The 60,948-nt window shown below is 36.5% G+C and overlaps 1 protein-coding gene and 2 pseudogenes across 1 annotated transcript; 1 reads left to right on the forward strand and 2 right to left on the reverse strand.

The window, feature by feature from the left end:
* Nucleotides 1-17,374: 17,374 nt before the first annotated feature.
* Nucleotides 17,375-19,264, reverse strand: LOC149166573 (adenine/guanine permease AZG1 pseudogene; annotated as a pseudogene).
* Nucleotides 19,265-34,404: 15,140 nt separating this feature from the next.
* Nucleotides 34,405-35,759, reverse strand: LOC149166574 (uncharacterized). Its single transcript, XM_089431365.1, has 2 exons — nucleotides 35,375-35,759; nucleotides 34,405-35,285 (listed from the first exon to the last, which is right to left on the reverse strand). The coding sequence occupies exons 1-2, from the start codon at nucleotides 35,553-35,555 to the stop codon at nucleotides 35,095-35,097; spliced, it is 372 nt and encodes a 123-aa protein (XP_089287491.1). The 5' UTR covers nucleotides 35,556-35,759; the 3' UTR covers nucleotides 34,405-35,094.
* Nucleotides 35,760-35,948: 189 nt separating this feature from the next.
* LOC149166575 (uncharacterized) lies at nucleotides 35,949-56,733 on the forward strand (annotated as a pseudogene).
* The last annotated feature ends 4,215 nt before the right edge of the window (nucleotides 56,734-60,948 follow it).

Below are 60,948 nucleotides of genomic sequence, written 5' to 3' on the forward strand. Positions count from 1 at the left end.
TCAAATCTTGTTTCTCTATATTTGGAGAGATACAGTCCAAGAAATTTAAGGTTTCTACAGGCTCCCGAATTACATCCCAAACAAGTAACTTGGGGAAATCGTCATAACTGTCTCTGTGAGCATTAGATTGAAATTTCATAAGAAGTTATAGAAAGAGGACGGACTGTAGTTTTTGGTGTATATTTTTTAGATCCAAAGGTCAAAACAGTGACACGTGGAAATTCATACAAGTTTGCTCTTCTAAAAAGGTATATAATCAGGGCATCTTGGGAGATTGTGCATAACGCTTTCTTAGAGAATCCAATTTCAATTAGACTAGTGGCATTGGAAAGAGTACACAGAGGGCTACTGCAGGTCGCGAATTCAGAACTGGAAGATCTGAAATTACATATTTATAGTCATTTCAAGATCAAGCTCCTAAAATCAAGAAAAGGTGATATGAGGAAGTTTGATGGCAAGGATCCGGTAAATTGGATACTACAGATCAAGCAATATTTTGATCTACATGAGATGAAACTGTTACAAAAGGTACATATTGTATCTTCATATTTAGAACCAGATCAATTTTTATGGTATAAAGGGCTTTGTTCTCATAAACCACTTGTTACATGGTCAATTTTCATGGAGGAAATGATAGCACATTATGAGGATACAAAGAGCAACACCTTCTTTAGCCAATTGATAAATCTCAAACAAAAGGGTTTAATGGCAGAGCACATTGAGGATTTCAAAAAATTGAATATAAGGGTAAATGATATTCCAGAGAAGAAAATGGTTGATGTTTTCATAGGGACTTTAAAAGATAACATTCAACACGAGGTTCGTCTTTGGGAACCTGATTCATTGGAGAAGGCATTCAGGTTGGCAAGAAAAATTGAAAGCGAAATTATGGAAACAAGGAATCCCACCACTCACGACTATAATTATGGAAGTGTTTTTTTCTCCTAGCATTCCACAACCTACAAGGTTTACACCACAACAATCGAAAGAAAAAATAAAAAGGGCTTTGTTACAATTGTGATAACAAATACACTAAAGGTCATAAGTGTGTTGAGAAGAAATTATTTTACATAGATTATGAAGAGGAGGAAGAAAAGGACCAAGAAACATCAAAAGAAGAGGATATACACCAAGAACCCACCGCAGAGAAAGATGAAATGAATCTGACCATATCTTGTAAAGCATTAGAAAGCATTACCACTCCTCAAACTCTCAAGATAGAAGTACATATCAAGAAGAAAAAGGTTCAAGAAGTGAAAGATCACATCGAGAAAGAAGAAATGAATCTGACCATATCTCGTAATTCATTGGCCGGAATTACCACTCCTAAAACTATCAATATAGAAGGACATATAGAGAAGAAAAATGTTCAAGAAGTGAAAGATCACATCGAGCATCAAGAAATGAATCCGACCATATCTTGTAATGCATTGGAAGAAATTACCATTCCTCAAACTATCAAAATAGAAGGACATATCAAAAAGAAAAAGGTAATAGTGTTGATTGATTATGGAAGTACCCATAATTTTATTCATTGTAAGATAGACAAGGAATTGAATTGCTTCCTATATCCAGCACCAGAGTGCCAAGTGATGGTTGCAAGTGGAGGAACCATAAATTGCTTTGAAAAGTGCCATAATATCAAGCTATCCATGGGAGAATATGTATTGAATAGCCCAAAGCTTTCCATTTCAATGGGTGGTGCTGATGTTTTACTAGGAGCCCAATGGCTACAATCTTTGGGTACGATAGCTTTTAATTTTCAAGAACTTTTCTTGAATTTTTTTTGGGAAGGAAAGGAAGTTGAATTGAGGGGTATCGAAGGGAAACCATGAAAGATAATCAACTCTGACATCATGACAAAGCTTCTAAATAAAGAACAATGGTGTATGATTGCACAATTATATTCACTAGGGGATCCCACATCAAAATCATGTATTTCTCCAAATCTCCAAAATGTTTTGGACAATCATTCCAAGGTATTTGATACTCCCAAAGGCCTCCCACCTATTCGTGATCATGATCATGTTATTCATTTGATTCCAGGAAGTGTTCCTCCAAACATCAGGCCTTATAGATATCCATATGCCCAAAGGAGTGTGACTCATTCAAAAGTTGCATAAGATCCCAGTTCAAGCAGTATTACGAGAACTTGACAAGGAAGGAAAAATCATATTGGAACCTGAAGCAGTCACAGAATTGAGAAATCGACAACTACGAAATAGATCACTTTTAGAGTATCTCATCAAGTGAAAGAACTTACCCACTGAAGATTCCACATGGGAGGACAAGAATTTATACAAAAGCATCAAGAACTACTCAAGCATTGAGGACAACACTTTTTGAAGGAAAGGAGAATGTTAGGTCCCTATACTATTAGTGTAACCCCTTATTGTTATTATTACAACCTCCTTATTCTATTGTTGTGCCCATGTAGTCCCCATATTGTTATTATTGTGCCCCATAGAAGCCCACTATTGTTATTATTGTGCTCTTACATTATTATTGTTATTTCAGCTCTGATTATATTATGACCCCTTAGACTCCTATATATAGAAAGGAGATATTGTCATTTGTATCATCCAAGAATTATTCATTTGTTTAATGTAAAGGAGGTTGCCCCTTCGAAGAGGCTTATTTCTAAGGCGTTGATCTATCTTTTCTATCTTTTTGTAAGCTAGTTTCATAACAATTCTTCATAATAGGAAGACCTTCAACCATTGTTTTCTTTGAAGTAACATCAAATCATTGTGATTTAAGTGACCATACCTTTGATGCCATAACTTTTTTGTTGACATTGTTGTAGATTCCAATGCTTGATGCCATATACTAGTCACATTTAGCTTATACAAGCCTCCAACTCTGGTACCTGTGACAATAACCTTGTAGTGATCTTAGATATCTGTAACAACACATTGTGATTTGACAAATTACACCTTTAGATCTTGATGAACAATAGTAGAAGCATAAATTAATTTCTTTTTTATACCAGGAACATACATCACATCATGAATTTGTCTCTCTTTTCCATTAGGCAACATCACGCCTATTATTCCATACCCTTGAACTTGAATGGATCTGTTATCTCCTAGATAAACACATGTCCCATCAACGTTCTCATGATATTCATCAAACCAATCCTTATTACAAGACATATGGAGTGATGCACCAACATCAATGAACCAAGCATTCACATCATCAGTCTCAATAGACAATGCAACATCATAAACAAATAATTTGAGATTTTTAAATCCATGATTGATTGAGGTGTCTTTGTCCACAAAATTCCCATTATGCCTTATGTTTCTCTGCTTAGACTCATTATATTTCCTTTTATAGCATTCTTTAGAATGATGTCCAGGTTTGCCACAATAATAACAATCATCATTTATCTTCTCATGAACTAGAAATTTAGATTGTGCCACACCTTTTTTCTTTGCTTGAAAATTTCATCCTTTGCTTTTGTCCCATGGCTGGACTTTGTATGGCTACTTACCCTTGACTACCAATGCCAAACCTAAATTGTTTGAGCCCAAATTGAAGTTCTTCATCCTATATTCCTCTTGTAGAAGAATATCTATTAATTCATCAAAAGTAGGAGGCTTCTCTCTAGCTGAAAGACTTGAAACAAAAATTTGATAATCTTGCACTAAGCCATTTAATGTGATAGTGACCAAGTCAGCATTGGACACCTTTTCACCAATGTCTCCAAACTTATCACTTAGCTCTTTAACACGGGAAATGAAATTACTTATACTTTCATTGGCCTCCATTTTAATTGACAAAAGCTTGGTCTTCAAGAACAAAATATGGTTAGTATCAGATGTTTCGTACAAGCTTTTGAGAACATCCCATGTTTCTTTGGATGTCTTACAATCCCTAATATGAGGAATGATGTTGTCTTTAACTCACATTCGTAGCAACACCTTTTCTTTTGTTTCCCTTTTTTCCCAATCTAGAATAGTTGCAACAGCAATGGGTTTGGGCTCCACCCCATTCACTATTTTCCAATTCGCATAATTTCATCCATTAAGCCTTGTGGACTCATTCAAATAAGTTTCAGCAAAAAAATTTGGCATAATGTCAAAAAAATTGTCCCCAGTCAACAAAATGCACCCAAATCCACCAGATCTACACCCAAATTCACGAGATCTACATCCAAATTTACCAGATCCAAAGCCAAATCCCCAAGATCCAAAAAACAACAAGACTTAATCTTGCTTCCAATAAGAAAAGAAAGCCAAAATTACTTCTTATTTCTCCTTTTTTTTACCAAACCCTGTTTCCAAAACGTTAATTTCCTTTTATAAATCAAAAATGCCCAATTTTTAACTTTGACCCAAAAGAAAATATTTAAGTCCTTATATCTCATAAATTCTTTTTCACGATAAAATAATTTTTAATCCCTTATTTCTCCATTAAAAAACCTTCACATTGACAAACAAAACTTCTTTATGAAAACTTTATACACAACGTGACTTCAAAAATAGTGAATTGGTTTGAGGTGCAAAGTGAACTCTTCAACAGTGAGAAACACTAGCTTTTTACAAAACGACAATTAATTACAGCGTGTTTCCCTTTATAAGCACAATGTTCAACGCGGACCACTCAGACTGTGGAACGAGGGTTTACAGAGGCTCCCTTCGAAAACTCCTCAGCAGCTCACATTCAACTCGGCGTTCAAAGGGTAGAAAACACTGCCGCCGTCCTCCACTCTGCCATGACGCCAACAACCACAGGCCCTTTTCAGCAATCAACGATCACATCCAGATCGCACACAAATAGTACACCACAACAGATCATTGCATAAGAATTATGTAGCCACCTCAGATTTTACTGTTATTCACTGCTTAACCATAATGCAGTAAACCTCCAAAATTTCTAGAAAGCAGATCTTTCAGTTCACACCACCCTCAGCTCTGATACTATATTAGAAAATAAAAAAAATGCACAAGAATGAAATCAAATCTCATTGATCAAACTGGTTAGACAACCAATACATTATATAAGAACACATAGACAACTTCTAGGACAATCTAGAACCAAATAATTCGGATCACCAACTCACAACACAAACTACGAAGGCACAACTCATGACAGATAAACTCAAACACTAACTACCAGAACACAACTCATAAACTCTATCTGGAGATATCATTTCTACATTGTTCCAACATTCTCCTTCTTCCTTCTCCCTCGCCACCTCCTCCTCCCCCCTTGCCTCTTCACCCTTTGTCTCTTCCGCCTCTTCCCACTTTGCCTTTTCTGTCTCTTCCCTCTGCCTCATCCCCTCCTCCTCCTCCTAAAAAAACATAAAAAAAAAAAAAAAATTCATATCATTTCATTCTTTTTATTTATATTTCTTATAGATTTTCAGATTTCCTCCTCCACCTCATCCTATCCTAAAAAAAATTACATATTACTTCATTCTCTTTATTTACCATACTTACAAATTTTCACATTTCTTTAGAATGATAATTCACATAACAATACATGAATGTTAATCCAACAAAACAATCTACATAAAAAAATGCAATATAAATAACTAATTATGTGGTCTCAAATGTAATTACAAATAGCTTCCTCGTCATTAGAGCAAATCAAGTTAGGGTGGCCGAAACACAAAATTACAAAAACAACAGTACTGTCTCTGCGTATGCCGGTTGGTCATTGTCTTCAATACCTTCGCTGTTAAGAAGTATTTCTAATCTAATAGTGCATTAGGACAATGTACCTGTAGCACTTTGTTTCAACTAATTGATCACCATTATACGCACCTGTAGCTGTAGCGCTCTGTTTCAACTAATTGATCACCATTATACCAGAACAAAACGATGTTTCGAAATTGTAACCATTCAGTTTTTGTAACCATTATACCCGAACAAAACGATGTTTGGAAATTGTAACCATTCAGTTTTTGTTTCGAAATTGTAACCATTCAGTTTTTGTAGTTATTTGTGTTTATATCTCAGAAGAAAGTTTAATTGCCCAGCTATGGGTGAGGACTAACCGAGGAGAGACGAATATTGATGAGAAATGGCTCAGAATTTCAAATGTGTGAACAAAAGTATAATGGCGCAGTAAAAGTAAAAATAAATGCTATCCATAGTTACAGAAAAATGATAAGGAATTGCTCAGAATTTCAAATGTGTGAACAAAAGTATAATGGCGCAATAAAAATATAAATAAATGCGATCCATAGTTACAGAAAAATAATTATAAACAAAGCTTCGAAACAAGTGCTCAACATTTCAAATGTGCCAACAAAATTATCCACAAATGCTATCCATAATTGAAGAAGGAATTATCCATAAAAGTTATCCATCACAGCAAGGAATTATGGGGAGAAGATGTCCTTCCAGGGTAGAGAACCGTTGTTACAGGTGCTTCAACTCTCTGTGGATGAGAGATTACAGGTCCTTCTCACACATCGAATCCCGTACAACGAGATTTAGGTATATTTGTAGGCTCACGCTGTACAGCAATATTTAACTTCGAGTATTTCGGACATATTTAGTCGAAGTTAGGTGAGTTTATTTGTACAAAAAGATTTATACACTCACGGTATACAGCAAAGACTATTACAATAATAATTCGAAATGTAGCTTAATCGTTAGGTGAGTTTATTTGTACAAAAAGATTTATACACTCACGGTATACAGCAAAGACTATTACAATAATAATTCGAAATGTAGCTTAATAATATTACATATCTTGTAATTAGCTTTGAAATATATATAACTAAATCTAATAAATAGTCAAGATGAAAATTGTAATTAAGTTGTATCGTAGAGTAAAGTTAAGTTAGGAATAAAGGTAAATTTTTTATTTGGACACTACTCAAGCACTTAAAACCTAGTTAAACTGGTCAAGTTTATGGGAAATATGATATACTAGATTAAATTGCAAAGTAGTTCAATTATTAAAAAAGCTCTTATGGGAAATATGATATATTAGATTAAACTGCAAAGTAGAAATTATTATTCATAAAATATTAAATTTAGTTGATATGGCACATTCATCGCAAATTCATGAAGCCATTGTGGGGAAACTATTGAATGAGAATGGAAAGTATTACATACTTGTAGCTCAAATTTGTCAAGTGAAAAATGTTGAAGAGTTTTCATTGTATTGAAGTCTCATCTCTCCTCTTTTCTCCATTGAGCTTATCCAAGAGATCAACATTACCATCCTCCATCCTCATGCAACATAAGATGACATGAACATGTTACCAAGAACTGAACACGTACTTAAACCTGCAACATTTGCAACCAAATTAACAGAAATGAATGATATATAAATGGAATTCGATGTTATTGATCTCCATGAACTCAAAAATTGTAAATCCTCTCCTACTCTATCCACACCTAAGACATGACATGACTTGACTGACTCACATACTCAAACCACAGACTTCATGACTCTGACTCAGACTCAAACCAACCAGACATCCAAGCACACAGACCAAAATGCTGCAAAATGACCAGATTTGAGAGATATATATTTGTATAGCGATTTCCCCTCTTCCTTCAACGGCTATATGCCCAGCCCTACCAGATATATGTACTTCCCAGTGTTTTGGTGTTGTTCAAAGTTCAGTCATCTTCCTCGGAAGAGAAAAGGGTACTGACGTACGCGCAGTGCTATCACAGGAAACCACCGCCTGGAGTTTGAAATTTTGGTCCGAATACCCGAACTGATTCAGACAGAAGGTACGTTTATTACCAATGGCTTGAGCCAATAGTTTTAACGATACACTGTAAGACTTAATACACTATGTGATTGATGGACAATGGAGGTTCCCTGGAGATTTCTGGGTTCTGTGAAAGCAAGAGAAAAAGTCATAGCTTCCATCAGCATTGGCAGCGTTCTTGATATACGGCGACGTTTAGTATAGCGTAATTCCTATTGCCTCTCATATATTTTAGCGTTATATGTTTCAGAGGAAAAACAGAATCCATTAAGAAAAAATGAAATGGCCGTGTCAGATTAGTTCTTCAAAAAGAGAACAATGGTTATTATGTCCCTAACATACATCGTAATACTTTCAATTTACAAGCAAATTCACAAACACGCGAGCGGCGAAATTAAATTAATAAGATGAGACCTAGCTCAAGCAGTGCCTAATCTACAGTCAACGTAAATAACTTTGGCAATTTATGATTCCTGCATTCTGAATGGTAATTTAAATTTAAAATGTGCAGACAAGTTTATTCGTTTTCATTAGCTTCTCACTTTATTTTAGAACAGTGCAAATTGGTAATTTTACAGAGATTACCCGGTCGGAGGAGCTCTCATGGCATGGGGCTTAGGCTTCTACCGGCACTCATCGTTAGCATTCATTGTGGGGACTAATCGTTAGATTTGACAATTGGTCGAGCTGTTTGTTTACTGTATATATAAAAGACAGACAGAGAAGAAGCCTCTTCGTGCTTCTACCATCTCCACGCGAACTCTCTGTGCAAAAACCTATGTGGATTATCTCCCTGGCTATGCGAGTTACTTCGCTGGCAATGTTAAAAGGTTTTTCGAGCTCCTCGGCTGCCTTCGTAGCGATACCAAAGTGGCGCAGAGACGAAGTGAGTCGAAGCTTGAAACAACAGACATTACAACGAATGAATGTTAGTAAAATGCCAGAGATAATGGTTTACATATCCTTGGCGATAACCAACCTATCTAGTGATAATCACCATAAGGCGCGGTGATAATGTGTGTATTGTAAAAGGCAGGGTTGCCTCTCTGTTGTAATATTTGGTTAAGTGTAGACTTGGTTTGGCAAGGCACACTTGTACATTGTAAAACTGATATTCTTAATATATTGTCGGGCAGACTCACATTACGGGGAGTTGCCCCTCCCCTTTATACTTGTTGCAATTGTTGTTGTTCTTGGTATAATTGCATGATGATAATAAATGAGTATGGGCTTCATTAAGTATAAAGGATAATTGCATGTTTACTTGGTTGCGAAACACAAGCTAAGTAATGTTAATGTGAAAGTAGGCGTAGTCCACGAATGTTAGTATTGGTGAAAAGAAAGCGTTCGGTGGTGCCGCACCTTGCTATAAGTGGTTGGAAGACTACCGCAGGTGTAGGGGCGTGACAGGTGGTATCAGAGCTCGAACAGATTCGGGTGTTGGATGGTGGAGACTAGATCGCAAAGGAAGAAGAAGTTGTTAGAGATGGCAGCCGGGTCTCATGTTGGGTCTAGCCATGAAGCCGAGACTTTATCACTTATGGAAAAGATGTTGTTGAGGATGGAAGCCATGGAGTCTTCCTGGGATACGAGGGAGGACTTGCTCACTAAGGAGCGAGAGGCCAGCTCGAAGCTAAGGGAAGAATTTGATGAGCTCCGAACACAGTATGAGTACATTGATCTTATGTGTACACAACTCAAGATAAGGGTCAAAGAGGTCGAAGAAGCAAGGGATTAGGGTCTTGCAGAGATCGTGAACTTGAAGGGATCTCTTGACAGGGTAAACAAATCTCTTGATGAAGCCAAGGATGAGATCACAGTGTTGAAGAAGGCCATGAGGCATAACTCAGGTGGAGGAGTGCCTCATGTGAAGGTCAAGGAACCGGAATCTTATGATGGCACAAGAAATGCAAAGACTCTTGGCAACTTTCTATGGGACATGGAGCAGTACTTGGAACGGTTGAGTTTATCTGATGGTGAGACACAAGTCAAGGTGGCTGCTCAATTCTTGACAAAGGATGCTAAGATGTGGTGGCGAAGGAGGGTGGATCAGATTGTCAATGGCAATGTTGATGACATCACTTCGTGGGATGACATGAAGAATGCTTTGCAGACCCATTTCAGTCCTCAGGATGAAACGTGGGAAGCAAGGACGAAGATTAAGTACATCAAGCAAACCGGAAGCCTACAAGCATACCAGCGAGAGTTTGCAAGTGCAGCTCTGGAACTTCCCGACATGGCGGAGAGGGACAAGGTGTTCAACTTCATTATTGGGTTGAAGCCTTGGGCACACAATGAGGTGAAGAGCCAGAAGATTAGAACGCTTGAGGAGGCTTTTGCTGCGGTTGATAGGTTGGTGGATCATTATGATGAGACTTCTGATGAGAAAAAGAAGTCCGACAAGCCGAAAGAAAAGAAGAAGGATGATGCTTCGAAATCGGATGATGGTTCGAAGACGAAGAAACCTTTGAAGTGTTGGATATGTGCAGGACCACACATGGTGAAGAATTGTCCCTCTAAACCGAAGGTGGCCGCTATTGCACAGTTTGATGGAAAGAATGAAGATGCTTCTGTGGGGATGATGCAGATACTTGGTGCTTCTGCTACTACGGAAGTGGCCTCTAGAAGGGATCCTGAAAGGAACAAGTTGGAGTATGTTCGAATGAAGGTTGGAGGTGCTGATGTGCTCACTATGGTGGATAGTGGGGCTTCTCACAACTTCATGGGCGAAGATACTGCGAGAAGAATTGGGTTGAAATTTGTATCGGCAAAGGCACAAATGAAGACAGTGAATTCTCCTCCTATTGAGATTCTTGGTATAGCTGAGAGGGTGGACACTACACTTGGTGAATGGACCGGGAAGGTGGACTTCACTATAGTGCGGATTGATGACTATGACGTTGTATTGGGGATGGAGTTTATGAAACAATTTGATGCTATGATCGTTCCACATTTGAAGAAGTTCTACATTTATGATGGAAGGGAAGATGTACCCATTGGTGTGCCAACCATTGGTGTGACAAGGCCTGATTGTAAATTGGGAGTGATGCAAATGGAGGATAAGAAGAAGGTGAACAAGCGGTTGTCTAGTGTTGAGACAAAGCTTGTGGAGCAGTCATTGGTCATCAAGACACTCTCAGATAGCATCTTGGATTTGACAAGAAGGCTAGAGTTGGTGGAGGATGATGATAATGATGATGAGGAGGTATATGTGAGGCCGGATGTCCAGAAGGAAGACCGGGTTGCTTATCTACAAAGGATGGAGATTGAGGATCCTGATAGGTGGATCGAGTTGATTAGTGAGGGAGAGCCTTCAGGCTCTACTCCCTCTACATCTTCTTAGATGGATGAAGAAGATGGGGCTCATTGTTAGCTGCTCATGGCAGTGAGTCCTTAAAACATGATTGAGCAGGTATGATTGATGGTGCAGGAATGGCTTGGCATCAAGCATCATGACATGTTGTAGATGAGATGGATGGAGTTTCCATGGACCTGAGCATGGATTATGGAGATGGATTCTTGAGGAGTCAAGGATGTGGCAGATGTTTGAGGAACAGCTGATGATGGCATGAGGATGTTCACTCTCATGGATTGAGCGTGATGGTTGGATTAGCTACCCAACTAGTTCAAACATGGGGACGCGTAGTGTACAGAGATATGTTGGCATTGTGCTGGAGTATCATGACAGAGGTTCACATGGAGACACATGATGAGGTCGACACGAGATGTTGCAGTGGAGATTGTGGCAGAGGGGTCGATGATCATGGATCGAGATGATATCTGATGGAGAGCATACCGTTGAGGTGCATACCTTGGTATGGTGAGCTTGGTGGCAGTTGGTCACTAAGTCAAGATATGATGGAGATGAGACTCTACATATGTTGTAGGGATGTTTGCCTTGTGTGGAAAGGTTGACATCGTGGATGATGATGATCTTGGTGGATGGCTACCGGGATGGTATGTTGTCGAGGACGACAACGATTTCAGGTGGAGGAGGATGTAAGGCCTTCGAGGGCGCGGGTGGGCACGCGAGCGGGCGTGCAGGCGCACGGGCGGGTGCGGGCGCACAAAGTGGGTGCGGGCTGCACGACGGGCGGGCGAGGGCTGCACGACGGGCAGGTGCAGCGACACAGGCGTGCGACGGTGCTACGACAATATGCGACGAAAGGGAGACACTTAGAATGCGACTAAGTGTTGAACGAATATATATATGCGATGGATTAAGACTTGAGGCCAACTTGTGTACAAGTCTTATGGGCGCATGATAGTGGTTTTGGGGGTCGGCCAAGGGGCTGCACACCCCATGTAAACCCACGCTAAGATGACTATATATGTGTGAGCCTTGAGGCTCATTTCAACATCGAATTCTCATCACTCTCTACGCATAAGAGGAAGGGGTAAAGTGAGAACTGCGCAGATTTGGATAGGAGCTGCGCATAGCTCATGCGCACTATCTAAGGTGCAGTTTTGGACTTGTCTTGTGTCGGTTGAGGTGTGGGCAAGCATGCCCGGGGTTCGGTATATGTGCAGATTTGTGCAGGACTTGGTGAAGAGGATTTAAGTGGCTCGGGTGAGCACTACTCTTTGTGCAAGGGTGCACATGTATTGTAAAAGGCAGGGTTGCCTCTCTGTTGTAATATTTGGCTAAGTGTAGACTTGGTTTGGCAAGACACACTTGTACATTGTAAAACTGATATTCTTAATATATTGTCGGGCAGACTCACATTACGGGGAGTTGCCCCTCCCCGTTATACTTGTTGCAATTGTTGTTGTTCTTGGTATAATTGCATGATGATAATGAATGAGTATGGGCTTCATTAAGTATAAAGGATAATTGCATGTTTACTTGGTTGTGAAATACAAGCTAAATAATGTTAATGTGAAAGTAGGCGTAGTCCACGAATGTTAGTATTGGTGAAAAGAAAGCGTTCGGTGGTGCCGCACCTTGCTACAAGCGGTTGGAAGACTATCGCAGGTGTAGGCGCGTGACAGGAAAGGTACAGAGTACCAGGGATTCAAATAGGAGATGGTAATTGCTTTTCTGCTTTTGCTTCGGAACTTCTTAGCCCAACAATTCAACCATTGCGTCCTTACCACCAATTAGAGACGAAATGCATAGAGAATTTAAAGATTTGATAAGAATTTATTGAAGGGTTGCCTTTTAAAAATTTAATTTATTACATAATTTTTGCTGTGTTTTATTATTTATGTTGATTGCTGTTGATCCCCAATATCAGTATTCGGTTTAATGACTTTTTGAGAAAAATTTTAGGTTTAATGACTTTTTGAGAAAAAGTTTATTATTAGGTAAAATGTGTTTCTGTTATTATATCCATATGATATAGTCGAAGGCAAGGGCTAACCAGCCTGCCATAGGGCATTAAATGCCCGGTTATCTGCATACTCTATAACAAAATAACACACCGCGTGTATTTTTTATTTATCTAGCCAGAACGCGCGTGTTATTTTGTTATAGAGTATGCAGGTAACCGGGCATTTAATGCCCTATGGCAGGCTGGTTAGCCCTTGCCATAGTCGAATGTGTATCAATATTTTTATTATCTTATAAGTAAGGTGGTGAAGAAGTTTGGTTATTTATGTAAAATTATTATCCCAGTGTTTTTTTTAAGATATATATTTTAAAAGTTTATTATTTTAAGTTTTATACTTTATTGTTATTATAATTATTAAATGTATTTATTAAATTGAAAAGAACAAAATTTGTCAGTAAATTTAAGTTGTTATTTTACATTTACTCATATTAATATAGATGTATTTTTAACTCGGTGTCTATTGACATTTTTTTTTTAATTTTGCACGTAATGAAATATTTGTATTTTTAAAAATTTAATTAATTTGGAGGCCGGTTACATTGGAAGTTAAAGTAATTTTCTTTTAGGTTTGATATTATAAATAAGTTGTAATTTTTTTATTTTATTTCAAAAATTTTAAAATAGTAAAGCATTTTGATTTTATCTAACATGTGCTAAGAATTATTAATCATATTCTAGATTCTAGATAGATGCATCCAAGTTTATCTCAAAAGTTTCAAACATAATGACACTTTAATAATTTTATTGGAAAACCTGAAAAATAAAAATGTTCTATGAACTTTATATTTTATTTTTACCAAACAATTATAGTAAAGAAAAATTAGCGCCATATAGTGTAGTTAGGATAAAATTTTCAAACATGAATATATTTTAATCATTTTATTTGAAAATATTAAAAATAACTAGTTTTAACATTTTTTATATTACTTTGATTAAAACTTTGCACTAACCTTTTGTTAAGGGTTAGGAATTTCCTCTAATAATGTGTATGAGGTTTAGGCTCTTCTTCAAGGCCTAAGGATAGCTCATGAACAAGGTATCCCTAGTGTGCCTTTCATGAAATACCGTAACCCTTGGTTAAGAAGAAAACATAACCCTAAGGCATGATTTTAAAGGGTAATTGTGAGAACATTAAATAAATTCAAATCTTAAGATATAAATACTATTCTAGGACAACATAGTTAATGATCTAATTGTGTTTCTAACTCAAGGGCATCGTTAACACAAGGATTAATTAGGATTAATACTAATGAGAAATTATCAACCATCCCATAATCCAATGAACATTAAACTCTTCATTAAAGAAGAATTAGTAAACTAGTGGCAAATGACACATTGGAAGAATATTAGTCATGCAACCACAATTATTAAAATTTTGGGCATTTCAAGGGCTTCAAGGCTCCTCTCCTAGTAGTTACTATATATGGAAATATGGGTCTACATGCTCCCAAGTGTGTGGAATAAGTCTTTTCCTTTTACACAACCTTGTAGGAGGAAGAGCATGTCAAATGTTTCCTCTCGTGACAACTATTAGGTATTACTTGAGTGGATTTCAATCATATGTAATAAATTAATGACATGTTGGGCTCCTTGGTAATATTGTGTGCTAGTTATGAATGGAATACAATGATTGAGGGGTTAACATCCAGTGAAATAATGATTTCTAGTATTTAAGGAAATAATTTGTATTCTATTAGGTATGTGGTGTTATGATAGACATTTATTTTGGGAATATTTTTCTTCTTTGCACACATGGCTATGTATTTAGCCATCAAATCTACTTGGTATATGCCACGTCGAGGGGAATTAGGATTTTTCATAGCGATTTACTCAAACCTCACAATCTCTCATCCTTCACACAATGATCATGGGGAGAAATCATACAAAATTCAGGACCACCCTTGAAACCTTGTTTAATATTGAGGTATTTCGTTCCTCTAGGAAGAAGTCCCATGATGCGTACATTGTCTGGCTCTGTCAAAAGAAAATAGTAGTTGTAAACTGGAAGGCTCTGATAATTTCTATCTCTTTTAAGCATTACCAAATTCATGAGTTTTAGATTTTGGATTCAATGGTATATGTTTTCATTTTGATTATTTATCCCCAAAATCATGCTCAATATTGTATAATATATCCCCATACCCATGTTACATTTTTTAGGGTTTAGAGAGTAAGACTAGAATTGTTAATCTTGATTGATTAACACCTTCATTAATTAGATGATCTTGTTCTAGGAATTGTAACACTCAAGAAATAATTGAAATTCATGACTGTCACCTTAGAACAAACATTGACATCAAAGGCTTCACATGGCTAGCACAATAAAATATAGAATGAAACACTCTAATGTTGGCTAGAGTTTATATTTCTACTATACAATCTCTCCTTTCCAACTCAATATAATTAGACGATATATAGTGACCAAATCAAGGTTCATAACCATGTTGACATTATAGAGTGAGGAATATATGTACATAATGGTGTAAATTGAACAAATTAAAAAATAAATTGTCTCCCTAGAGTGAATTGAACTCTAGTATGAGCAAAATTATCAATTTTTTAGTTAGACACTAAACCTGGATGTGCATAAATAAGTATGATCTCTCTAGTCTTTGTAAGAAATTAGAAGAGCCTCATTATACTCTCATTATACTCTCAACAAGTAGTGATCAATACCCCCTTCCTCAATAAAAATCATCAATAATGGAGCACATTTTTTTTTATATCTTAATATAACTATTTTCCTTTAGATTCTAGGAATTTGAGCCTCAGGATGTCATCTCATCCTTCACATACTAAGGAGGTTAGTTTGCAAATTCCATGTAATTTCACATTTTTTTTACATACATGTTCCTACATAAGTATTATATTTGATCTTAAAGAACTGAAATCCTTTTATCTAGTAGGCATTTCTAAGAAAGATGAAATTGTAAAAGAGTTAACGGAAATAATTATATTATTTATTTCTTGAATAATATAATGCTAATCTAATTAATTAATATTAATAATATTATTATGAGTTTATATTATTATTATAATATCAATATAATATTTATATAATAATATATATAAATAATATGGTTGATAATATTTATATAGTTATTAATAATTAGTTGACCTATCGGTGTATATCAACCACATTGGAAAATATGGTTGACATATATGCTTGCCTATCGGTCTATATCAACCATATTTACCTTGGTAAATATGGTTGTGCTAGTTTATTTTCAACAAATATAACTCTATGCACACAACCATTTCATGACCGATAAAAAGGAGTTGTCTATGGACGGCGAATTTTTTGCCGGAATCCCCTATTTTTTATTTTCAACAAATCTAATTCCAACCGTGTTTAAAGAGTTTTTTCCCGATGGAAATAGATTCAGCTTTTTTTGTTTTTTTAATATATATATATTATTTTGTAAATTAGTATTATTGGTGAGATTACATTATGATAAGGGCCCTGGCTTGGAACACCTAAAATTTTGAAAGTTGACCAATATAATTTGTATTTTCATAAATTTCTGTCAGATTTTTTCTTTTTCCTTTTTAATATGTTTTATTTTTGTAAATTGGACATTTTTGGGATACTACATCGTGGTTATACCTAAGAATAACAACCAAATAAAGTAGGCAATTGAACTAGCCATTCCGTGTTTAGAAATATTTTTTCTTTTTCTTTTTTTAATATGTTTTTCTTTTCTTTTTTAATATGTTTTATTTTTGTAAATTGGACATTATTAAGGAGTCATGGTCATGTCGAAATCAGGCAAGCAATTAAACCAATAATTTAACATTTAGAAGTGCATTAACAAGACATCCGCCAAATTTTCCCAAAATCATATGGAGATTTCTATTGTTTCTTTAACAAAATTGAGACCGAAATTCGATGGGCGAAAAAAAAGGAGTTGTCTTTAGTGCGATTTTTTGGAAGTTTTTAAGGTGGGTTTTTTCGGTGTAATTTCTCTAAAATCCGGCAGGAATTTATTGAAATCACAAGCTTAATGGGTAATCCTGTACAATCGAAGTGCCCTAGGAGTTTTCTAGGGCACTGAATCCATATATACAGTGAAAAAACTAGTTTGAATAACACAAATCAAGATTTCACCTTAAAATTTTCCACTGGATTAGGATCCTGAAAGTCCAAAATATCGCACTAAAGACAACTCCCAAAAAAAAATATATATAGCCCGAGATTAGATCCTGACCTCAGAGCTCAACGAACCATGCATTTCTTTTTTTAATTGAAAAAAGAGAAGTTTGAATTTTTCATGGCATGACGAGATGCAGGTCATTGTACAGTATGCAAGTCAAGAATCAGGTAAATTTCATTGAAAATAAATAATATACCGGCCATGGCGGAGTCAGCCTGCTGCGAAGCCCTACTTTGATTTCTAAGCTAACTGTTAACAATAAACCATAATAGAATAACAACCTGTGAGTGTTTTGTTGGGTAGGTCACGGGTTCGATCCCCGCCGCCGAAGTCAGACGCTAGATCCGTTCATCTCAATGTCTCTCTGCGTGGGGCCGGCAGCGGTGGCTGCGGCTGTGGGGGACTGGTTCCTCCGCTTACCGGCGACGGTTCCGTAGGCGTCCTTGACCCAATCCCAGAGATGCAGAACGATGAAGGTCCCGATTCCGCCGATCAGACCATAGGCGATTGAGTAGGTGGTGGGCATGACAATGAGAGTAACGAAGGCCGGAATGGCTTCCCGCATGTTCTCCCAGTCGATTTCCAATACGGACTTCATCATCAGCACGCCGACTAGAATCAGCGGCGGCCCGACGGCCCACGGCGGGATGGAGGCCAAAAGCGGCGTGAAGAAGAAGGCAAGAAAGAAATAGCAGGAGACCGTTAGAGCTGTGAGTCCCGTGCGGCCTCCTTCGCGGATTCCCGTGGACGACTCGATGAACGCTGTAACAGGCGAAGTGCCGAGCAGAGAACCGATAACGATGGCAAAGGCGTCGCTCATGAAGGCAAAGTATTGACCTTCGAAATCCCCCTTTTCATCAACGAAACCTGCGAATTTGGCCATGGAGTAAAGCGTCCCGGTGGTGTCCAGCAGATCGACGTAGAGAAACGTGATGAGAGCAACCCAGAGCTGCCCGCTGTGGAAATCCTTGAAGCTCAGGGCCCCTGCTGTGCCGGTAATCTTGTGCACATCTACGACTTTTTTGAAATAATCATAGGACTCGTTCCCTGTTGTGGTGTCGTCGAAGTAAGTAACCTGAGTGTGGCGGAACCATGAGATGGCGGTCACGAACACGATTCCGTAGATCATAGCGCCCTTCACGTTGTGCACCAGGCAGTAAGCGATGATAACGAAGCCGACGATTCCGAGCCAGAAAGTGGGGCTCTCCATTCGTCCCTTGAGGCAAAAAATGTCGCCTGACACGGTGCCTCCGGCGAGAAGCTCCGTTGTCCCGTTGAGAAACGTCTGCACCGGCGCTAGCCCGACCATGTATTTTTTCGGGCAAGCGCCCAGCGTTACCAGAGTCGACGAGCTGTACTGGACGAGCCCGATGCCCTCGCTGGACTGCAGCCCGATGAAGGCGAGAAACAGACCGATCCCTGCGGACGACGAGATTCGAACCGGCTTCGGCACCATCTTGGCGAGCTTCGTCCTGAAACCGAGAGCCGCAATGAGCAGAAACAAAATCCCCTCGATAAAAACAGCCGCCAGGGCGCTTTTATACGAGATCGACCCGGAGCCATGGTAACCCACAACTGTATAAGCAAAATACGCGTTTGTCCCCATGCCGGGCGCCAGTGCCAAGGGCAAATTCGCAAACACCCCCATGATAAAACACCCGATGAGCGACGACGCCACCGTGGCCACAATCAGGTCCTTCTTCGTTCTGTCCAGGCACTTAGTGTAACCAGGGTTCACCGGCGGAAACTTGCACTCGACCCCGGTGCTCACCAAGCTCAACACCGTCCCGTTAGCGCTGCGCCCCTGGCACAAGCTCGCGGCAACGGACGAGTCGCTGCAGGTGGGTGTGCAGTCGGCCACCGTACAGGGGCCGCCCGAGTCAGTGAGAATGCTGGCGTTGACGGCTAGAATGTAAGCCATTGTCAGAAACGTTGCCGTTCCCGCCCGGAGCTCTCTTGTGAAGCACGAATTCCGGGCGTCCAGCTTGAAGTATCGACCCACCGCGCTCTTGCCCACAAAAGTGTTCAGTTTATCGATCCGCGACTGGAATCCCCGCCCATCTTTTGTCATCGCCATTGCAAAGTAGCAGCAGATCGCTTGCCAGTTTCTGGCTTGGTGGCAATTCCTATTTCCACCTCCATAGCAAAGTTAATGCTATGGAGGGTACCTCTGTCAGAGTCTCACAGAGCACGGCGACGGCATGGACCATACCTTTCCGGCTGCCCATACATATATGTCCATACATGCTTATACACGATGATTGGTTTTCCGGCGATTCCATAGCGCTCCGGCAGGCTCCACCGCTGCTCCCGCTTTGACATGCAGCGCCGTTTCAACTTAGCGGCTTTAATGTACATAATGCAACTAGTGGATGTAGTTAATGCAGACACCCACAAACATTCAATGAAACCTTCGCTCTCAAAATTTCAAACTCGCCCCGCTCAAAATTTTGAAATGTTGGAGAGAGGGAAGATAATGCTATCGCTAATGCTTCTCAATCACCATTTCGATGAGCCGCGCATATACTGTTCGAGGATTTGTGCGGCTTCACAGCGTTTTAATGGCGGACAATGAATTGAAAACCCTGGTTTTAATGGCGAACATTAATCTGGAAACGCTAACGCTAGAGCAGGCGCGGGAGATGACAAATCAACCGCTGGAACGCTTGTTTGAGTCAGTGGAAAATATGCAGAAGAACGACTTGGAAGAAAAGTAAAGGAAACTTAATCTGGCACTACTGGACAAAATATATGAAACGGGCGGGGATCTTACCACTCCTTTATCCACCATACAAAGCTCTATTTTCACCTTTTGTGCAACCATTTCGGGCACTAGTTTGGCAGGGTCTCGTTCGATCGGGGGGAGGGGAGAGGCTTGATACGGGGGACGTTCCGGTTCTTATTCCGCAGCTTTCGAGCGAGAAGAGTCCAGGTTTGTCGTTTCTTCTGACTGCACCTGATTCCGATCTTTCGGATTCCGCAATTTCTGACCCTAAGTCCACCGAGATTTTCGATTGATAGGTAGCTGGAACGGCTACAGTCGCTGTCTGGGACCTTCGCTGCCTCCGGAGTCGCTTCACACAGAGACTCCTCTGGATCGGATGTTGGGACTGCTAGTAGAGATGCCTATCGAACTGGAAGAGATGCCGGTCTGGAGTTACTTTGAAATTCTAACACTCATGTTTGAATCGGCAAACCATTCTGTACAGTGAGCTCATGTTTGAATCGGCAAACCATTCTGTACAGTGAAAGAAAGGTAATGGCAAATTTCCTCAACATTGAGTTAGAATCTGCCCTTCGCCAGTTCCTATATCTTATTGCCATCGGTTCTGCCATTCAAGAAATTACAAATATCGGAGAAGTATCCCAAGGACCATTCAAAGAAGAAACAGTGGAAGCGTTTAAAGCAGATGATTGGGTCAGAAAACTATGAATCTCATCCTGCGGGGGAGCCCAACTACGTGAATATTCAGTCTACGCCCTCCATGTATCCTGCCAAGAAATACTGTGACATTTCCGGATTCCCCACTTCGTACACGGATCCGCGTACCAAACTTCGATATGCAAATGTCGAAATGTTCAAGCGTGTAAGAAGCCTTTCGGATGAAGAAGTTCAGTCCTACCTGGCTCTCAGAAAGGCCAGAGTTGTATTGAAATGAAATAGTGAAGTTTAAAGTAATTTTTTGATGCTTGCTATTGATTTAGGGTTTGTATCTCTTTATATGTCAGAGATATTTTTTCTGCAGCGAAAAACTCCTGTGTCTGGTAACCGGTGATGGTATGTTTGTGCATAGGCATAGCCGTTGGGCTGAAATAAATTTCAGGTGTGTTTTTTATTGTGGTAATCCTATGTGGCGAATATGTACTACATATATGTCGTGATTTTAGGTTATCTTCCCGTTAAATTATGACTCTACGATCCATTTTGTTGGAACTGGGGTGACTGAAATCGGATTCTCTGTGTTATTTCTTTTTTGTATTATGCACTGAAGCTGTGTTGATTTTTTGCCGTGGTTGTTTTTTAATAGTCGACCTGCGGTGATTGAAACCGGATTCTTTGTTTATCGAAGTTAGGGTTTGGCTATTCTATTCTTTGATCTCTACAGTATGCCAACATATTGTTTCCGTAGTAATCATAATTCTTTAATAATGTTTTCGATTCATAAATTAGTTGTGTACATATATTTTTAAGAAGTTACATGTTCAATATTTATAAATTTTGAATGATGTTTTGTTTACTTATTTTTAAAGCAGTAATAGATGTAATTTCGGAGTGGAAAAGTTATAGGTTTTAATCTCAGAATGGGGTAGTGGATGTATACTTTTATAGTTAGATATTTAAATGGTTATCGAAAATTAGAAATGAATACATCATTCCAATAACTCAATAGATTGAGTTAGAAGAGGTTCAAATGGTAATGGCAAGTAAAGTAATTACAAAATTAGAAAAAATATTATTAAAAATAGAGATAATGATCATAAAAATAAATAGGATTTAAAGAGTTTTGAATAATTTAGTTTTTTTTCAACTTGTTTGTGTATCTGAATGATGTAAAGGTAAAATGGATATAATTAATTTTGTTGAAACAACAATTAATGATTAGTTTAGGGTCTCTAGCATAGATGGTTTCATCTTTTAGTTAGTATGGAATAATATTTCTTATCCTAAAGGGATTATTAATGATCTCCAACAATAACATATATGTTAATGTTGTATTCCAAATAATATATTGATATGAATAAAATAACAAGATACTTAATTTTGGAGATTCTTAACTTGTAGGTAGTCTTTGGGCTCAATACCAAGGGTTATGAATGCCACTTGCCCAAAAAATTGCAAATAATTTCACTATCAAATTATTTTACATATATTTTATTGTAAAACAATCATTTACAATAATAAATCTACTCATAGGTATTGAGAATATATAATATATATAACAAATTTTTAATTAAATTGAATGTAAAAAAATGACAACTATTTTGACATAAATTTCTATTTTTTTTTCTTCAATATGAAGAAAAATATTATAAGAATATTTTATAAAATTAAGTCTTTACCATGTAATTACTAAATATTAATAACTAAATAAATTTTTTCTTATTTCAAAATAAACACAATATACATGAATGTAAGTAACTAATGAAAGCTAGGCTTGATCCATAATAATTATGGATTTACCAGAGAGGGATCAAATCTCTTTTCACTTTAAAAAAAATTATTGAATGAGGCATTTTTTTGGACTAAAGAAGCAACCTAAGCGTTTCAAGAACTTAAAAAGGCTTTGTATGCAATTTTCATCTTAGTGAGGCCTCACTTGAAAAAATATATTTAGTATGGAGTGTGGTGCCTTAGGTCATGGCATAATTGTAGTTTTCATATAAGGAGGAGCTCTTTCCTTTATAAGTTACAAACATAAAGGAAAAAACTTAACTAAACCCATATGTCAAAAATAAATGTTGGCCGTAAGACAGTGGAATTGATGTCAACCTAGGATGTTTACCTAAGGAGTCAATTGTTTCAGCATTGATGTCAAAGAGCTTGGAGGATTTTCTATGATGATCATAGGCTTGTTGATATCTTATTAAGAGATGCTTGCATAGGTTCTATAGTTGTTGGATAAAGGATTGAATACAAATGACAAAGTTATGGGTAGAGAGGAGGAGATTTTACCTAAGTTAGAGCAACTTCTCTCTGATGATAACTAGCACAAAGCTATGATTGCAACATCTTTCCTAGGAACCCACAAAGCTATGTTTGTATAGTTTATTTTGCTACTGGGTTATTGAGTTTGATGAGAAAATTGATTGTGTAAGTCGACTGTGTTGCATAGATCTTTATTATAGAGATTGATTGTGTTAAAAAAATTATATGTAGATTATATTGTTGATTGAGCGATAGAGATGTCGTGAATCCAGTATGAAAATGGACAAAATGTGGTTCACAAATGTTTGATTGCAGAGAGAAATGGTATTAGTGTGAAATATTATGACATGAGGTCCATGATATGAGCTTTAAGGGTGTGGCCTTTAGTGGGTGAGTGGTGGCTTTTGAATTTATGGTGTATTGGCATCTTCAGGTAGAGTCATGAGAACTTGGGAGTGGTGGATTCTCTCTAGCCGTGGTTGGATAGACTATTTGGTGTTGGGTTGTCCAACAAGTATGTCTTGCAAATTCATGGGAGTGGTGGCTTCCAGTAGGTGTTGACGTATAAAGTTCCGAAAGTGATGGCTTCTAACATGTTGTAGCAAGTTTTGGATTGCATAAAAGTGGTGCCCAATGCATTTAAAAAAATAAAATTGATTAATAGAAGAAGAGTGAAGCAATTGTGGGTTTCTCCCTTTGGGTTTCCACCTAACATCTGGTGCCTCTATGTGTGATGATGTGCATGTTGTTTTGATAATGTGTTGTTGCCCATGGTTACTTTTACTTGTTGCTTATGTTTATGATTATGCATTTGTTGTTTATATATGTTAATGCATAATTTAGCTATTGGCATCTTCAAGTAGAGTCGTGAGAACTTGGGAGTGGTGGATTCCCTCTAGTGTTGGTTGGATAGACTATTTGGTTTTGTGGTGTCTAGGAGTTGTGACTTGGAAAGTCATGGGAGTGGTGGATTCCAGTAGGTGTTGTCTTATAAAGTTCTGTAAGTGGTGGTTTCCGACATATTGTAGCCTAAGTAAAGTATTACTAGTGTGATTAACAAGTCGTGGCTTGCATAAAAGTGGTGGTCAATGAATTAAAATAAAATAAAATTGATTAATAGAAGAAGAGTGAAGTAGAACATCCAATGGTGGTTTTCTACCTTTAGGTTTTCACCTAACATATAGTGTCTCTATGTGTGATGATGTGCATGTTGTTTTGATAATATGTTGTTTCCCATGGTTACTTTTGCTTGTTTCTTATGTTTATGATTATGCATGTGTTGTTTATATATGTTAATGCATGATTTAGTTATTGCGTAATAAAAGGAAAAAAGTAGTAAATTGATCCATGGATCACAATATTGATTTACGCCCCCCTCCCCTCAGTATTGTTCACTCTTCCAACAAGAAATGTTAGTAATACTACATGTAATTAATAAATGATGTCCATACCTAACACGAAGACACTTTAAAAGTTAAAATTGATCATGATACTCTAAATTACTTCTTGGGGCAAAGACTATCTTCATAAAAGTAACAAAAATGGGTCACAAATGTGTTGAGTTAGGACTTTAAAATTATCTAAAAAAAGGGAAAAAAATATTGTGGCAGATGCACTCACAAGGAAATTTGAAGACACAAATGGTTTACAATGTACTATTTCCATTCCTCGATTTGACTCAATGGAAGAAGAAAGGATAGAATGGCAAGAATATGATAAGATATGCAAGATCATTCAACAACTATAAGAGGACCTTGATGGAGTAGAAAAATTTACATGGAAAACTGATTTTCTATGGTATCAAGATCATGTATACTTATGTAATCATTTTCAACTCAAATTGAAGGCCCTATTGGATTTACACACTTCTCCTATAAGAGGGAATTCGGGGTTCTTGAATAAATACAATAGGATCAAGAAATAATTTTTTTGGAAGGTCTTAAAGAATATTTACAAAAATTGTGGTATGCCAACAAAATAAAGGAGAGACTATCAAGAACCTAGGATCCATCATCCATTAGGCATACCCAACCAACATTGGGAAGAACTTTTCGTAGATGTTATTACAAGTTTACCCAAATCTAAAGGAAAGAGTGTCATTATTCTAGTTTTAGATAAACTCACAAAGGATGCCCACCTTTTCTCTCTTTCTCATCCTCTTAAAGCATGCATTGTGGTAGAATATTTCATGGAAATAGTCCAAAAGCTACATGGAATACCAAATACTATTGTAAGTGATAGAGATCCAATTTTCATTGGAAAAATTTTGATTGAATTATTTTATTATTTAGGTGCTAATTGGCTCATGACTCATTTTACCATCTTCGATCTGATGGGAAAAATGAGATTGTGAATAAATGTTTCGAAGGATATCTACATTTTTTTTGTAAATCGTCCTTCTATTCATTCTTCAAAAAAGTGTACATCATTAACAAAAATGCAAGTAGTCTCACCCCGACCAGGTTTGTTGACTACTATAAGTAGCAAGTGACAGTAAAACAAAACAACAGAATGTAACAAAAACCACAACTTAAAGGGCCAGAAGCACCAGAAGATAAGGAACATATGTAAAACACCCAATATCATATTAATCATCAAAAATGATGGAGGCTAAGTTTTCTGGGGATGTTTGAGGAGGCAGAGGAGGGCGAAAGGCACATTGGACATGCTCTTCGAAATGGACTGTCTAGGCCTCCAAATTTTCAACTTTCTCGAAGAGTAGATTATGGCCGCTCGAGACCACCACCACACATTCTCGGGTATGGCACTGAAAATAGTGCATCTTGTGCAATGTCGTGATAAGCTGTGATGAGCACCAATATTGCAACAAGAATGCTACAACTTCTAGGGCTACCAACTTTACTTTATCAACTTGGGGTTTCGTACAAACTTGGAGGTGATAGTGGTATATACATAGAAGATGCATCATTCTACTCATGTCACTTCTCAACTCAAGCACTTGACCATTAGGGTTCCATACCAGTACTCTATTGAACTAAAGGGAGTCTCACTACTGACAGTGAATGTAAATCTAGTTCTAGTGCAGGGAAAGTAAATGCTTGTCTATTCAGGAAATGAAAGTTGCCAAATGGTAAATGCTATGAAATGCCATAAATCATCTAGCTATGAAATGACACAAATCACTTGCAGAAAGGGAACTATGCTAATCTTGCAATTAATCATCTAGCTATGAGGAATGCTTGAAAATAGAAAGTTACTCTATCATCTCAGAATTCAAACATCCAAGCATTAACTATCTCATTCACATTTGTAGAAAAAGTCTTAATTGCTAACTTCATAAATATAAAAGCTAATGTTATCTGATCTTGCAGGAGGGAAAGGAATGGGAAGGCTCGGCTAGGTGGCACTTCTGGTAATGGAGTCAAAGCTGAGGGGCTAACCTACTCCTATACTAGGCTATCTTATCATTTCAAGTAAAAACAAGGTCAAAACAGGTTGCTACAGGTTTTCTATAGGAAATTGCTACAGGATGTCCTAATCTGCTACAGGATGTCCTAGACTGCTACAAGAAGTTAGCTCAGAGGTTTTGGAGGGTAAGAATAGTGAGATGAGATGTTGGAGGGGTGCATGACAGTTGTGGAAGGTGAACATCGCCCAAGGCCAAGCCAACACCCCAAGGAGGTCGGATTTGCCTAAAGTAACTTGTTCATGGTGGCTGGAAAATAGAAGTTTGGACTATGCATTGGTATGCTTCGACAGAAGGTGGAGAAGACCTAGGTGAAGCTCGTTGGAGGAGTCCCTTCCTGCAGATCAAAAATCCCTGCAATAAAAGTGTTTCTCTTTTCATTTATAAATCACTACATGTCCAAATGGAAAAGACGAATTGAATTTGAGGACGCTGATCTATTAAGGAATAAATCTATGACATGGAATGCCTTTTAAGCTACAAAAACCTTAAGAAAAAAAAGATAACAACTATAGATGCTTCCAAGAAATCATAAACAATTATCTAGCTAAGAATGAAACTTAATCTATGCAATAAACAAAAGACAAACTCTGTTTTTGGGGCTGTGAGAGTGGGGTCCTCTAATCATGATCCCATGAGGGAGATGAGATAGGGGCCACTCTCACAATAATTTCTAGTATAATCTCCTTCACTAAACTGCAACACTAATTTACCTCTTTAAACTAATGGAAACAAGGTTAAGCAAAAATTTAAGTAACTTGCTAAGCTAACAAAAAGACATAAATAAACTTCAACAACTAACTATCATTGTAAGATAAGAATACAACTACAAAATAAGAACTTTTGTTGCTAGGGTTGGGCCCTAACCCAAGTGCTTCAACCCTATGATTCAACTCAGTGTTGGATCAAAACAGAATCTCTCATTATCATAAAAATTTCAAGTACATCATAACAATAATAGTCAAAATGTTTAAGCTAAAATGGCCTCTTGGCTACAAAAAAAATCAAATCCTAATGAGTCCCTTGGCTCTCTTATTTATACAAAACTGGAGCTACCAACAACTCCTTAGAAAATAGGGATACTTGGCTCCCTAACTCGAGAATAACTCTTCCTTGACTCTCACTAGCTTGGCTGCCAATGAACTCGACTTGCTTGGTTTTCAGTGACATTGAGTTGATGAGATAGAGTGGAGGAATCTTCAAATTATTTTGGAGTTAATGAGGGAGACCAACTCCTAAAATATCTCTTGCTTGCCTAATCTGAATTTCTGCACTCAAGTCAACCCAAAACTACTCCAATTCCTGCATTTAACACAGATTAGGCCACATGACATAGTAACTTACCTTTACTCCTCTCACTAAGCGAAAGATAAAAAAATATGTAAATAAATGTGAGAAAAGTCAATTTAATAGGCTAGAGAGTGACATTGTGACCCATATAGTTTACCTATTGATGAGCCTCATCAAGCTATGCATGTTATTCGCTACTCTAGAGCATGTGAGGAAAGAGTAACATGCATAGCTTGATGAGGCTCATCAATAGGTAAACTATATGGGTCACAATGTCACTCTCCAGCCTATTAAATTGACTTTTCTCACATTTATTTACATATTTTTTTATCTTTCGCTTAGTGAGAGGAGTAAAGGTAAGTTACTATGTCATGTGGCCTAATCTGTGTTAAATGCAGGAATTGGAGTAGTTTTGGGTTGACTTGAGTGCAGAAATTCAGATTAGGCAAGCAAGAGATATTTTAGGAGTTGGTCTCCCTCATTAACTCCAAAATAATTTGAAGATTCCTCCACTCTATCTCATCAACTCAATGTCACTGAAAACCAAGCAAGTCGAGTTCATTGGCAGCCAAACTAGTGAGAGTCAAGGAAGAGTTATTCTCGAGTTAGGGAGCCAAGTATCCCTATTTTCTAAGGAGTTGTTGGTAGCTCCAGTTTTGTATAAATAAGAAAGCCAAGGGACTCATTAGGATTTGATTTTTTTTGTAGCCAAGAGGCCATTTTAGCTTAAACATTTTGACTATTATTGTTATGATGTACTTGAAATTTTTATGATAATGAGAGATTCTGTTTTGATCCACCACTGAGTTGAATCATAGGGTTGAAGCACTTGGGTTAGGGCCCAACCCTAGCAACAAAAGTTCTTATTTTGTAGTTGTATTCTTATCTTACAATGATAGTTAGTTGTTGAAGTTTATTTATGTCTTTTTGTTAGCTTAGCAAGTTACTTAAATTTTTGCTTAACCTTGTTTCCATTAGTTTAAAGAGGTAAATTAGTGTTGCAGTTTAGTGAAGGAGATTATACTAGAAATTATTGTGAGAGTGGCCCCTATCTCATCTCCCTCATGGGATCATGATTAGAGGACCCCACTCTCACAGCCCCAAAAACAGAGTTTGTCTTTTGTTTATTGCATAGATTAAGTTTCATTCTTAGCTAGATAATTGTTTATGATTTCTTGGAAGCATCTATAGTTGTTATCTTTTTTTTCTTAAGGTTTTTGTAGCTTAAAAGGCATTCCATGTCATAGATTTATTCCTTAATAGATCAGCGTCCTCAAATTCAATTTGTCTTTTCCATTTGGACATGTAGTGATTTATAAATGAAAAGAGAAACACTTTTATTGCAGGGATTTTTGATCTGCAGGAAGGGACTCCTCCAACGAGCTTCACCTAGGTCTTCTCCACCTTCTGTCGAAGCATACCAACGCATAGTCCAAACTTCTATTTTCCAGCCACCATGAGCAAGTTACTTTAGGCAAATCCGACCTCCTTGGGGTGTTGGCTTGGCCTTGGGCGATGTTCACCTTCCACAACTGTCATGCACCCCTCCAACATCTCATCTCACTATTCTTACCCTCCAAAACCTCTGAGCTAACTTCTTGTAGCAGTCTAGGACATCCTGTAGCAGATTAGGACATCCTGTAGCAATTTCCTATAGAAAACCTGTAGCAACCTGTTTTGACCTTGTTTTTACTTGAAATGATAAGATAGCCTAGTATAGGAGTAGGTTAGCCCCTCAGCTTTGACTCCATTACCAGAAGTGCCACTTAGCCTAGCCTTCCCATTCCTTTCCCTCCTGCAAGATCAGATAACATTAGCTTTTATATTTATGAAGTTAGCAATTAAGACTTTTTCTACAAATGTGAATGAGATAGTTAATGCATGCATGTTTGAATTCTGAGATGATAGAGTAACTTTCTATTTTCAAGCAGTCCTGATAGCTAGATGATTAATTGAAAGATTAGCATAGTTCCCTTTCTACAAGTGATTTGTGTCATTTCATAGCTAGATGATTTATGGCATTTCATAGCATTTACCATTTGGCAACTTTCATTTCCTGAATAGACAAGCATTTACTTTCCCTGCACTAGAACTAGATTTACATTCACTGTCAGTAGTCAGACTCCCTTTAGTTCAATAGAGGACTGGTCTGGAACCCTAATGGTCAAGTGCTCGAGTTGAGAAGTGACATGAGTAGAATGATGCATCTTCTATGTATATACCACTATCACCTCCAAGTTTGTACGAAACCCCAAGTTGATAAAGTAAAGTTGGTAGCCCTAGAAGTTGTAGCATTCTTGTTGCAATATTGGTGCTCATCACAGCTTATCACGACATTGCACAAGATGCACTATTTTCAGTGCCATACCCGAGAATGTGTGGTGGTGGTCTCGAGCGGCCATAATCTACTCTTCGAGAAAGTTGAAAATTTGGAGGCCTAGACAGTCCATTTCGAAGAGCATGTCCAATGTGCCTTTCGCCCTCCTCTGCCTCCTCGAACATCCCCAGAAAACTTAGCCTCCATCATTTTTGATGATTAATATGATATTGGGTGTTTTACATATGTTCCTTATCTTCTGGTGCTTCTGGCCCTTTAAGTTGTGGTTTTTGTTACATTCTGTTGTTTTGTTTTACTGTCACTTGCTACTTATAGTAGTCAACAAACCTGGTCGGGGTGAGACTACTTGCATTTTTGTTAATGATGTACACTTTTTTGAAGAATGAATAGAAGGACGATTTACAAAAAAAATGTAGATATCCTTCGAAACATTTATTCACAATCTCATTTTTCCCATCAGATCGAAGATGGTAAAATGAGTCATGAGCCAATTAGCACCTAAATAATAAAATAATTCAATCAAAATTTTTCCAATGAAAATTGGATCTCTATCACTTACAATAGTATTTGGTATTCCATGTAGCTTTTGGACTATTTCCATGAAATATTCTACCACAATGCATGCTTTAAGAGGATGAGAAAGAGAGAAAAGGTGGGCATCCTTTGTGAGTTTATCTAAAACTAGAATAATGACACTCTTTCCTTTAGATTTGGGTAAACTTGTAATAACATCTACGAAAAGTTCTTCCCAATGTTGGTTGGGTATGCCTAATGGATGATGGATCCTAGGTTCTTGATAGTCTCTCCTTTATTTTGTTGGCATACCACAATTTTTGTAAATATTCTTTAAGACCTTCCAAAAAAATTATTTCTTGATCCTATTGTATTTATTCAAGAACCCTGAATTCCCTCTTATAGGAGAAGTGTGTAAATCCAATAGGGCCTTCAATTTGAGTTGAAAATGATTACATAAGTATACATGATCTTGATACCATAGAAAATCAGTTTTCCATGTAAATTTTTCTACTCCATCAAGGTCCTCTTATAGTTGTTGAATGATCTTGCATATCTTATCATATTCTTGCCATTCTATCCTTTCTTCTTCCATTGAGTCAAATCGAGGAATGGAAATAGTACATTGTAAACCATTTGTGTCTTCAAATTTCCTTGTGAGTGCATCTGCCACAATATTTTTTTCCCTTTTTTTAGATAATTTTAAAGTCATAACTCAACACATTTGTGACCCATTTTTGTTACTTTTATGAAGATAGTCTTTGCCCCAAGAAGTAATTTAGAGTATCATGATCAATTTTAACTTTTAAAGTGTCTTCGTGTTAGGTATGGACATCATTTATTAACTACATGTAGTATTACTAACATTTCTTGTTGGAAGAGTGAACAATACTGAGGGGAGGGGGCGTAAATCAATATTGTGATCCATGGATCAATTTACTACTTTTTTCCTTTTCTTACGCAATAACTAAATCATGCATTAACATATATAAACAACACATGCATAATCATAAACATAAGAAACAAGCAAAAGTAACCATGGGAAACAACATATTATCAAAACAACATGCACATCATCACACATAGAGACACTATATGTTAGGTGAAAACCTAAAGGTAGAAAACCACCATTGGATGTTCTACTTCACTCTTCTTCTATTAATCAATTTTATTTTATTTTAATTCATTGACCACCACTTTTATGCAAGCCACGACTTGTTAATCACACTAGTAATACTTTACTTAGGCTACAATATGTCGGAAACCACCACTTACATAACTTTATAAGACAACACCTACTGGAATCCACCACTCCCATGACTTTCCAAGTCACAACTCCTAGACACCACAAAACCAAATAGTCTATCCAACCAACACTAGAGGGAATCCACCACTCCCAAGTTCTCACGACTCTACTTGAAGATGCCAATAGCTAAATTATGCATTAACATATATAAACAACAAATGCATAATCATAAACATAAGCAACAAGTAAAAGTAACCATGGGCAACAACACATTATCAAAACAACATGCACATCATCACACATAGAGGCACCAGATGTTAGGTGGAAACCCAAAGGGAGAAACCCACAATTGCTTCACTCTTCTTCTATTAATCAATTTTATTTTTTTAAATGCATTGGGCACCACTTTTATGCAATCCAAAACTTGCTACAACATGTTAGAAGCCATCACTTTCGGAACTTTATAAGTCAACACCTACTGGAAGCCACCACTCCCATGAATTTGCAAGACATACTTGTTGGACAACCCAACACCAAATAGTCTATCCAACCACGGCTAGAGAGAATCCACCACTCCCAAGTTCTCATGACTCTACCTGAAGATGCCAATACACCATAAATTCAAAAGCCACCACTCACCCACTAAAGGCCACACCCTTAAAGCTCATATCATGGACCTCATGTCATAATATTTCACACTAATACCATTTCTCTCTGCAATCAAACATTTGTGAACCACATTTTGTCCATTTTCATACTAGATTCACGACATCTCTATCGCTCAATCAACAATATAATCTACATATAATTTTTTTAACACAATCAATCTCTATAATAAAGATCTATGCAACACAGTCGACTTACACAATCAATTTTCTCATCAAACTCAATAACCCAGTAGCAAAATAAACTATACAAACATAGCTTTGTGGGTTCCTAGGAAAGATGTTGCAATCATAGCTTTGTGCTAGTTATCATCAGAGAGAAGTTGCTCTAACTTAGGTAAAATCTCCTCCTCTCTACCCATAACTTTGTCATTTGTATTCAATCCTTTATCCAACAACTATAGAACCTATGCAAGCATCTCTTAATAAGATATCAACAAGCCTATGATCATCATAGAAAATCCTCCAAGCTCTTTGACATCAATGCTGAAACAATTGACTCCTTAGGTAAACATCCTAGGTTGACATCAATTCCACTGTCTTACGGCCAACATTTATTTTTGACATATGGGTTTAGTTAAGTTTTTTCCTTTATGTTTGTAACTTATAAAGGAAAGAGCTCCTCCTTATATGAAAACTACAATTATGCCATGACCTAAGGCACCACACTCCATACTAAATATATTTTTTCAAGTGAGGCCTCACTAAGATGAAAATTGCATACAAAGCCTTTTTAAGTTCTTGAAACGCTTAGGTTGCTTCTTTAGTCCAAAAAAATGCCTCATTCAATAATTTTTTTTAAAGTGAAAAGAGATTTGATCCCTCTCTGGTAAATCCATAATTATTATGGATCAAGCCTAGCTTTCATTAGTTACTTACATTCATGTATATTGTGTTTATTTTGAAATAAGAAAAAAATTATTTAGTTATTAATATTTAGTAATTACATGGTAAAGACTTAATTTTATAAAATATTCTTATAATATTTTTCTTCATATTGAAGAAAAAAAAATAGAAATTTATGTCAAAATAGTTGTCATTTTTTTACATTCAATTTAATTAAAAATTTGTTATATATATTATATATTCTCAATACCTATGAGTAGATTTATTATTGTAAATGATTGTTTTACAATAAAATATATGTAAAATAATTTGATAGTGAAATTATTTGCAATTTTTTGGGCAAGTGGCATTCATAACCCTTGGTATTGAGCCCAAAGACTACCTACAAGTTAAGAATCTCCAAAATTAAGTATCTTGTTATTTTATTCATATCAATATATTATTTGGAATACAACATTAACATATATGTTATTGTTGGAGATCATTAATAATCCCTTTAGGATAAGAAATATTATTCCATACTAACTAAAAGATGAAACCATCTATGCTAGAGACCCTAAACTAATCATTAATTGTTGTTTCAACAAAATTAATTATATCCATTTTACCTTTACATCATTCAGATACACAAACAAGTTGAAAAAAACCTAAATTATTCAAAACTCTTTAAATCCTATTTATTTTTATGATCATTATCTCTATTTTTAATAATATTTTTTCTAATTTTGTAATTACTTTACTTGCCATTACCATTTGAACCTCTTCTAACTCAATCTATTGAGTTATTGGAATGATGTATTCATTTCTAATTTTCGATAACCATTTAAATATCTAACTATAAAAGTATACATCCACTACCCCATTCTGAGATGAAAACCTATAACTTTTCCACTCCGAAATTACATCTATTACTGCTTTAAAAATAAGTAAACAAAAAAATCATTCAAAATTTATAAATATTGAACATGTAACTTCTTAAAAATATATGTACACAACTAATTTATGAATCGAAAACATTATTAAAGAATTATGATTACTACGGAAACAATATGTTGGCATACTGTAGAGATCAAAGAATAGAATAGCCAAACCCTAACTTCGATAAACAAAGAATCCGGTTTCAATCACCGCAGGTCGACTATTAAAAAACAACCACGGCAAAAAATCAACACAGCTTCAGTGCATAATACAAAAAAGAAATAACACAGAGAATCCGATTTCAGTCACCCCAGTTCCAACAAAATGGATCGTAGAGTCATAATTTAACGGGAAGATAACCTAAAATCACGACATATATGTAGTACATATTCGCCACATAGGATTACCACAATAAAAAACACACCTGAAATTTATTTCAGCCCAACGGCTATGCCTATGCACAAACATACCATCACCGGTTACCAGACACAGGAGTTTTTCGCCATCAAAAACTCACCGCATGTTTACTGCAGAAAAAATATCTCTGACATATAAAGAGATACAAACCCTAAATCAATAGCAAGCATCAAAAAATTACTTTAAACTTCACTATTTCATTTCAATACAACTCTGGCCTTTCTGAGAGCCAGGTAGGACTGAACTTCTTCATCCGAAAGGCTTCTTACACGCTTGAACATTTCGACATTTGCATATCGAAGTTTGGTACGCGGATCCGTGTACGAAGTGGGGAACCCGGAAATGTCACAGTATTTCTTGGCAGGATACATGGAGGGCGTAGACTGAATATTCACGTAGTTGGGCTCCCCCGCAGGATGAGATTCATAGTTTTCTGACCCAATCATCTGCTTTAAACGCTTCCACTGTTTCTTCTTTGAATGGTCCTTGGGATACTTCTCCGATATTTGTACTTTCTTGAATGGCAGAACCGATGGCAATAAGATATAGGAACTGGCGAAGGGCAGATTCTAACTCAATGTTGAGGAAATTTGCCATTACCTTTCTTTCACTGTACAGAATGGTTTGCCGATTCAAACATGAGTGTTAGAATTTCAAAGTAACTCCAGACCGGCATCTCTTCCAGTTCGATAGGCATCTCTACTAGCAGTCCCAACATCCGATCCAGAGGAGTCTCTGTGTGAAGCGACTCCGGAGGCGGCGAAGGTCCCAGACAGCGACTGTAGCCGTTCCAGCTACCTATCAATCGAAAATCTCGGTGGACTTAGGGTCAGAAATTGCGGAATCCGAAAGATCGGAATCAGGTGCAGTCAGAAGAAACGACAAACCTGGACTCTTCTCGCTCGAAAGCTGCGGAATAAGAACCGGAACGTCCCCCGTATCAAGCCTCTCCCCTCCCCCCGATCGAACGAGACCCTGCCAAACTAGTGCCCGAAATGGTTGCACAAAAGGTGAAAATAGAGCTTTGTATGGTGGATAAAGGAGTGGTAAGATCCCCGCCCGTTTCATATATTTTGTCCAGTAGTGCCAGATTAAGTTTCCTTTACTTTTCTTCCAAGTCGTTCTTCTGCATATTTTCCACTGACTCAAACAAGCGTTCCAGCGGTTGATTTGTCATCTCCCGCGCCTGCTCTAGTGTTAGCGTTTCCAGATTAATGTTCGCCATTAAAACCAGGGTTTTCAATTCATTGTCCGCCATTAAAACGCTGTGAAGCCGCACAAATCCTCGAACAGTATATGGGCGGCTCATCGAAATGGTGATTGAGAAGCATTAGCGATAGCATTATCTTCCCTCTCTCCAACATTTCAAAATTTTGAGCGGGGCGAGTTTGAAATTTTGAGAGCGAAGGTTTCATTGAATGTTTGTGGGTGTCTGCATTAACTACATCCACTAGTTGCATTATGTACATTAAAGCCGCTAAGTTGAAACGGCGCTGCATGTCAAAGCGGGAGCAGCAGTGGAACCTGCCGGAGCGCTATGGAATCGCCGGAAAACCAATCATCGTGTATAAGCATGTATGGACATATATGTATTCGCAGCCGGAAAGGTATGGTCCATGCCGTCGCCGTGCTCTGTGAGACTCTGCCAGAGGTACCCTCCATAGCATTAACTTTGCTATGGAGGTGGAAATAGGAATTGCCTGGCTGGGTTGGCTTCTGTGCGCCGGTTTCTCGCCGAAAGTATTAAGAATCCACGCACTCCAATGGCTCGCCTCCCTATTTATAGAATAGGGTATCTTATCAGGCTGGAGCTAACCAGCCATATATTGGGTATTTAATGACTTCAGAGCAGCACGCCATTTAGGCTGATAACACGGGAGCGGTCAAATATTATTTAATGTCGAATTTGCCCGTTCCCGTGTTATCGCTTTAAGTCGCGTGCTGCTCTGAGGGCATTAAATACCCAATATATCGCTGATTAGCTCTTTCCATCTTATCATGCTTTCAATCTTCAACCCCACTGGTTGATTCCGTCATTAATGACATGGGTTCTCACAGAATCTATAGTGTACCATGCGTGTGTGAATTGACCAAAAAAAAAATCTGGCGATTGTGAGGTCAAACGATTGACATTGCTGTGGTTTTCGAAAACAAAAGGATTTTCACTAGCGTAGGCGTCCTCCACCTGAGCGTTCCACTTCCACCCAAACTTAATCTATGACTGTCACCCCCCAACTTCCCATGTGACGAGGAGGGTCCCGCCACTTGGCACAGCCCAACCAGGTCAATATGTGCCAACCCAATCTCAGTTGACTGGCATCATTAACCATTTGTTACTATTTTGCATGCGTTGTTCCTGGGCTGAAGTCCTTTATGTTTGGGCTGTGTCCGTTTTCAACTTTGGGTATCATGTGCGGTTTTGGTTTTAGTTTTATTTAGTAGCTTAAAATTTAATTTTATTGTTCATTATAAAGATACAAGTAATATGAAAGTAAGTTTTATTGTCAATTTAGATATTTGAAATTTTGGTGTTTGGAATAGATTTGCAAATAGTTTTACTCGTGTTCAAATTTTTGAAGGCGTCACCCATACACGTGACACTCATAGTGTAGGGTGATACAAGCAATATGAAAGTAAGGCTCAATACCAACTCCGGCCTCTAGAGTTTTGGTGTTTGCAATAGATTTGCAAGTAGTCTATCAGTAGAGAAATGTCAGCTGCAACGCAGTAAATTTAAGAAGTCTTCGTTAGTTTAGCTAGCCAATGGAACAAAAAGGAGAATGTCTGCAAAAACAGTGCCCTATAATAGTTTCAAGACAACCTATCCATGTTGATCTGAACATCCTCCCTTTAGGTTCATACAATGTATTAATAGGGATGGACTAGTTGGAAGGTCGTTGGTCCCTAGTTGGTTGTAAAGAAAAATTTGTAAGCTATCTCAGCGAGTCGGGCCAGAGAAAGGAAATTCAAAGAATCAAGAAAAGCATTAAATTACATCCTATTACAGCCAACCAGCTTTGAAGATGCATTAGAAAGCGCTGCTAGATTTATGTTGTCCAAGTAGGATACACCAATGACAGAAACAAGATGATTTGGAGACTATTTCTGTAATTCAGGATTTCGTGGGTGTTCCCTGAATCCATCCCTGGATTGCCACATAGGGGTGATATTGATTTTACCATTGAACTCCCGTTTCGAAAGCTCCTTACCCCATGAGCATTCTCGAGTTAACAAAACTCAGAATGTAGCGTCAGGAACTTTTGGATAAATGATACATTCGTCGTAGTGTGTCTCCTTGGGGAGCCCTGTGCTATTTGTGAGAAATAAAAACGGAATCTTAAGACTATTCATTGATTTAGGTCAGCGAAATAAGCTGACCATCAAAAATAGTACCCTTTACTCTTTGTGAGAAAGAAGAACGAAACCTTAAGACTATGCATTGATTATGGTCGGCTAAATAAGTTGACCATAAAAAATAAGTACCCTTTACCCCGAATTGAGAATAAAAAATAAGTACGCTTTACCCCGAATTGACAATTTGTTTGGTCAGGGGTCAACGTATTTTCACAAATTAATTTAAGATACAGTGACATTAATTAATTTAAGATCCAGTGACATTACTTTAAGATTCGGTTACCACCATATCAAAATAAAGAATGAAGACATTTGCAAAACAACATTCCTTCATGACCCTGGCATTTTTCAGCCATTTCTAGATAGATTTGTAGTGAGGGAATTTTTCGCTGGAATCCACTATTTTTCTTGTTTTTTTTTTGGTTTTTTTAATATATATATTTTTTTCTTTTTATTTGTTTTATTTTTGTAAATTTGGCATTGTTGGATAAGCTATTGAACAGCCATTTAACATTTAGAAATATTTTCTCTTTTTCTTTTTAATATGTTTTATTTTTGTAAATTAGGTATTGTTAGGGAGAGTATATGATAATCATGTCTAAAAATAACAAAGAAATAAGACAGACAATTAAACTAGTAATTTAACATTTAAAAGTGCCTTAACAATGCACCTGTCAAATTTCTCAAAATCATTCAAAAAATTCTATTGTTTCCTGAACAAAATTGTGACCCGTTTAATCTACGCGCGAAAAAAAAACATATAGATCGGGATTCGATGCGCGAAAGAAAACATATAGACCGGGATTCGATGCGCGAAAAAATACGTATAGACCGGGATTCGATACTTTGACCTCAGAGCTCAGCGAATCAAGCGAATTATGCATTTTCGTTTTCTCGATAATTGTAAAAAGAGAAGTTTGATTTTTTCATGGCATGACCAGATGCAGGTCATTGTACAGTATGCAAGTCAAGAATCGGGTAAATTTCATTGAAAATATATATAATATATACGCCATGGCGTAGTCAGCGTGCTGCGAAGCCCTACTCTGATTTCTAAGCTATAACAACCTGTGAGTGTTTGAGCTACCGGTACAACAAACAAGAATAGAATAACAACCTAACAACCGGTTAACAACAAACAAGAATAGAATAACAACCTAACAACCTGTGAGTGTTTAAGCTACCGGTTAACAACAAACAAGAATAGAATAACAACCTGTGAGTGTATTTTTTGGTAGGTCACGGGTGGTGGTGGTGGCGGCGGCGGTGGCGGTGGCTCTTTCGCTTGCACTCCTACTTTCATCGAATCTATAGAACAGGGCGCAGGGGCTAATAATAATAATAATAGAAGAAAAGTATTTGAAAAATATTTGGAAAAGTTGGAAAGTATTTAGCATATCATGATTTGGAAATGTTAAGAAAAGTATTTATATTTATATTTATATTAGAATTTTTTTAATTTTTAATTAAGAGTATTATTAATTTATATGACTTTATATTTGTTAATGTAAAATGTTATTAAACTCTATAAATTTTAATAAGAAATTTTCTTATTATATAACTTAATGTGAAATTTTATTTTGACAATTTTACTATTTAATAAAAAAATATTTATAATCTTTTATTGAATATTGCTTGATAATAATTTTGTAAAATCATTCTCATTATTCCATTATTCCAGACATCATTTGACATGTTGTGAATTTTGGATTTAAGAGTTAACTTTGGGAATTCGACACTTCGCTTTTCGAAATTTCACCATTACCTTTTCGACTTTGAAATTATGTTTTTTATATTTCACGTTATGTTTTTTATATTTCACGAGCCACTGACCATTCGGTCTTTCTAACTTTGAAATTATTTCTTTTTTACTTAAAAACCAATTCACGGTTCATTTTCGAATTTAACTTTTAACCTTTTTTTTAACTCTTTATTTTTTTGGTTGGCCTTTTCTAAAATTTAAATGTTAACGTTTATATTCTGCTTTCTAAATACAGTTGTTATCTTTTTGGATTATTGGAGGGATGGGATTTTGCATTTATAAGAGCAGGCATAATTATTCGAGCGATGGGATTTTTTTGAAGCGATTTCTTCTTTGTTCAAGGCGGATAACAGAGCTACATTCCGTTGCAGTCGTGAAGTTTTCTTTAAGTATGGAAACCATGGCCACGCCCAATTGATTCAGGGCGAGAAATAAATGGGAGCACAGTTAGCATGGAACGACCTAAAGTCTTGTTTATAATTATTTTTCGGCAACTATGGGTAGAATTTATTGATACTTTTATGTCTGAGCATTTTCTCATCAACATTCGTCGATCCTCACCCATCGCTAGCCAATTAGATTTTCTTCTCATATATAAACACAAATAAGGGTTACAATTTTGATAAACCCTTGCATTCAGTATAATGGTGAAACAGAGCGCACCAATAGATTAGAAATACATCTTAACAACGAAGGTACTGAATGCACCAATAGTTTAGAAATACATCTTAACAACAAAGGTAATGAAGACAATGACCATGTGTCATACTGGCATACGTAAAGAGTCTTGTTTTTTTGCTGACCTTGTTTGGTCCAATGAGAATATGAGAGATTATAATATTATTATGATTATAATAGAACATGCGTGGTGGTGTTACATTGTACTTACGTCTATGACCAGTGGAGATTTTTGGAAGTTTCCTTTTGTGTATCTTAAGAAGTTTCCAGAATTCATGTTTATGGTAATTGAGATTTTAGCTTGTTTTAGTTTTTAAAGATTTTATATAATTTATATATTGATTTTATATAGCTTTTGATATTAAGAATAAATATTGAGTTTGTTTGCTTCTTCGTAACAAAATTTGATATTATCTATATAAATTTTATTAGTCAAATTGTCAATTTTATATGATTAATTATTTATATTTTATTTTTTTATTAAGATTATTTCTTAGATTACCATGTATATATTGATATATGTACTATTATTGTGAAGAAATGTGAAAAACCTTAAGTATTATAAATAAAGAGAATAAAATGATATGCAATTTTTCTTTTCTTTTAATCATTTTCTTATGAGGGGGAGGAGAGGAGAAGGGGGAGGAAGCGATGAAGAGGGAGCATGGTAGGCATGTGGAGGAGTAAGAGGAGAGGGAGGATGAGGAGAAGGGGATAGGATGAAGTGGAGGAGTAAAAAGGCAAAGGTTGAGAAGGGAGGTGAGTTAGCAAGTGAGGGGAGCTGGGGGGAGGAGAAATAGGAGGAGGAGGAGGGAAAGGTAGAGGTCAGGGAAGCAGAGGAGGTAAAAGGGTGAGGATAGGGGAGGGGGGAAGAGGATAAATAGGGAGGTGAGGTGAGGTAAGGTGGAGCTATGAGGAAGGGGAGGGAAAAGGACAAGGAGGAGGGTTAGGACATGGAGATGAAAGTTTAGGTGGAGGATGAGAAGGAGGAGGAAGATTTGGTGGGTAGGAGAGGAAGGGAGTGCATGAGGAGGAGAAGGAAGGTGGAAGGGAGATAAGAGAGGCGGGGATAGCGAAGAGGAATGGAGGAGGAGGAAGAGGGATAGGAGGGATGGAAAATGAGGAAGAAGTGAAGGAGAGATAGAAGGGAGGAGGGTCAAGTGGGGAAGACTATCAAGAATAGGGGGAGGGGGTACTGATGACAATGAGGAAGATGAGGGGGAGGGTGAGGTTGAGGTGGGAGGAGGAGTTGGAGGAAAAATAGGAAGCAGAGGGAGTGGGGAGCAAGGAGGAGTTGGAGGTAAAAGTGGAGGAGACAAAGGAGTGGGGAGTAGTTGTAGGAGGATCAAAAGGAGGAGGAGGATGAGGAGGAGTTGAAGGGGAGAGATAAGAAGATGTGGGAACACAAGGGGAGGGATGGGGAAGAGGCGGAGGAGATGGTGGAGGAAAAGGAGTAGTGGGGGAAAGAGAGGAGGGAGGAGGTGGTGGTGGTGGTGAAGGATAAGGAGCAAGAGGAGGACGTTGGGTAAGGGGAGAGGAGGGAGTGAGGAGGAGGAGGATGAGGTAGGGAGGTGGGTTAGCAAGTGAGGGGAGGTGGGGGGAGGAGAAATAAGAGGAGGATGGAATGGTAGAGGTCGGGGAAGTGGAGGGGGTAAAAGGGTGAGGCCAGGGGGAGGGTAAAGAGGACAAACTAGGAGGTGAGGTGAGGTAAGGTGGAGCTATGAGGAAGGGGAGGGAAAGGGACAAGCAGGATGGTCAGGACATGGAGATGAAATTTTAGGTGGAGGATGAGAAGGAGGAGGAAGAGTTCGTGGGTGGGAGAGGAAGGGAGTGCATGAGGAGGATAAGGAAGGTGGAAGGGAGATAAGAGAGGCGGGGATAACGAAGAGGAATGGAGGAGGAGGAAGAGGGGTAGGAGGGATGGAAAATGAGGAGGAAGTGAAGAAGAGACAGAAGGGAGGAGGGTCGAGTGGGGAAGACTAGCAAGAAGAGGAGGAGGTGGTACTGATGACAAGGAGGAAGATGAAGGGGAGGGGGAGGTTTGGGTGGGAGAGGAAAAGAGTGAGGGTGGGAAGCGAGGAGAAAAAGAGGATGTGGGTGGTTGGGGAAGGAAGAGGAGGCAGAGGGAAGAGGAGGTTGTGGGGGGTGGAGGAGACACCGGGGGGAGTTGTAGAAGGAGAAAAACTAGGAGGAGGAGGTGGGGGAGATGGTTGGGGGGAGAGCTTCGAGAGGAGGAGGATATGGAAGGTGAGGTGGGGGAGGTGGTGGGTAGATAGAAAGATGGGGAGGATGGGGATGGGGGAAGAGGGGCAGGGAGAGGAGGTGTAGGAGGTTGCATTTGTGAAGGTGGAGGAGTTGGAGGGGAATTTGGAGGAGGAGGAGGAGGAGTAGGATGAGGCATAGGAAGGATTGGGGTGAAGGAGGAGCGAGAAGGAAATATTTCAACAAATTTATATCATAAAAATTCACATTATAAAAACAATCTAAATCATTTAAATGAAAATTGTCGTGTATTTCAAAAGCCTCCTTAGACATTAAGGTAGTGAGGGAATTTCCCCAAATGCACCTACAATTGTAGTGTGAAATACACATATAAGTACCATGTGCTTAATATATTAGAAACTTCCACAACAACATTTGTAAACTACTCTTTAAGACGAAAATGGGAAAAGACAGTTGCTTGGAAAATGTTAAGATAACTCAAATTAACAAAAATCCATTGCTTACCTCGAGTGTGATACCTTGGGAAAACGATATTGACATTAGCATATCCATCTCCTTTGACATCATTGAACCTTACCAACTGTGCTACTATACTACATCAAATGTTCAATTGATCATGCTTTTAAAATAATTGAGAATGATCATCACTGCTTTTATCCACAACTCACGAGAATTAGAGTCCTTGTGATGTCATGACATCTACGTCGAGGGATATGGCTTTGTATAGGCAAGAAAATATACATCTTCTATCTAATCACAAAGACAATTTGCTGCAATTTGGTTGTCTGCTTTTTCTTTTCCTGAACAATAATAAAAGTCAATGGGTAATTCCAAAAAGTCAAAGGGTTCACTTTTGATTTAAATAAATAAGTACAAAATCCAAATGTGAATTCAAAAAAGAAAATAGTTGCGTACATAGGAAAAAGGTAGTAACATAACTCTCAAATTCAAAATGTTAATTCCATTTCATGACTTGTCCCGAGCTTTTTCTCAATCTACACAATGAAAAGAAATCGAAAAATAAATGTAGGAAAACTATGAATAACATACAATGTGCTTGGTAACTATTTAGTATTACTAACATCATATTGGAAATTAAAAATCAGTGTTATGATTAACAAATAAAAGAGTAAACTTTTTCCTATTAAAAAGAAAATAAAAATCTCTTACAAAATATGACATTTTATAAAAAGATTATCTAATTATTATGTTTACATTTCAAAATAATTTAGTTTATATATTTATTTACTTATCCCTTAAAAAACTAAAGCTTTATTAGATTTTATTTGGTCATTTGATAAAAGTTGATGATAAAAAATTATCTTTATGAAATTACTTATTGTAAAATAATTTTAATTACCAAGTGGAGATTGTGGGATTATCCTGTGAAACCTAGATATAAGAGAATTATTTGTGTGGAAATAAATATGTTGTAGAGTGAACTTTTGCATGTAGTGAGCCATATCAAAACTAAGGCCAATTATCATCTTACAACAAAACAATCTTAGTTCTATTGTGATATATTTCTTTGAAATGGTTAAATCACTTAGAAACATTCATTTCCAATTAATGAAAAATTCCATGATATTGTTTTATTTTCTACACATTCATGTCTATTGCCCTTTGTGGTTTTCTTTTCCTTACAGAGAGATATTTACACAGTTTCTTCTCTCTTTATTTCTATATATAAGTGGATTCTGAGTGGATGCCTAATTTGAATAAGTTGGCAGGGTAGGTGTTGCATGTGTTGAAATACTTCTAGTTAGGCTTGAAGGGGATCATAATGACTACAAAAAAAGAGGAATATTTTAGATACACAATATAAGCGAGTAAACAACTTATTCAAGTTTATTAGGTAGAGTGTAGGGAGAAAAGAAAAAAAAAAGCCCATATAGTACTTAGATGGAAACTATGGTCAGTTGAAAAGCATATTTGAGATTATGTTATTATCAAAGAATAATCCAAAATTCAAATTAATGCATAAATGATATTGTGTGGTTGGAATGCATATGAGAAGGGGTTAAATAAATATCTAGTAAAAATGATGTAATAAGGTGTGAATTCAAAATTTGGACATCATCAAAGATACCTCTAACTAGTGAATGACCACATGGAATTATCTAAGGGAGAAATATCTCCAATAAAATGAATTTGTAAGTGTAGATATTTCTCAAAAATAATATAGTTCCAATACGACACTGCAAGGGCTTTGAGTGAGGAATAAATTTGCAAAATAATGATTTATGGATCTGTGAAGAAGATTTCCTGGTGAGCACTCATGTGCTATCATAATGAAGATAATGATGTATTGGAGAAAGGATAGGACATTGTAGAAGAAATGATGGTGTATATAGAGAAGTGCAAGGGCTTCCTGCGCATCTAGCTTCTTTAGAGAATCTTCAACTTGGAAGAAAAATGAAGGATTTACCTTATGATAGGTGGGACAACCGAGAAGAAAGGTAAGATTAAGGAACATAAAGATGCTAATATATTTATATTAAGAACTAGTTATCCTCAAAATAATAGGAGGAAAAGGATGAGAATGAAATAATTTGAAACAATTATGTATCAATTTATACACATAAAGGAGCAAATGGTGAATCACGCATATGTTTGGCAGGGTACTAAGTTATCTTATTTAATGCTTGAAGTAGTCATGTATAACACAAGAAAGGTGGGGAGTTCTCATTCATTACGAATTTAATAACCCTTGAAGGGGAAGGGACATGAGTATGTGGAGAGAAAATAGAGAGAGTAGTGAAGGATAGTATAAGAGCTCTTAGTAGGACAACCATTGCTCCAAAATCAAGAAGATTATAAATTCTTGAAGGTAACAAATATCCATCTTGTGGAAAAATGTGAGGAAGCTATTGAAGAGGAGCCTTAAATTATAACATGGATGATATATAAAAAAATTAAGTGAGTAGAAATTAAGAAGAACATGAGATATTGTTTAATAAAACTAAAATATGGGGAATAACCATAGAGAATAAAGTTGTAGCTCATTGAAATTTGGCATGTTGTGAGACTCTATGACATTGTATTGATCACAATCCTCAAAGCTAAGGGTGTGTACTTTTCATGATATTTCGTATTTGAAATGATGAAAGGAAATTGACGATGCATGGATGTAATTATATTACAATTTAGTAAATGAAACATTGGATTCTTCTTTTGTTTCATTATATATGTTTATGCATGTTAGAGTATATTTCAATTTCATGGTTTTTTTTTTATCACAATAAGAACTAAGGAATTTGTTTTTGTAACTATATACTACAAATATGACCATTTTTAGTATAAAAGTTGAAGTAGGTGGTAATATAGGTGTTACCTATATTAGACTGTGTGCATTGTTGAATATATATCTCCCTATTAGAGAAAATTGAAAAATGATTACCTTTCCCATTAAATTTTGTGTATTTTGTTAGATTTAAATATATTTTGATCTCTTTCCTAAAATATTTTTATTCATTTGTCACTAACCATCTAAAATTTTATTTTGATACTGCAATATCATTCTCTTCCAAATCACATGGAAGGTGTCCCTCATATTTCACATTCATTAAATGGGGGGTTTTGGTGAATAATGAGGTTAGTGAAACATTAATATATGTATTGTGGTTTTATTATACTTTCAATTGTATATTTAAATTCCATGCATAAAGAGAGAAATGAGAATGTATTCACATTTTGCACAATTTTAATAGAAAAATATTTCAGAGACTAAACATATGAGTGAAAGTTCTTCAAATTGAAATCAACATCACACTAGAGTTCAATAAAAGGCCTCCAGATATAACTTGCCATCGATTAGACAAAACAAAAAGAAAATGAAAAAAATTAAATATTAAAAAAAATTACAAATATATATTTATGCACATTAATATAAATATTAGTCATTAAAAAAAAATGGAAAACATAATTTACAAATTTAAAATACATATAATTGAATTTGTGAAAACATATTTATGCTTTCTTAATTTTACTATGTTGATAAGTTTGTATATCTTGGAATAGGAATTCTATAATTTTAATTTAATCGTTAATGACTAATAGATGGATGCTAGGATTATTTTTTATATTAGCCATGCATAGAGAGTTGATATTTATTTAAAATGTAGTTTTGACACATTTTCATTTTCAATTTAATTAAAAAATGGTTTCAAAATTGAATTAAAATATACTATATCTAAAATATTTTTAACTATAAAATAATTAATTTGTTTTATTATAACAAGGGTTGTGTGATAACAATCAAAACTCTAAACCCATTATACATGTGACATTGTCCACATTAAAAAAATCATAAAATTTAACTGAAGTATAACTTAATTATTATTATAAAAGTAATTAATATAAGAGTTATATAACATATAACAATATTTTTAGCCTTGTAGATCCACTCCCACTTCCCGTGGATACTCTTAAATTGTAAATAACTCTTCTTACCATGTGCTAATACCATGGTTTATCAATACCGCATTCTCAATGTGACTTGTATTGATATGACATTTTGTCAAATAAATTAATTTGAGATAAATTAATTAAAAGATCATACCTAAATTGCACACAAATTTTATTATCATGTATCATTACTACTATGGATATTCCAGCATATTCCATGGAAGTTAAATTTCTGCCACCAACATAATAATTAAGTTATTACTATGGAATATCTACTTTGTCTATTAGCATAACAATAGTCATATCTATTTTGGTATTTATTTCCAATTTAAATAAAATAAAATAAAAAATAAAAAATAAATAAAAATAAAAACAATAATACATTCAAATTAAATTAAGATAAACTATGAAAGCCATATAAATAAAATTAATGGTAAGTACAAATTGACATCAATAGATGGTAAACATCAAAACAGGATAACCCTCTCATTTCGTGGGCTAAAAAAGACATAAAAATGAAATAAATTATAACTTTATTATATATTATGTTTGCATTATCTAAAAAAATAAAATAAAAAGTTAGGCCCTAAAGAGCTACAACTTTCCATTCACCCCAATTTTGCAAAAGTGGGGATTTGGGTAGCTAATTTTCCCTCCTCATTTGGATTACAATGAGATTCTCGCTTTCGTTGGCCATTATAGCATGATATTGGGATTAATTTTGAGAGATCGGATCCCATTTAATAATTCAATAATATTTTTTCTATTTTCTTTGTTTCCATATGCTCAATGATAATCATAATAGTCATATGTAATATAGGAGACTTGTTTGCAAACTATCATATTATTTGAAGTTAAAATTCAATAGTCCACACATAGTGTTATAGGTAACTCTTCTCATTGTGTTTTATGTTTTTTTACATTGCATTTTCTCGAGAATCCTTTCCCTCTTGATTTTATTGGTTCATTTTTGGGAAGTGTAATAAATTTTGGTTCAAAAAGTATCGATTTTGGTTTTGGGATTTGAAGTAATAGTATTAAAATTCTCAATTTTGGTCAAAAGATTGGAAATTATAATTTCACCATTATATATATTACCATATTCCATTATTATAATTTTTGTATCTAACTATTGGAGTAGAATAGACTTTCATTTTAATTTGTGGCATCCATATTGGTGGTGTTGTGTTTATGTTCACTGAAGAAAACTTAGATGTTTTTGTCTGATTCTTTAAGTCTACATTTTTCTACAACACCTTTGTTGGCCCTATTATTAGTTGGAATAAATTTATACTCTAGATTAATGCATTGAAATTTTTAGGGTAAAATTTTTTCCCATGGCTAAAATTTGAGGGTTCAAAATTTTGAGGCGGTGAATTTTTATATCAAAATAGTGATTAATAATGTTTATCCAAAATATTAAATAAAAAAAATTATATCATATATCATTACCCACTCTAAAATAAAAGGGTAATCCATAGAAAGAAGGATTTCCCTCCCTATATAATAACCAAACATCCAATTGGCCTTCATTTTTAGAGTCCAACTATTTTAGTAAGTAGTTTGCCCAAATCTCTAAAAAAAGGTTGTTTTTTAAGCTAGGTTTCTTATATTTTATAAAATCAAGGTTTTTTGGCAATTATATCTCACATAATTTTAATTCACGGCATCCTTTTTCAGTCTCCCATAGAATTTCAATTTCTCTCGTGTATTTCCTTAGGTGTTTTATCGGTTTTTATGAGAACAATTTCAATGAATAATTCAAGCCTTTATGGGATTTTATGGACTGAAGGTAACTTCTATACATTATATACCCATACCTCTTATATTAATTCCATCATTTCTACATGCTTATACCATTGATGTATCAATTCTTATTCCGGTGCACCTAATTGACGAGAAGATAATTGAGGAGGAGGAGATTGTGTTGATAGTAGAATTCTAGAGTATCCTTCAATGTATATAGGTATATTTTTTATTTTTTGCATTTTATGAGGACCCAACTATAGGTCCTCTAACTAATACTACACTCATTCAAATAATTTCACTAATTTTCATAACAAGGAAAATTTCAGGGTTATAAAACATCATAAGCATGAACATAAATTAACTTAATCTACAACATGTATAACTTGTAACAATTTATCTGCAACATGTATAACTTGTAATAATTTACATAAATAAAATAAATGACTGATAATACTTGTTCCAATAGCTTAGTTGAGATTCTCCTAAGCTCCTGACTCTGTTGGGATGCTCCTCTTGACTGCCTGACTGGCTTTGCCTCCCAACCAACTAGAAAATAATTCCTAGCCCAAAGAACCTCCAAAGGTTCCCTAGCCCTCCGAGCCCAAGTCCAACCAGACGTAATGTGTCCAAGTTTAACAAAAACTCTCCAGATCCAAGTTTTATATCCCATCTTTATCTCTCCATTCTCTCCCTTCACTTTCTCCACATTCCTCCCTCAAAGAAAAATCCTCCAAAACAAAGCCAAGACCAAGGATTCCCCCTTCTCATCTCATCATCCTTCCCCTTTTATGTCTCTTCCTCCCATCCACTTCAACCACCTATCATTAATTTTATGACTACCCCCTCATCCTTTCATTTAGTATCCTTGACTTTTCTTACCATATCTTGTTCAAGTAGATTTGAGATGACATATTGGGGATAAGATATGAATATTTAATTTGGAAATTAATTGGAGAAGACCATATCTTCTCCCAAGTAGATTTTGAGAAGACACCTTGGGATATGGATATTTAATTTGGAATAAATGGAAGGAGAACATATCCTATCCAAAATTAAATTTGGGAAGACAAGTTGGGAATTGAATAATAACAATAATAAAATTTATATCACTAAATAAAATTACAGTTTCACAAATATAGGTATCTACCAATATTTCTTGATAATTATAAGTCAATATTTTTAGGTAATTTAAACACTAATAAAATTTGGATGATAATATTAAGTAGGGCATTACATATGCCCCTCCTTCAAAAAACTTTGTCCCGAAGTTAGAGTGAAAAGGATACAAGGAGTTCGAAAGAAGTTCGACAATAAGGCATAACAAAATAGAGAGAGATTTATAGTAGTAAAATTTAATAAGTCAGAAAATGATACTACTTCCCATCAAGAGTCTCCAACTAATCTATATCCTCCTATCCTTCCTAACCTACTCCTGTTCCTACCCTATCCATCCTCTGCTATTATATACTATGGCATCAGCTATAACAATCTAACCACTGATAAAACCAATATGGCGGAAGCGTCAACTATATCAACCTAACTTCCCTAGCAGGCAACTGGTAATCGTCATCACACATCTAGGGGAGTGTGTCCATCACTGCCCTCCCATGATTCTAGGTTTGGAGGTTACACGGTGGGAAATGCCTCCACCCCTCCTTACAACTAGGGCCAACACCCTAATATGGACCACACTAAAGTGTTGGTTGGATAATTGTCATCGAATAATCCAGTCAGGTAGTCTTGTCACTTGCCATTTACATTTTACCCATATCATAAGAGTGCATATCAAGTAGATACCAAATGTAATATAACAATGTACATCATACCATTCCTCATTGGATGTCTCGACCTTCCCCAATGGAAGAGTAGATCTTGGTTATCATATAGTTCTTTCCAATCTGCAGGTTAGTTCTCATCCATGCATATATATAACAACAAAATAGATATAGATACATGATCTTAAACATCATATTATTAAGTCTAGTATCCACGTGTCAATTTTGTATTTCATACTAGAAATAAATCTTACATTAGATAAATCATAATTTCACTAAGTCATTCATTAGATAAATCATATCTACTTAAGCCATACATGAAACAACAATAACTTTGATAAGTCATGCACTAGATAAATCATAACCAAGTAAGTCATACATTAGGTCATACATCAAAAATTTCAATCATCAATACCTAATCTATCTAATGATTTATATAAGTAGTTTCATTTGTCTAACTAAATGCATCAATATTACATAGCGTTCATCAATAAATAACATGGAAATGCAAATAGAACATTAGCATAGGTAGCTATCTAAGTCAAAATGGACATCATAAATGGTCAAATGTGAGGGGTAATTGCGACATATAGCCTTTGTGTCCTCCCGGGTAGCAAATCTTGGGTTAGACTTGTCCCATTGTATCTTAACTTGGTCCACCAAGTGATGCCTGAGCTATCGAACCCTATGGTATAATATGCATACTGGTTTGATCAAATTGTTATGGTTCCTACGTCTGAGACCTATAATTCCCTCTAGTCGATTTTGTGGGATTCATCAAAAACATAATTTTATAGGACAGATACATAAAAACATCATGATTTTTATGCAAGTGGGGTGGTAGTACAAGACAATACGACACTGGTCCAATTTTCTCTTTGATTCAAATAGTTCCTATAAATCAAGGTGGTAACTTCATACCTTTCTCAAACTGAATAGTGTTAGGAATAACTAAAAAAATAAAAGTAAAAGCTCGGTCCCCCACTTTAAAACTTCGATCGGTACTATGTGCATCAACATAACTATTTTTCCTATCTGGTGCTTCCTTTAAACTTCATTGAATCTATCTTACCTATTCCTCCATTTTTCTGAAACAATCTTATCGTGACTATTATTGTGTCTTCCATCCTTTCGTCGACTCAATGGTGTCTTGCATGGCCTCCCATAGAGAGCTTGATAAGGAGGCATCCTAATTGAATTGTGGTAATTGTTATTATAGGAAAACTCTACCAATGGTAAGTACTCTTCCCACTGAGTCTAATTATCCATGACATACATTATAAGCATATCTTCTATAACCTGATTTTCTCTTTCAGTCTTTCCATTTATTTATAGATGATATGTAGTGCTAAGGTTTAACTAAGTCCCCAACACTAACCGCAAACTTGTCCAAAATGTATATGTAAAGCGAGAGTCCCTATCAAAATGATCTTTGTGGGTAACCCATGTAGCTAGATAACTTCACCTATAAATACTCATGCCAAAATGGGAGCAGTCTCTTAGACAAGGTAGTTAGCCGCCTAGAGATACCAAATATATGGCCAAAATAGAAGATGTTAAGGTTGTTTCTCCAAGAAGAGAGCAACTCATCCTTCAAGAGTAATCCATAAAAAAAATATTTGCAAATAATGGTCATGACCACCTTTTCAAGTGGAGTGAATTCAAAGAATATGCCAAGGTAATTAGAGTCTTGTAGATAAACAACGTAACTCCTCCAAATGGAAATAGTATAAAGATGTTAGGGAATTATCTCCCAGGATCAACCAAATTGGCCATAAATAGTAATCTCACAGAAACATGTGCCACAATTGTCCATAAAGTTGTTATAACCTCCTCAAAGAAGTGGGGTGTCCTCAATCAATGTGCCAAAGTGGTTAAATGCACATGTACCAACACCTCTCCTCCAAGGAATATGATAAATAGTTCACCCTAAGAGATTGTGTAATGAGGCTAGGACACTCTCCAATATAGTAATAAAGGATCTTCCCAAACCAAGAGCAACTATATGATACAATGTGAAATAACATACCAAGTGACCAAAACCATGGGTGTCAATATAGAAGACCACCCAAGCAAGGTATGAATGCCTCCAAATGCATGAGAAGATGCCAAATGAGGGGAGTGATTTCCTCTATCAAGAAAATAACTAATCACAACATGCCACATCATAGCCAAACTATAAATATCCATTGGCATTCTTCTAACAAATCACAACCACTCTTCCATGTCATCAAGACATCCACCAAAAGGGACATCAATTATGCAACAAAGGGTGGGTGCAGTACTTCAAGGTTCACCAATCAAAAGCATGCAACAATAATACAAGTGAAACCCTATGAACACATGCAAACATGCCCAACAACTAATTCACTATGTTAAGGAGCAATAATTAACCAACAATATTTAAGGAAACTCTTAGTTGATGGATATCCCTCATCATAAATGTGCTAAGGGTAAATCAAATGTTTGAGAAATGTTATGCAAGGCCCTCAATCACATTTCAAACACCATATGTGCTAGATGCAAGCCTCTAAACAAGAAATGATGACGCCAACCAAGGATATAATGTGCATTATCTAACATGGGATGTCAATAATAAATCATAGTAACAAACCCCCATGGTTATGTGATTTCGAGGGTAACGAGACTAGGTAAGTGCACATAAGAACAACTTTCCTTAAGACACCTCAATACTTACCAGAGGTGATCAACAATGTCATGAGGGAAGTATCAAGCAGAATGTAACCACAAACCATGACTTCCCTCAATAAAAGCATTAAGCTCCATCAAATAATCCTACGATTGCAAGCTTAGTATAAAGAAGATGTTAATTGATAGTCACTTATATAAGCGCCTTTGGTAACAAGATATGCAAAAAAAAACATCAATACTCCATGTGCAGCATGCTTGGTTAGGGTTAACAAACACCATCTAGCACTGAACCTTGATTTAAAAAGGAATAACTCTTTATTCAATATTGTGAAGAAAAAAAAAATGATATGGATAAGACTAATAAAGCAACTAATGTAATAACATGATTCTAAAAGGCTAGGCAGATGAATGCCATTCACAGAGCTTTATATCTTTTTATATATAAATCCTTCATCAAGTGTGACTTATGGAACTCATGAAGGTTTTTTAGATTTATATGTTCTAACATTGAAGGGGCAGAGTGTGACACAAAGGGTGTTAAATGATGATTAGTGAGTAGATTGTAGTGGTGGTAACACTCTACCATATTAGAAGACATTATTACACAAATGCAGATTCTCTTAGTTTTCGGGAGATTTACAAGACCATATGGGAATAAGATAGAGATACCATTCATGAGAGGCACCTTATGCTGAGTTCTACAAATAACATTATCAACACATCATTTAGAGGAGTTAGGACCACATGCCACACCATTTCACATGGTTGTCTATACACTTAATCCTATAATGGTGTGTGGAGAGGCTTGGGAGAGTGCCTTTGATGATTATATAGAGGCAAACGAGGAATTCAAAGCAATTATTGTAAACACATTCACAATTGATGAGGGAAAAAGACTTTGGTAACAGTTTCTTTTATTTTTTTGAACTCAATGGCCTCTTTAACACATCTGATTTAATAGAGAATTGATTTCCCATAGCTTAGGAGAACCTCATTGGTTAGTGGAGGCTGCAAAGGGATGGGTTTCCAGAGCTTCGTTATTTTGTCATTAACTACTATCTCGGGTTGTCAATTCCTTTGTGAACAATGGGAACAGGCTTCGCTTAGGAGAGCGAAGCAGCTACTTGTAGTTCATAGAGACTGACATCACTACTCATTAAAACATGGGAACATGCTTTACTATATAAGAGTGAGGAATTTATTTGTAGTTCATAGAACCTAACATCACTATGGAATATCACCTATATATCTGAAGGGGCTAGCAAGAAGATCATATGTCAGTCCAGAAGATGCCTCACAGATAAATGAAGAGGTGGGTGCATCGTTGTAGTTGGGATTAGGTGGTGTGTAATTGAGCATATTTGAAGTTACGAATGAGTCAAACAGTGACACTGATGATGGCATGCTTGCTGATGCCAAAGAACAAGCAGAAGATCAAACAAGATTCTTCTATTTAGTACTTAAACCTGGCAAATAATATCCACCGAGAACTGTAGCATCTAATGGTCAATGCAACACCGCAACATTCAACGATACATATGCCAACATATACAACACTAAATGTTTACATTGTTAGGTGATTATTGCTTGCCCTTCAATCTAATTAATGACTGGTTGGCTCCTCCACTTTTTTAATTACTGTAAAATCATGGTCATTCTCCCATTGATGTCTGCAAGACTAAATATAAAAATTGAAAAAATTGAACATTTCAAATTGTAATGCATGTAATGTGTCATTCAATGCTATACCATGTTTGGACATAGAAGTGCACCCAACTATACTTAAAATGTATAAAATTAAAGCAACCCATTATATCGAAGACCCAAATAAGTGCAAAATTACCTCCTGGATGAGATGAGGAGATTCAATCAAACACCTGTCATTCCATAAAGGATCATTGAGATCAGCACCATGGGACTCTAACTGTGTGGGGAGGCCTCCATCGATAACACCAAAGCCTCCCACCTGCTGCAATAACTCTTCCAAGACCTTCATCCGTTCTCCACTACCAAACTTCATTACTTACCAAAAAATTGCACACAACTAGGTTCCCATGATCACAAAACCCTGCAGACAAAAACCCAATACGGTACTCCACGCCAAAAGTGTATTAATGCCAATGTTACCAAAGACCATGGGAGAGGTTTTAGAGGTTGGTAAGAAGTGATAAATAGGGCTTTCCAGAGTTTATGGGATGACATTAAAAAAATTGAAAATACTTCATTAAACAAGTAAGGGTGCGTATTTCCAAAGGCATTAGTTCCATAGGATAAAGATGCCATTTGTCATATCTGTGTCTAATTTTCAGGACCTACAGATTTGAAGGGTGTTCATAATGTTGGCTTGCTCACATTTCGCAAGTTGTGTGAAGATGGCGTGGTGTATTGGCACCCGTCACTGACATCCACTAAATTCCATTGAAATGTGTGGGTTTCAAATGCATCCAACAACACACATTTGAATAGGTTTTTCGTGTTGCTTGCTTGCTTACTACCATTTCTCTGAAGATGGCATGGTCGATATAGTCGTGGAAGATGCTCAGAAAATTTTGGAACCCTTCACTCAAGAGCAACTATTGGATATTCTGCAGGAGGCGGCGACACAACACCTAGACATATTAGAGTAGGTGTGCGCCATTGTAGACAAGGATCCTGCGCAGAGAAAGTTATTCATCTGTGGCCTTGGTTGGGATACAAATACAGAGTCTCTCAAGGCCCTCTTTTCCTAGTTTGGGGAGCTGAAGGAATTCATCGTTATTATGGACGAGAACATTGGTAAGAGTAAGGGTTATGAATTCTTTACTTTCAAGCACATGGATGGTGCTCTTAATGCCCTAAAGGAGCCCAGCAAGAAGAACAATGGCCGCATGACCGTCAGTCATTTGGACCATGCTGGATCGCAGCCTACCCAACTGGCGGCTGATGTCTCTGCCTTCAAAATCTATGTTGCGAATGTTCCCATGGACATGGTAGCAAATCACTTGTTGAAACTCTTTTCTCATTATGGGGAGATCGAAGAGGGGCCACTAGGGTTTGATAAGCAGATGGGTAGGTCGAGGGGTTTTGCGATTTTTATTTTCAAGTCGGTGGAAGCAACTAATCGTGCATTGGAGGAGCCATGAAGACTATCGATGGGCATCAGATGTTGTGTAAGATGGCCGGCAAAGCACAGAAGCTGAAGCCCGGCGGCATTAATGTTCTTGGGGAACCAAATGGGTCTAATATCAATGGCTTAAATCAGCCCGGAAATGTAATACCTTCGAACCTTGGAATGCAGTATGGTGGTATGGGGCATGGTTTTGTGAATCTGACGCCCGGGGTTAACCAGGGTTTCAATCCAATAGGAATATCTGCACATTAGGGTTTGAGTCATCATCGGTTAGGAAATTCTGCTTTATCTAGTCTCGGAGGCCACCCAAACCCTAGTGGGATTCCTGGTAGTTCCATGAATCATCCAATGAATCTGTCTTCTATGAACCCGGGTCCCTCTTCTCATGGAGGTATGCATGGTGGGTCAAGCCAAGTCCCTACATCTTTGGGGATGGGTGGTTATGGAGGGCATGGGATTACTGCATTTCAACCGGTCTTCCTGTGCAAGTGGTTTTATGATGCACAAAAGGGAATTTTCCAACCTTTTCGAAATTGATACATTTGATACTTATTTTTAGCGTTCACTTTAAGTTGTAATATACACTACGGGATGATTGCAAGGTCTTAAATCAATACATCTAGATAATTTTTACTTTGGATGGTAGGATCATTTAATTGGGATGTCATGAATATCACTACTTAGTGCATGCTTCATATATCAAGTGTGTCCTCTAATTTCTCACACGTAACTTTGTTACCCTTATACAAGGAACTTTTTAAGTTATTCCTATTATTTCATATCGGGGCTCTAATTTCATTTTATGGATTATATAATAGTCACCATGTTCTGAATTAGAAAGGAAATCATTTGGATGGAGGCATCATTTGATGCATTCCCACCTGAGGCCTCGTGAAATCTTCAGTCAAAGAGATGTGCACAATTCAGTTGAGTATGTATAATGCTACCAAGACTGCCTATTGTAATTGTAAACCAAATATGAAAAACTGCATTTTGGACTATAAAAGGGTCAAAAATTAACATTGGCCTTGTGCTATAACATTGTAAATCATATATATTGGCTGTGTAATTGTACCAAGTTCATGATTTTAATACTCCATTGTAATTAATTTTCTAGAACTTGAACTAAACAAGCGAGTTTCCATGTCTAAATATATCTTTCTTATCAAAGTCTGAATCTATCTTTCTTAGTTTAGGTCCAAAATACAAGCTTTCCAACAGAAGATTGATTTAAAATGTCATTTTATTTTGTTGTTGTTTAACTGGTAGTCTTCCTTTATTGGCATACTAGTCATTCTACAATCTAATGAGGAATTATAATGCTATAGGATGTTATTCATGTCTATGTAGCAAATAGTTTAAAAATCACTTGAATTTGTTAAGTTTGTTCAAGGGCTTCAAGCGGCACAAAAGTAGATTGCAGGGCAAAGATATGGGTAGATCCAGGTCAATGGAGATGTTGTTCATGCTTCTTATCTACATTGCACACCCCATTGCCATTGTAGATGATAAATGCGCATCTTGTAAAGCAATCGTTGTGGAGCTGGAGGATGCACTTACTAATGAAAATCCAAAAAATCACTTGGATATGTGACATCGCTTGGACTCAAGGGGTCAACATGAAGGTAAAGTGATTGATTAAAAGCTAAGCTACCAAGCCAAGTGTGGTTCGATTTTATTGAGATGGGGTCTATTTTCCAAGCCATATTTTGAGAGCTAAGTCTACCATTTATTAAAGGGGTCAAATATGCTAAGAATGGGGTTGAATCTTCTATTATGGTTGGACGAGTTCATATTAGAAAACAGAGGTCAAGATTCTCTTGTATTCTTGACTAAGAGTGTCACATTTTAAGATTTGTGTGGATCCTCCTTGCTGGTCAAAGTGTTGTACCTGAGGAGTTGAGTTTACAGAGGTTGTTGGCAGAGTTTGTGGGCCGAGTTTGTCCCTTAGTTGTTGGTCTTATTATATTACTAGAAGACACAAGTTCTACTTAGTCATCTTTGCGTGTTTTTTTTTTTAGCTGGGTCGACTTCCTCTTTACTGGTGTGGATGGAATAAAGGTCTAAATCCTCTCCTTTCTGGCTGTGTACCATTTATGGGCACAAATTTCCATATAAATCTAAGAGGGACGAGTGGTTGTACCTTTCAGTTGTTTATGGGACTGATATTTATTGAGCTGGTAGTGTTTGTCTACCAAAAAGAGTTAGTGAACTGAGGGTTGTGGAACTCTTGGATGGGCTATGTGAGAAAATGAAGGTCTGCACACTTGATAAGGCAGACTCAAGCAAAGTCAAATGGATCAAGTGGAAGATTGGGAATGTGCAGTGCTTAGCATAGAGAAGCAAGAAGCAAAGGCCCATGCAAAGGATATGTCAACGTTCTGTGGCAGCTAGTTATTAAGATCAAGAGTGATGTAGTTAAGGATACACATGGTAGTGATGAAAGAAGTTCTAAATTGTCGGTAAAATGGAAAAAAAAAAAATCATTAAATTAGTCTTAAATGAAATCAGTTCAACATAATTTTTATAATAAAAATGCTTACAAGTAATTATGAGGGTTATAAACTCTTTTAGCGAAGATTTGGGTCTAGTGGAGTTTGGGTCCATATTTTGAATCTAGGCACTGATATCACGTGTGAAGACCCAACTATAGGTCCTCTAACTACTACTACACTCATTCAAATAATTTCACTAATTTTCATAACAATGAAAAATTCAAGTTTATAAAACATCATAAGCATGAACATAAATTAACTTAATCTACAACATGTATAACTTATAACAATTTATCTGCAACATTTATAACTTGTAATAATTTACATAAATAAAATAAATGACTGATAATACCTATTCCAATAGCTTAGTTGAGATTCTCCTGAGCTCCTAACTATGAGACCACGCATTTCAATTATTATTTTTTCCAAAGGGAAAATCGTAATTTTCTCAGTGAAAACAAAATTACATATAGCAGATGCTTGATAGCATTCCATCATCTAGTCAAAGACTAATGATCATGAGTTCAATACAATATAATCAAGCATGAGAAGAAAGAGTTAAAATTTTCTCAATTTCTTCTTTTCCACCTTTCACCATTCTCCTTGAGATGGTGAGGTAGATACAATGACAATTTGTTGTCCTTATTCTATTTTTGGACTTTCCTTGCCTTAATCAGAATCTTCTGATGCATGTGGCCGTTTGAAGTCGCTAGTATCCTTTGTTTCAGGTATCCTTGCTAGTTGTGTTGAAGTGACTTGTAGATCGATTTGTTCTTGTATTAGTTCCTCCTTTTCCTCTTTCTCTTGAGTGTTTTGAGTGGGAATGGGAGTCTTCTCATCATCCTCTTCCTCATTTACTTCATTTGGGGGAAATTTCCATCCTTTGGGATGCTTAGCCATCTTCTTCTTTCTTCGTGATTCCTTCTTGGCTTTAGGGCACGTGTTTCGTAGATTTCCTATTCAACGGCATGTTCTACATCTAAATGTTGTGTTCTTGAAATCTAAGAATTGAGTCCAGTTCTGCTTTTTGTGTATCAATTGTATGCGATCTGGGAGGCCTTTACTAAGGTCCACTTCTACACATATTCGAGCAAAAGTGTAGATTCATTCCTCTAGTCTTTATGTGTCTATCTTTATGTAGCGTCCTAAAATGTTCCTGATGGCTTCAAGCACTTGATCATGCCAGAAATGTAGAGGAAGATTGTGAAGCCTTACCCATACTAGCATTTTTGATACAATCATGGTATTTGCATCAAAATCTAGGAACCATGGGGTAATGAATAGTCTTGTTGATCCCCAGAACCAAGGGCCTTCTTGTAGTACAAAATATATGTCCTCTGATGATGAAAATATTACAATGAAGAACCCTTTAGAGCATAGATGAAGTTCACAGTTTGTTGTCCAATTATGGAATATCCAATGGACAAGATCCATTGGTTTTAGCCAGAAGCTATTAAATCTACAAATAATGGCTTGGATTGCGAATTTTGTGCATAGATCATTTGTTTCAGGAATTTCTATGTTCAGTTATGGAACATAATTCACTTTTTCTACTATGTAGGGACTGGGAGTGTTGAGCGTTTGTGTTGTCTTTGCTTGAATTGTTTGTTCTCCTTGTAGAATGTTTTTGTAGGAGAGACCACCCTTGATGTGTTCTTGGTTTGGTGCAGTACCCTTAGGTAAACTAGATCCAGCAGCCCCACCTGCTGTCATTGATTTACTTGATCATGCTACTCCACCCCTCAGGCGCAGATTTAAGATGATGGTGGTTGTTGAATGAATGTCATAAAAGTGTAGATTATGTTCATCCTACATAGATCTTCCATTATAGAGAAATATATGTAGATGTGTTGGGTAGCCCAACTTGTTTATGACAATCTTCTTTAGTTGAGAAACCATATCAAATTTATGTACCCAAAGAATTGTTGTTTTTCCAGCCAGGGATTTTATAAATATTTGAACAGTCTTCTGTTGTTTCAGCTTTTCCTGATCAAAGAGAGCATAAGATGTTGGATATGATACCAACAGCAGATTCTGAATTGAGGGCCTAATGAAAGAGGGTCGATCCGCAGAGAGGGGAACCATTATCTAATGTCGTAGGAAAAAAGCTTTAGATCTAGTCTAATCACCCTTTGTTAGGGAAAATCTATCATGGATCGTCGTTTCTTCGTGTGTTTCAATGATTTAAATTTTAACTAGAGTTATTTTCATGTCTTCCTTATTCCAACATAATGGAAATTCCATATAATGTTTTCAT

This window comes from Pinus tabuliformis, chromosome 5_1 (genome assembly GCF_031772625.1).
Source record: "Pinus tabuliformis cultivar Carrire ecotype Pingquan chromosome 5_1, CPIR1, whole genome shotgun sequence".
Taxonomy (NCBI): Eukaryota; Viridiplantae; Streptophyta; class Pinopsida; order Pinales; family Pinaceae; genus Pinus; species Pinus tabuliformis.

Coding starts and splice junctions, on each gene's coding strand:
- LOC149166574 (XM_089431365.1), bottom strand. CDS start 35,555: ATGAAACGGGCGGGGATCTTACCACTCCTTTATCCACCATACAAAGCT. Junction 35,286..35,374: donor TTCGAGCGAGAAGAGTCCAG/GTTTGTCGTTTC, acceptor TTCGATTGATAG/GTAGCTGGAACGGCTACAGT.